At 38.9% G+C, this 72089-nt stretch overlaps 2 long non-coding RNA genes across 2 annotated transcripts; both read left to right on the top strand.

Moving 5' to 3' along the window:
- Positions 1–38355: 38355 nt before the first annotated feature.
- Positions 38356–39246, top strand: LOC113361719. Its single transcript, XR_003365289.1, has 3 exons — positions 38356–38450; positions 38637–38735; positions 38836–39246. It is a non-coding gene; the product is annotated as an uncharacterized LOC113361719 (long non-coding RNA).
- A 342-nt stretch (positions 39247–39588) lies between these two features.
- LOC113361718 lies at positions 39589–40087 on the top strand. Its single transcript, XR_003365288.1, has 3 exons — positions 39589–39679; positions 39797–39935; positions 40010–40087. It is a non-coding gene; the product is annotated as an uncharacterized LOC113361718 (long non-coding RNA).
- The last annotated feature ends 32002 nt before the right edge of the window (positions 40088–72089 follow it).

The raw sequence follows: 72089 nt of genomic DNA, 5'->3' as shown, positions 1-72089 counted from the left end.
TTAAACAAATAAACCTAAAAAACAATGAAGATGAAAACGTTGGACATAGCTATGTGTAATCACAATAATGGCTATTCCAAACTCTAGTTATTCTTCCTAAAAACACAAGAATAAAATTCTCATAAGAAGATTTACTAGAAAAAATAAAATCAACAAGCTAAAGAACAAGGACAGACACTTAAACCATCAAAACCGAACACGAACTGAAATCAAATAGACGTTTCGGAATCCTGACGAGCCTTGAGGTCATTGAGCTTGTGATTGACAGCATCTACTGCTTCTTCAGAGAAGATATCTTCATTGAGAAGATATTTAACATGTGTCTTTATGAGACCAAGGTCAGAAGTAACCTTTTTCAACTCAGTTCTTAACACATCAAGACTCTTCAAAGTATCAACGAGCTGCAGTTTTGCTTCCTCAAAATATATAAGAAAATCATGAACCACTTCAGCAGAAACCATATCCTCATTCTCACATCCTTATCTGTATAGGAATAGTAACATGAGGCATTAGGATAATCATCTTCTACTAGGGTTCTTTTCTTCCTTCCCTTAGACTCGAAACCAATACCTTTGTCAAGAAACCTTTTTGCAAAACTGCTAGAGTTAGAAGAAGACATTCTTGACAAGCCACCAAAAAAATCCCAGAGTATGCGTACGAGACTCAAGGGTTTTAGTATTTAAATGGTTTCTTATGGAAGGTAACTTTTAGGGTTTCTAAAAATTGATTCGTGACAGTAACACGGGTACTCGTACGAACACAATCTTGACCCAACAACAAAGGTACGCAACCGGTCGTATTTTTTACGACAAGACAGAATTTCTGCTATGTGAAAAATATCACAAGATTTTTTTTGGCTCAGAAAATTTTATATCTCTATAGAGAAATAATTTAGAGCACCCAACATAGTTGCGACAAAAACAAAAGAAGAACAACATCAGACACAACCAAAACTTTAAGCAAAGTTGTCTGCAAAAAATAGTTTAGCTATGGACGATAAGAAAATAGCTCAACTAAACAGACAACAATTTTGCCAACCGTATACCTGATTATTAACATATCTTACTCAACAGGATTTTTATGAGTAAGTTTTCAATCTTTGTGATTAATTGACACAAGTATGAGCTCCAAGCTCATTAAATGAACTGTGTTTATGGTTGGGTATCTTTTTCCTTTCGAATCTAGGAAAGAATTCTTTTTGATGTGAGAAATTATCATAAAACTTACTGTCATCATAATATGAGACAAGATTTGAGTTCTTACCAGAAGAATTTTGATTTGAGGCGGTTGACAACCTGTTGACAATTTCTTTATAACCTTCAATTATCTCCTTCAGGTTATTTCTCATATCATCATTTTTGTTCCTTTCTCCTGTAATTTTGTTCACATCAAAGGTAACGTTATCTCCTCTTTTAATAGAAGAAAAAACTTGATCTTTCCTTAGACGATTCTTGTTAAGACGTGTGTTCTGCTTCTGAGCATTCGAGGAACTCACTGAACTAACTTTCCTGGTAGCATACACAGGGTAAGTACGAAAACCAATTGGTTTAGACATACGAATGTCAGTTACACCTTTGAGAATTAAATCTAAGGTGTGTTGAAGTTGAACAAAGGAATTTTTATTCAACCTAGAGATTCCCTTTTGTTTAACAGAATCTTTTTCCTTGCAAAAGAAACATACTTTCTGATCACCAGAGTGATTAGATAGTGCAGTCTTAACAACCTCGTATGGAGAATTCTTCCTTCCATGTGATGTGGAACTACCTTGATTAGAGGAGGTGATTAACACATCTTTTCCAATAGGAAGGGATTCTGGTTTTACTTCTAGAACTGGAAGTCTTTCAGTCGTGGTAGAAGTACATGGTATATTAGACTGCTTAGAGCATCCTCGAATTGAGATTTTACTCAAGCAGTGTTCAATTTCTAAAGCATCCTTTCTGAGGCTCGCCTCGAGTAACATACATGAAGAATGATCTTCAGTATTTTCTTTGGATTTACAGTCTCTTATTACACCAAGAAGAACGTTGACATGATTTTTCAACCGATTAAACCTATCATCCTGGATTCTAACAAGATTCAGAATTAGTTCAATCTCTTCAGCTGTTTCCCTTTCATTAATATAGATAAACTCTTTTGAAGGGTAATCGGAATAACACATGTCAGTGTTTGTCTATCTCGTCAGAGCACTAGGTTCGTTTATATTTGAGATTGACGAATATTTCTCTTTAATAGATACAGTCAGACAGAACTTTTATTTCTGGTGATGCGTTTATCAGAGATAGTACTCTTGTCCATTGAGTCAGATCGCTACAAACACAGACTTATAAGGTCTTTAAATGTGTTTGCCTGCTCTGATACCAATTGAAAAAGCGGGGGTCTAACAACCACACCCAATATTTCGCTTAGCAATCTGTATGGACAAACTCCAATATACTTTTAAGAGAATCAACTAGACAGTCAAACTCAATCTTATTAAAAGTATATCAAAGAGTTATATCTCACTTTCTTGACAATACTTACTCAAGCAAATACAAATCTGCGAGTCTAATTGAATACAAGAGAAATCACTTGAACGGTACCAAATACCAATGTTCAAGGATCAATCAATTTCAATCAACAACCAAAGGTTGGATTTCCCAATTGATCGATTCAACGCACAACCTATGATATTTCAATTATATAACAAAATATAATGCGGAAAAGAAATAACACAGACACCAGAATTTTTGTTAACGAGGAAACGCAAATGCAGAAAAACCCCGGGACCTAGTCCAGATTGAACACACACTGTATTAAGCCGCTACAAACACTAGCCTACTACAAACTAACTTCGGTCTGGACAGTAGTTGAACCCCAATTAATCTCACACTGATCCAAGGTACAGTTGCGCTCCTTACGTCTCTGATCCCAGCAGGATACTACGCACTTGATTCCCTTAGATGATCTCACCGACAACTAAGAGTTGCTACGACCCAAAGTCGAAGACTTTAATAAACAAATTTGGCACACAGAAAAGTCTATGGTAATAGATAAATCTGTCTCCCACAGAAATACCTACGAGTTTTTGTTCCGTCTTTTGATAAATCAAGGTGAACATGAACCAATTGATAACCCAGACTTATATTCCCGAAGAACAACCTAGAATTATCAATCACCTCACAATAATCTTAATCGACTAGCGAAACAAGATATTGTGGAATCACAAACGATGAGACGAAGGTGTTTGTGACTACTTTTATATCTTTCCAATCGGAAAAATTAATCTCAAGCCAATCTTACGATTGTACTCAAATACGATAGAAACAGCAAGATTAGATCACGCAACTATAGATAAAATAGTTGGGTCTGGGTTCACAATCCCAATGAAGTCTTCAAGTCGTTAACCTACAGGGTCTCGAAGAAACCTAAGGTTAAAGGAGAATCCACTCTAGCTAATACAACTAGTATCACACAGGAGGTCTGGGGATTAGGTTTCCAGTTGCTAGAGTTCTCCTTTATATAGTCTTTCAAATCAGGGTTTGCAATCAATGTTAGGTTAGTCACAAAGCATTCAATATTCACCGTTATATGAAAACATGATTAGATTCAAGCTAATATCTTTCAACCGTTAGATCGAACTTAGCTTGTTACACACAAATGAAATGCACGTTTATTTAGGTTTGTGTAACCGTACCCAAACATGTACATTTAGTTGGTTCAACAGTAGTTAACCAAATGGTTAGCCATATGAGCACTTTCATATCAATCATATTCATCTTAACCATAACTAGTTCAAATGACTCAAGAGGACTAGTTAAAGAGTTGTTCAATTGCTTAGATCTCATAGAAGTATATAAGAGACAACCGAAGCAAAAACGATTTGATTCACTCGAATCAATTCATGAACTTTATAGCCACGGTTTGCAAGTATGCATTCCTTAGTTTATATAAGTTTAAGTTCACGAATAATCGTTTTTAGAAACTAACCCACTTAAGTACGCATACTGGTACGCGGACTTAAGTACCCGGAATAAGTTTGTTTTCAATTCACAAACTCCATCATAAATTCACGGGATGTGAACTTCCGACAGTGCGCGTACTGGTACGCGTACTTCAGTGCTGGTTTTCCTGAGCAGCAAAGTACGCATACTTTGGTTCAAGGAATAAGGACTTACACACGTATGAGTTATCACACAATGTTTATATCCTTTCAAGGTTATATTCTAAACTCTCATTTCAATCATTGAAACATTCTTAGAGGACGTTATATAGTTGTTGTTCACAAGCTATGTTTCGTCAATTCGATTTTCATGTAATTGAAAATAATATGACTTTCGTCACTAGTAAAGATGAACTTGGCCAAAGCGAAAGCTTACCAACACATATTTCGAGAAATAGATAAGCGAGATAAACTCGGCTCGAAATATAAAATGTGTATAATCATAGTCTATATAGCAACAATACGACTTTTGTCTCAAGATAGGAGATAGAGTAGATAGACTTTTGAGTGATAGATAAGTTCAAGTCTCCACATACCTTTTAGTAGATGAAGTTCCACCAGTTCCTTGAGTAGTTCTTCGTCTTTGTATGATGATCACCATGGAGTCTAGAGCTCAATTACACTTTATATCCTAGTCCGAGACTTAACTAATAGTAGACCAGAAATCAAGACTTATAGTTTTGATCACTAATATTGACAAACATGCTTGAGATAGCAACGCATGCGAGTTCGATCCAGCAGTGCTCTAGCGATCTCCCCCTTTGTCAATTTTAGTGAAAAAACTATCAATACATATGGAATACAAAATAAATAAATAAACTTTTGTAGCTTCTCTTCCACATGCATGATCTTCATGGTTCTTCAACATTACTCGAAATCATCGACACTTCCAAGTACTTCGGTGATTCCAAAGTTTGTAAGTTTAGGATCATCGTTGTTGAAAATTTTTATCTATAACAATGAGAAAACAAGAGTTCTCAATCATTGTTACACAATGACATAGTATTATTACACATCATCAAAGTTCAATTGTATCACAACTTCTACAACAATACTATGGTGATATGTATCACTCCCCCTTAGTCAATACTCCATCTTACATGGAAACCAATCCCCCTTACATAATGATCCGAAAACTATATGTATTTGTAATGTGAACTACACATTAATTCTCCCCCTTTTTGTCAATAAAATTGGCAAAGGTACGAAAACTAGTGAGATCCTAATGAAATTTCCAAAGAGACATTTCATGACCAAAAGAAAGCACATATCAACTTTTTAGATGCCATCATATAGCCGAAGCTAAATACATTCATCAAGGAGTTTATAAAGATACAAGATAACCCCTATAATATTCCCCAGCCGCACTCCCCACAAAGATTTGGAAATTAAGCACAAGTTCAATTAAGAACTCCCACCCATAAAATGTCATTCCCGAAAGAACAACAAGAGCGACCTTACTTTCACAAGAAAATAAGGATTTCTTTGGACATAGCAAATCACATACGAATATGAATTTGAATCCAAAATACTCAATTAAATTAACCACAAGAAAACCCATGATTAATTTAATCGGAAATGCTCAATATAAGAGAACTTGTGGAGCCGCACAGTACATACATAAAAATATGGATCAGGGAAGATCAATACTGCGGAATAGACAAGGATTCATTCTATTTTCCATCACTATTTGCACAATGACATACAATAGACATAATCCTCGTAAACAAAAGTTCATCCTATTTTCCATCAATATTTGCATAATGAAATACAATACGCTCAACTTTTGTAATGTCAAAAGTTCATTCATTCTTTTATCAATACTTGCATATCGACATGCTAAAGACTTAACTTTTGACAAAATATGGGAAAATCATAGTTCACGGACGCAAGCACACAAATCCTATAAAAAATTGCAATATATAAAACGATAAAGATTAATACTGCAAAAATCTTCTTCCAAACAACTTTAGAATTTAAACAAATAAACCTAAAAAACAATGAAGATGAAAACGTTGGAAATAGCTAGGTGTAATCACAATAATGGTTGTTCCAAACTCTAGTTATTCTTCCTAAAAACACAAGAATAAAATTTTCATTAGAAGATTTACTAGACAAAATAAAATCAACAAGCTAAAGAACAAGGACAAACACTTAAACCATCAAAACCGAACACGAACCGAAATCAAATAGACGTTTCGGAATCCTGACGAGCCTTGACGTCTTTGAGCTTGTGATTGACAGCATCTACTGCTTCTTCAGAGAAGATATCTTCATTGAGAAGATATTTAACATGTGTCTTTATGAGACCAAGGTCAGAAGTAACCTTTTTCAACTCAGTTCTTAACACATCAAGACTCTTCAAAGTATCAACGAGCTGCAGTTTTGCTTCCTCAAAATATATAAGAAAATCATGAACCACTTCAGCAGAAACCATATCCTCATTCTCACATCCTTATCTGTATAGGAATAGTAACATGAGGCATTAGGATAATCATCTTCTACTAGGGTTCTTTTCTTCCTTCCCTTAGACTCGAAACCAATACCTTTGTCAAGAAACCTTTTTGCAAAACTGCTAGAGTTAGAAGAAGACATTCTTGACAAGCCACCAAAAAAATCCCAGAGTATGCGTACGAGACTCAAGGGTTTTGGTATTTAAATGGTTTTTTAGGGAAGGTAACTTTTATGGTTTCTAAAAATTGATTCGTGACAGTAACACGGGTACTCGTACGAACACAATCTTGACCCAACAACAAAGGTACGCAACCGCTCGTACTTTTTACGACAAGACAGAATTTCTGCTATGTGAAAAATATCACAAGATTTTTTTTGGCTCAGAAAATTTTATATCTCCATAGAGAAATAATTTAGAGCACACAACGTAGTTGCGACAAAAACGAAAGAAGAACAACATCAGACACAACCAAAACTTTAAGGAAAGTTGTCTGCAGACAATAGTTTAGCTATGGACGATAAGAAAATAGCTCAACTAAACAGACAACAATTTTTCCAACAATATACCTGATTAGTAACACATCTTACTTAACAAGATTTTTATGAGTAAGTTTTCAATCCTTGTGATTAATTGACACAAGTATGAGCTCTAAACTCATTAAATGAACTGTGTTTACGGTTGGGTCTCTTTTTCCTTTCGAATCTAGGAAAAAAATCTTTTTGATGTGAGAAATTATCATAAAAATTACTGTCATCATAATACGAGACAAGGTTTGAGTTCTTACCAGAAGAATTTTGATTTGAGGCGGTTGACAACCTGTTGACAATTTCTTTATAACCTTCAATTATCTCCTTCATGTTATTTCTCATATCATCATTTTTGTCCCTTTCTCCTGGAATTTTATTCACATCGAAGGTAACGTTATCTCATCTTTTAACAGAAGAAAAAACTTGATATTTCTTTAGACGATTGTTGCTAAGACGTGTGTTCTGCTTCTGAGCATTCGAGGAACTCATTGAGCTGAATTTCCTGGTAGCATACACAGGGTAAGTAAAACCAATTGGTTTAGACATACAAATGCCAGTTACACCTTTGAGAATTAAATCTAAGGTGTGTTGAAGTTGAACAAAGGAATTTTTATTTAACCTAGAGATTCCCTTTTGTTTAACAGAACCTTTTTCCCACTAAAATTGACAAAGGGGGAGATTGTTAGAGCACTGCTCGTTCGAACTCACAAGCGTTGCTATCTCAAGCTTGTTTGTCAATATTAGTGATCAAAACTATAAGTCTTGATTTCTAGTCTACTTAAAATGATGTCTCGGACTAGGATAAATTGTGTAGTTGAGCATTATACTTCACGACTGTTGATGGTGGTTTTTAGTTCAGGGATAAAATCGTAAAACCCTGTATTTAATGCACTGTTATTCTGCAAAGAGACTGAGCCATTCAAAAGTAATGAGCGTTCATACCTCTTTACTTACATATATATATATATGTTGAGCATTTCAACATATTTTTAAAATTTATCCAGAATGGTGCATGAAGCAATAATCCCAGATATTCTGTAGATTTTAACCTACTGCATTATTCACTAATGCATGGCCTGCGTAGTATTTTCTTATGCTATGTTCCCAGCCGAACTCTCAATATTGGCATGACATGACGGTTAATGTTCACTCGCAGCGGAGTAGCATGAATCTCTTTAAGTGTCAGTATTTAGACCTGCATGAAAACACTCAGTAGGATACACCAATCTCTGACAAAGATATTGGCGTAGCGACACACTTTTAATTGAAAGTTAGCTCGATCGACGATGTTTAAATTCCTTAAGGAAAATCTAGACTGTCCATATCAGTCTTTAAAAAAGATCACGTCCACATGATTTGGCCACGCAATTCAACAAGCTTAGCCTACTCCTAGCGGAACTAGGTGATCATCATGGTGACCACTTGTGGGCCCACTAACATCCCAGCCGGTCGGAATCCATCTAGTTCACCCGCAACACCCTCAAACGTTAGCCAGAACATGGGTGATCGCGCTGTTAAAAAAGCTCAAACGAGCTAAGACCGACCAAAACGGTATCAAAAACATCACGGCCGCCCAACTTAGCTAGCCTAGTTGGACGGATTAGATCTTCCTTAGAACAATTAAAGAAGTGCTAGCGTGTTCATCGGCGACCAAACTCTACCCGTGGTCGATCGCCCTGCTCGCGACGAGCCAAGAAGACACCAAACAGTTTACCCAAAGTAGGGCGATCGCGCGGCTCTTTAAACCCTAAATTGAGTTAGCGGCATTACACAACTGCCGCAAATTGATCATGGCCACCCATCTTCGCCAGCCTAGTCGGACGACCTAGATCCAATTTCAGGCGGCCAATGAGATATTGACAAGCTCGCCGACAACCCATCTTTATGAAAACTTAATCGACTTGTCCAAATCAGTGACAAACACCCCAAACCGTTTGGCCAAAGGTAGGTTGGCCGCACGGCTTTAAACCCTAAAAATCAATCAGTGGCAATGAACAACTGCCGCAAATCATCTCGTCCATCCAACTTCGCTAGCCTAGTCGGATAGTTTAGATTTATTTTTAGGAGGCCAACATGGTAACACTGTGATCATCGGCCACCCCTCTTCCACAGGGAGTCGACCAAGTGGTAGTTCACCCATGGGGTTCTAAAACGATCGCCCAAAGGTGGTCGATCATGCTACTTTTTAAGACGTTCAATTCACGACTAATTTGAATGAACTCTAAAACAACGATGTTTCCTGCACATCGATTATTTTAACTGCTTGTTTAAAAGTGGTGCTTTATATACATCGATCATAAGTGATGTTTTATAAATATTGATTTCATAAATAATTTATTATTTGACCTAAAAGCACTATGTGCTGCTTTTAGCGGCGAGTCTCACGACTTCACCCATTTACTCGATACATCAAACATGTCACAAACTGGGGGATGCTCACTGGGGTATTGGTCTGGTGGTTTACAGCGTGCGGCGTGCAACGTGCCCATTACGAGAAAGTGTCAGGAAAGGACGGATGGTTAGCAACAATGGGAGTAATGGGTGAAAGTGTGCTCAGTTTTCCCTCGTAATGGAAACATGGTGATCACCACTTTTTACACAACCCCACTTCTCCACTACTTAACTGCATCCACTTCCTACGAGATCATGGGTGCGCTCGATGACTTGTATAAATAGGATTTCAACCTATTTCAACAAAGGAGACAAGTGTTATCAACACAAGTAGCTAAAAACCATATTCTGATACAAGTCATAAACAACCATACCTTCTTAATTCAACATTCTGATCTTAAAAAGTTTCTTCCTTCCCTCCCTAAGATCAACCCTTCTCCTTCACTTTGTGACCGAATTGAATCTAGAACGACCATTTTTTGGTTTAGGCCAGAGTCTTACAGATTTATCTCTCGAATCTAAAATTACTCCTGTGCAGTACATTTGTTTAGGGTTTGAATTCATTTCTCATCAACACACCCAAATTTACCAAAAACAGCAAAATCAGTTTTACCCCAAAACAACGACATTCATCAATTGAAGACGAAGAACTACTAAGGCGATCTTGTGAAACTTCATCAACAAAAGGTATGTGGCATGCTTGTAAACAGTACCTACAATGACTCCAAGTTCACAACGTCCTACTGTAGACAAGGCAAATACAGGTCGATCCTCAGGGACAAGGTGGGTGTAAGTTGAAGCTATGGACTTTCTATACTGATTAGAACAAAGAGTAACCAAAAGGGGTGTTTGTTTTCCGATACGTCTATATGATGGTAGTGGCCGAAATAACAAAAACGAAAGCAAAGCGTAATCTAACAAGCAGATAAATAGGGTGTTAGGGGAAGTCAAATCCACCTCTTAACCCTCACCAAGTCAATTCAATCTCAACAAGGTTCTTATACCTTATAATGGACACCGGTGGTCTTCCTCCTATCCAGGGCACTTTCAGTAGGATGGTTTAGTGTCACTAAGATGATTCCTAACCCTAGTATTAGCTGCCCTCTCACAAAACAAATAATCGCAGATCAATCACTTAGATAGTTAAACAATCTTGATATGGATATTCTAATCGCAACTAAGGTGTCCCTCCGAAGTACTAACTGTATGATTAAGGCGCAACTAGTCAACGGATCGAACAATAGTGTGTTAAAAACGAGTTGCAGCACAATCAACACAGTGGTATTCTAACTACAATGGATACATGGCATACACTGTGAGAGCAAAATGTTGAAGTGCTCAGATTATATTTATCCAAAACAATACAACACAACAAGAACAATATAAAAACTTGAATTAAACTGAGTAATAGATTAATGGTTTCATCTAAACCCTAACTATGAAATTAGAACATCATGGAGATAATAAAATCAAACATGAATTACTGCTTGGTGCACCGACTAATCCGGGTATGAATTTTACATCACACTTCCTTCTCTATTTATACATCAATTTTCACTCAATCACTTAGAATTTGATAATTAGAGAATACCCACTCACCCAAGATATGTTTTCCGACAAACCCCTTCTGCAAATCAGACCTGCAACTCTTGATTTGATGTTTACTTTAGCTATTGAAGATAACCCTAACTATATCTCTCTCAATCCTAGCTTCTAGGGTTACTGTTTTTGATAAGAGAGAAGCTAAGATGGAGATAGATAGAGATTAGAAGGTTGATTGATTGCATAGGGTGGATGATAGGTTGGCTATGCTCAGTGGTGGTCAGTAATAGAAGTGATGGAGGGAGAAAGTGAACTGATGGTTTTGCAGAGCTTGGAGAAGATCAGAACGATCAACAAGGAAGTGTTTGGCTTCTTCTCGGTTTAGGGGAGAAAATAAGAGGATAGGGTGTTGAGCAGGAGTAGCAACCGTTGATGTCTCGGGCACAAATATGGTTTTGGGTTCTTTTACTTTTGCCAGAACCAATGCTTTTTCAAAGCTAACATCTCAATCCCACTCCTAGTTTTAGGTCTTGCAAACATCATTCTTCACTTGCGGATGAGGTGCAATAGACATTCTTCACTGCTTTCTAGCGCGAGTATTTGTTGTCTCTCTTCCATTGTCTCTACTTCTCTGCCCTTTTGGCTTCTCCATTCATCCAAGCTTTATTTAGTACTTAAAAACACAAAGTTAATTAGTAAAAGTATTTATTCTTGAAAACAGAGAAAATATAGAATTTGGGATAATATATGATTTTAAAGCGCAAAGGATAAGTTAATTGCCAATAAAAAGGTGTAGAAATATGCAATATTTGGCACTCATCAAATACCCCCAAACCTGAATTTTACTTGTGCTCAAGTGAAACAGAAATTAAGAAATCCTAATTGTACCATTGTCGCTGGTCTCTCGAATGCATTTAGCGTATGCATTAAGCCTTTAAACCTCTAGGTGTCCCTAGTGGACGAGTTATAGTCTCGTGAGGATTCACTAGAGGTGTACCTGCAAAACCTTCTCCAACTTCAGAGCGTAATAGAGTCCCAAGTATCCAAGGAGCTATGAGGACATAGAGTTTCTGCATGCTAGTAACAAGAAGTTAGAAATACCAAAGAACGCATTATCATCCTTAAAAGTTGAGCGAGAAGTAACCATACCATATGAAAGAATTCGGGTTCGAGAGTGATCACAAGCCTCAACTTCTGCCTCACTAATAGGGTTTTATGATAATTGCACTCAAAAAGACCGCTTTTTTAGTCTCTCATGTGTGCGGGCAGGATTAAAGAGAGAAATCCCGCACACGTTGAATGGTGGGAAGGAGAACCTTCCGAAATAATTTCTGGAGACTCCACAAAATTGTTGAAATAAGAATCTTTTTCTTATGATCTCTAAGAAAGGAAATCAATCATTAGCAAGGATGGTAGTACTCACTTACCTTCACATCTGATCGGCAGTCAACACCACTCTCACAGCATCCATAGAAACGTCTTCGATCTTAGGTCTTCAACTGTTGATGATGAACTCTTGAACTTCTTAGAACTTTGACAATTTCTAATTCTTCTCTTCAATTTCCTTGTTGCTTGAATTTTCTTCTTCAATTCTTCTTCTTTACCATGGTGCTTATTAAACAAAACTAAAAACAAACTGTAATAATTTTTTTTTTTTTAACACAAACTGAAAATAACAAAATAATAATGAAACTACTAAAGACATGGATGAAGGACTTTATCACTTAATTCTTCACAACCTGTATTGTCTTGATTTCATGAACTTCACTACTTCTCATCTTATTTTCTTTTCTTTGCTCTTGTAAATTACCTCTTCAAATGTGTATAAAATTCTGCTCTTTGTACTGTATCTTCACTTTGAATAAGAATTTTACTTTTCTTTGTATTGTTGCATGTAAACCTTGGACTATTTCAACTTTCTTCATAGAATCTGACGTTGCTCTGCTCGTTGATGATGGTGTGTTTCTATAGATCTGTTGATATGTCGAGTGAGAGAGAATGGTGTTAACTGCAAATCAAACTACAAGAAAGAGTTTTCATCTTTAGACGTCATCCTCATGATTGACGGAATTAACACTCAAGAGATCAAAAATAGTGCTGAAAATGGTGCGAAGTTGGGTAGCTCACCATTCCTACCCGGAATTCACGTACGGTGACACACACTCTAAAAGGACTTTTTAGATAGTCACAAAAATGAAGGTTGGTACCTCGCTTGATGTAAAAAAAGGTAGTCTCCACTAAGGGTGATCATAATTCTACTACCAAATACCTTTGCAACACCTAATTTGCCCACTGGCATGGTTAAATCCAACTTTAACGCTCTAACAACTAAGAAACCCGATTGTGTTCTCTAGTACTTTCAAGTTCAGTTATTTCGGTCAGACTCTCTATGTAAATATAGCTAGAAGCATGTTAGTGACTCTAAGATCTCTAAAAGTTGGAGGTTTTATGCAAATATTTACATTTTTTTTTTTAATTTTTGATTTTTTTTTTTTTTTTTGAAAATTTTATCTAAAAAGAAAAGAAAAAACTAAAAACAAGTGAAAAGAAAAGACTAAAAACTCTAAATGCAAAATACTCCCCCAAAACTGAATCTAACATTGTCCTCAATGTTTCAAAAGATGATAAGAATTTAAACAACAACATACCATGAGAACCAAGTCGATTAGAGAAAAGGGAAGAGATTACCGGAACGTCGGCGAAAGCAAGATTAGAGCTTCATTATTCAAGGCTAGAATCCAACATTTGCAATTGCGATCACATTGAATTAGCACAATATATACAAGAAATACAACATTACCTACTGGATTATACAATGATGACTCACCATATACCAACAATCGAAAGAGTTGAGGATCAACCCAAAAGAAGGAATGTAGAAATTTTAACAGCCTCACATAAATATAAAAGCACAGAAATGCAAGTGAGACTGCAAAACAAAATGAGCTACCCCCAAACCTAGATTTTTCAACACATATACTTATGGGTACAAAATCTGACAATTTCAGGGGTGCATCATGCACAAGGTCTAGTTCAAAATGAACATGTTCAGGGATGGATGGAGAGGCATGAGTAAACTCCAATTGTGGCTCATCAAAGGTATTATATTTAGCTGCAAAATAGTCCAGGAGGACTTGGGAGGCACACAGTTCCAATCCTAGATTAGGTACTCTCAGAATAGTTGGATTTACAAGCAAAATCTAGGTTGGGTGCAAGATTATCTGTTTGTGGCATGGGCAGGGAGGTAGGCATATATAAGTCATGTAAAAGGCCATTAGTACCATCACATACTCTCCCTAAGTCAGAAACATGTATACCATGCACATTTTCATAGAACAATCCACCAAGCCCCAGTTCATAATCATTCAAAACTTTAGTTTCAAGCACAGGCAAATCAGAAAAAACATCACACTGTGACCTAGGCATAGAATCAGACACATCAAATTTATTTTCATGCATAAGAACATTAGTGTCAACAGAAAATTCAACCTTACCTAAGTAAGACACAAGTTGTCTGTCATGCTCACTTTCACAGAACAATTGCACAAGTCCCAGTTCAACATCAACATCACATGTATATGCATATGGAATATTAGAAGAAACATCATTCATGAAGGTCGAGGCAGAGAAGCCTAATGTCTCTGAACCCAAAGGTTCCATAACAAAGTTTTCAGAATAAACATGCTCTTCTAACACAACATCATCTTCTTCTTCCTCATCATAACAAGAATACATTTCCCTATTCAAAATTGTAGTATTTCTAGTCCCTTCGTTTACCTCTATATCAGGTTCGGTTTCAATATTAACAGCTTGACTAGGAACATAAACACTATTCTCAAAATTTACTTTAGGACTAACTGCCATTTCATTATAAAATTCCTCCCTTTCCTCATTTTGTAAACGAAAAAGATTCATTTTTAATAATACATTAAGTTGTTCAATGGAAAGAGAGTCTTCAACAGTAGATATCCTCATCAGGGGAGGAGCCAGCCCATTGCAAGGGGGTGCAATGGCACCCCCTGCCAAGCTGGCTCCAAAGCCCATTTTAGGCCTTACAATTTTTATTTTTTTTTTTAAAATAAGCCCATTTTTGCACTTTTGCACCCCCTAGAATTTTTGGTTGCATCCATAGTAAAATTTTGCACCCCCTCTCATGATTCTTGGCTCCGCCCCTGATCCTCATAGCATATTGGTATTCAGTACATGGTTGCGCACGAGGGTCACCACAGAAATTAAATTCAGAAGCAATGCTATATGGTTCATTATGAAATTAAAATCTAGCATTATCTTGTTCAATGATTTCCACAGATTGCATACAAGGGGTCAGGGAAGTACAAAATTGTTCAATTTTGTCGTGTTGATTGATACATGGGTGCATGGTCGTTAGGGTCTATAAAAGACTGATCGTAACCTTCAAAAGATTGATTATGGTCCCAATGACTACCAGCTTCATAACCTGTGGGTCTTTCATATCTTGGATTTTCATGGTATTCTCTAGATTTCCTAAAATTATGCAAAATATAGCAGTTCTCAACAGGATGGCTTAAGCTATCACATAAGGTACAAGCATAGATTTCAGATTGCCTAGGTGAATTAGATGCGACAGATTTCTCATGTATTCGCATTTCTAAAGTTGTAATTTGAGCTTCTAACTGATCCAAAAGTGATGAGTGTGTGAGCTGGCATTATAAAAATGTTCATTTTCTCCCTGTGGCGAATACTACATTTGCGAATAATCATTAGGATCCATGTGTTGAGGCTCAAGACTATGAAAATGTCCAAAAAAATCCCTATAACTATTGCATCATGGTCTGTGGAAGGATCATAATGAGAAGCATGCTCATAAGCAAGTTCTCTAATGGATTTGTGCTCATCCCCAGTTGCAGACCAAAATCCATGCATCTTTAGAGTGACAATCAGATTTAGGGCCGAGATGATGCTTTTAAAGGAATGGCAACAAAATCAAAGATGCACATAAGCAGATACAGTATCATGCAGATATTCATGGGTTGTGATAATGATTTCAGCAAGCAAAGATTTTACTCAACTACCACAGTGTCATGGACTAAAATACCAGATGTTGCAGGGTTGTATAAGGATATGTGAAGTACGGGATCAGCAAGCATTCATGGCAATTAATCAAGGTAGAGCATCAATCAACCAGTTTTGGCTATTAGATAACTAAGCAATGTGTAACTCAGGGAAATAGGTAATTATGCGCACATATGTCTAAACTATTGAAGCATATATACAATTATCAACATTCCCTATATTGAGAGAAGCATACACAAAGAGATGACAATTTCAGCAGGTAAAAAAATATCGCTCAGATATCATGGGATAATGCACACAAAGATACTCTACGTTGCAGGGATTGGACAATGTTCTGTCAGGCAACTATGTTATCAGGAAAACATGGGGTATCATTCAAGACATATCATGAAAGGTTCAGAGATTCAATGGAGTTACAAGTTTAACAACTGATAATGGGAATTATCAGAGAGAAAATTTTTGAGATTAGAGGATGATACCGCCGGCATAGACCGGGTTTAGGTACTTCCAAAAATTGTCCAACTCCTTGCCCTTCCTTTCCTTGGATAGTACAGTAGCACCACAGGTACCTGTAGACTCAACATCAAGCTTCAGCTTCCAGAATGATACAGGTGAAGTAAAAACAAGAGACCACTAGTGTTGAAAATTTCAGAATTCTGCAAAATTCGGAGATGTTGGAACTGGAATTTTGCAGGGTGATGAAAGATTCTGAGAGCAGTGAACTAACAAAACCACTTCACACTTGCTGAGATTCCAAATGCAGGTTATAGACAATCCTTAGCAAAATTTGAGCTATGCAGAAATGTTTAAACCTTCAGGTACAATTGCGCGCAAAAGTAATATGAAGTAGTCACACGAGAGTCATAACAATGATATGCAAGTTATGCTACAGAATATAATTTAGCTATGATGCGCTTATGGACAAGCAATGAAAAACTAGATGATGTAAATGCTTAACCTACATATGCGACTTAATATGAAAGAAAATTGCAAAATACAAGAAACGGAAACCATATGCAGATTATGAGAATGACTGAGTGTTAAAATTACAGCTACAGAACTAAGGTGTTACTAAGTTACATTTACAGATTCTAAATCTAAGTGGTGCTAAAACATGTGATGAAAGCTAAAGTAACATTACTGATAAACAAACTATGCTAATGCTAGCACTACGGAGAACTGATGAAAAGTATATCCAGATGGATCAAAACAACTAAGTTATAACAGTGACAGTAATGAAACAAATGGGGATTTATAAATGGATACATATTAAAAACTACTGAAACTAAATGTTGGTATGAGAATGCAGCAAAACAGAATGCAAAAAGGTCTTTAAAAGATGATGCAAAGATGTAAGTATCCTAACAGAAACAAGATGCAAGAATGCAAATGAAAACCTACAACTAAAATGATACAGAACTAAGCTATGAGTGCAACAACATGCCACAGATTGTAGCTTACTACACCATTTTAAGGATATAACAACCCAGAATAGCAACAACAGTAGCGCCGTTGCTAAATTTCTGTTGCTATATTTTCGCAACGATGCATTTCTGTTTCGAATGTAGCGACAGCAAACTTTCGGTTGCGAATAGAAACGACAAGATGTTCATGCATGCGAAGCACGCATGTGGTTGGGAACACTTTGACGTTTTTTTACGCCCAAGTCAAAATTTGGTCACTCATCTTCTTTATTTTCCACCCTTTAAGCCTTATCTACTACAATACTACTCCCTCGGCCAAAGGAGTATTATCCTTAGAATTTTCTCAGCCATTTCCATTTTTCATCACCCGCTCTTTATTTTTCTGCTCCCGAAGATATTTTCTCCCCTTGATATCAACTGAAGATTCAGTTCATGTCTCGATCTAAATCGATCTTTAGTTGCAGTCTTGTATTCGATCTGGTAAGTATTTATCAGTATTAGTTTTTCGATTTCCATTAATAGATTCTAGGGTTTCACGATTTTAGGCATTTTTATTTCAGTTTCAAGCAACTAATAGAGTAAATACATCTCGGGGACTTGGGTTTTCTAGATCGGTCATGAATCTGATGTATATATTATTTTTTTTTGTAAGTGATGTATGATTTATTTTAGTTACTAAGGTGAAGTAATAGAGTTGGGGTGGTTTTTGTAATGGCTTGATTAGAAACTTTGATGGTTGGATCTGCTTTAGAATCATATATGGTTTAGAACCAGCAATTAAAAATGTTATTTAGTGTTTGTAAATATAAGAATGGAGAAGGTTTAATTGAAGGAACTTATTGTTCTGTGTGTAAAGAAATTGAGTGTTAAGTAACTATGTAATGCAACGAACTCTATTGTTGATTTTCCTTGCCTGTTGTTATGATTGTTATGCTCTTGGTATTTCTCGCTGTTTTAAGGTTGCTCAAGCTGGGGATGCTTATGAAACACATATTTCTAGCAGTTCAAATTTGGCAAGGGAGCGGACTTCACTCCTCGGAATGGAAGATGGAATATTAATAATGAAGTATTTGTCGAACCAATTACTAGGGGTGCACATACCCTATCCATACCCGCCAATCCTACCCTACCCGCCACTGTTGTAACCTTATCCTATCCTACCCATTATTTGGCGGGTAGGGTGACGGTTAGAGATTTTTTTACCCGCCGTTAAATGGGTAGGATGACGGGTAAAGCACGAAATTACCCTACCCTACCCGCCTACCCGTATAATACTGAAAAGACAAAGTAACCCTTGTATTGTTTTCTCCTCCTGCCTATTTTTTTGTTATTTTAAAACATATTAGGGGTAAAACTGTAAAAGACAAAGTAACCCTTTAATGGATTTTACTTTCTATCGAACCATTTCATCTCTTTTCATTCGAAACATTTCTCTCTTTTCATTCGAACCATTTCATCTCCTCGTCTCTGCAGTAGCGAAGTGAAGTCTGGGTTTCGATCTGAAGCTGAAGATGTAAGTGATTTGTGTGTTCGATTTGTGTATCGTTATGTGTTTGAATCTATTTTTTGCTCATCTCAATCCACTTTCTTATCTCTGCAGAAGAGAATTTAGGGTTTCAGGCTGCAAGTGCAGTTTGAGGTTTTGGGGGTTTCGATCTGAAGATGTAAGTGTTTAAAGCTTTCAATTTGTGTTTTGATTTGGGTTTCGATCTGTTCTTTTGGATTAGGCTTTCATTAAGGTGTTGATGTGTTAATTAGATTTTATATTTTAAAAAGCAAGAGAACCAAAAGGATAGCACCAAAATCCGATGATATCTACTGGAAACTTCTTGTCAAGGTATAAATCTAGAAACCCATTTCTGCAGTTCTTATTGTTTTCATATTCTCACTTGAAAATCTCATTAGATGTTGTATTTTGGTTCTGTGATTGATTTAGTTGTTTCTCTTACATCTTCAATATTTCAAACAATTTCAGTAAGATTTTGATTATTTGACTTTGAACCCATGTCTTTAGAAGAAATTGTTGCTCTTCAGTTGTTTAGTATTTGAAGAAATTATTTGAGAAATTAACATGCATGTTAACTGATTGATGAAATTATTTGACCACTGGAAGTTACACAAAAGAATAATATGTTTCTGTCAAATTACTAGTCATGGAGGTGAGCATATTGGAAGAGCATTGGAGAAATGTTTGATAGAGTGGGGTCTTGAGAGAGTGTTCACCATCACGCTCGATAATGCATCTGCAAATAAAAAAGCAATTGAATATGTCCAAGAGAAAGTTGTAAGTTGGGGATCGTCAATTGTAGGAGGTAAACATTTACATATAAGGTGTGCTGCCCACGTATTAGCTTTAGTTGTTAAGGATGGGTTGAAGAAATATCATACTTCAGTGAGAAGAATCAAGTCGGTGGTTAAATACGTCACGGACTCTCCTGCTAGAATGAAGAAATTCTTAGATGCCTTATTTCTTGAAAGAATGGAATACAAAAAGGGATTAGTGTTAGACGTGAAAAAAAGATGGAACTCCATTTACTTGATGTTGGATGCAGCAGAAAAATACGAAAAAGTATTTATAAGGCTAGGACGATCTGATAAATCATTTCGTGAGAGGTTTATCTTCGATATTCCCGATGAATCAGTAATGGGTGTTAATGTTGATGATATTAACAATACTGATTTTCTTGATGAAATAGAATCCAGTTCTTCTGATTCTGATGCTGATGAAGTTCCCTTATCTGGTCGAAGAAAAGCCAAGAAGAAAAAGCCTCACGTGCATGCTCCTGAAAAGTATGACTGGGCTAATGCTCGAGTCCTAGTTCAGTTTCTACAGGTATTTTAAACTTTAGTAATCCCTAAACTTTAGTACTTTAATTATATTAGTTTAGTTTATACTATGAAACCAACTATGGTGGAATGTTCATTTCGGTCACATGGATACTCTAATTAATTATCTCCCAGCAACAAGTTCCTGAGACGTGAATGCAAACTTTTTGGATTCTTTTTTTGTTCCTAGGATAGGAAATGTCATTGCAGAGTCCTTAACAAAATTCGCTAAATTTTTTAACTCCAAATTGGATTGGACACACAATCCTCTAGCTTGTATTATGCAAAAAATTTTAATAGATAGATGGATCTACTACCTTTGTAGGTCAGACTTTTCATGGGCCTTAATTCTATCTAATGAAATCTTATTCACAAAAAATATTGATACATGCCCCGAGTCAGTGATCAAGTTTTGTTTTATCAACTTTGAATTGTAATCCCCAAATGGGGTGCATAACTTGCAACTTAAGGTGGTGGTACCACTAGTATCTTTAGTAATCCCTAAACTTAATATTAATGAAGATGTTAGTTATATGTATTGTTACACTTCCTGTTTTTGATCTTCAACAAAGCACTGAAATGAATTATTGGGGAAGCTCTGGATTGTAGAAATCAAATTGAAAATTTAGCAGGGGAAGCTTTGTATTTAATTTGTTTATAGTAGTTGTGATGTTCGATACGAGCTGTATTTGATTTTTATCCAGTGCATTCTGCCATTCTTGTATAATTGTGTTCTTAATTAAGATTGTAGAATTTAACAGGAACACGTAAAAATCTAAAAAATAGTAACCTTTGCCAACCCAGACCTGGTCTTTATAATCCTGTTTGGATATCTCCTCTATCTTGTACTGATAATGATAGTACCACTAGTATCTTTAGTAATCCCTAAACTTTAGTACTTTAATTATATTCCTTGTTTTTAGTTTTTCTGTGTATTATTTTAAAGAGTCAATCTGTGCCTGTTCATACTAGTGGTAAAGAATAGCTCTTGCTTTGCTTTTTAATTTCACTTAGATAACTGCATTTTAGCCCTGCATATTAGTTGCAACTTTTAATTTCAGTTATTCCATTTCGGTGTGCACTCTTTTAGTCCCTGTATACTAGTTGTAGCCTAATTTAGTTTCAGTAGTTTTTATATTTCTTAGTTCATAGTATTTAGCCATCTGTAAACATTTTCTAAGAATGTTTTGAGTATCTTGTTGTGTTGCTTACGAGTTAATATGATCTGTATATGAAGTTTCTATAACAATTAAAACTGTTTCTACAGGTATTTTTTGAAGCCACTGTTGAGTTTTCTGGTTCTACGTATGTCACTTCGCATACATTTTTGGGGGAAATTTGTGATGTACGTGGAGAGTTAAATGAATGGCAAAAAGGTCATCATGATCCTCACTTAAGCCATATGGGTGAGAAGATGTTACTTAAATACAACAAGTATTGGGGTGAGCATAAGAACATGAATCCTTTATTGTTTATTGTTGTGCTTCTTGACCCAAGAGAAAAAGAACGTGGACTGCAAGTAATACTAGAAGACCTGATTGTGCATAATATTCCTTGGATGAAACAAAGATTGGTTGGTTAGATGAAGTGAAAGAGGATTTTAATGAATTATTCACAGCTTATAAGGCAGAATATATAGGTGTAGGAAGTGTGTTAGCCTCGTCGGAGTCCGTAGGTGATACTGGTGGTAGTCCTAGTCAAGAGAGTTGTAGTTCTAGTTCTACGTCACATATAAAGAGAAGACATAAGGCCCATAGAGAAGAACGTAAAACCCAGTTATCTATAACGGAGGATGTTGACAAATCAGAGGTGGAAAGATACTTATCGGAACAGATTTACTCACCAACAAAAGACAACAAAAATGGTTCGAAGTTTGATATACTCACTTGGTGGAAAAGCAATGCTGCAAGATTTGATATTCTATCACTTATAGCAAGAGATATACTTGCTATTCCCGTCTCTTCAGTTGCAAGTGAATCTGCTTTCAGTACTGGAAAGCGAATACTTGGTCATTTCCGAAGTTCTTTAAAACCCCGAACTGTGGAAGCATTGATTCTCCTACAAAACTGGTTAAGGACACCGATTGATATGGATCCATCTACATTTGGAGCTGAAGAGAAGGAGGATGACGTCTTAGAATCAGGTATAAAACTTTCCTACATTGATTCTCCTACATTTGTCAAGTCTCTGCTGTTTTCAGTTTCTTACAATATAGTATAACCATATGTATATTTCCATCAGTAAGTGTACTGAGACCTCTTAATCAACATTTGTTGGTTCTCCTTCGGTGCAAGGATTTCTATTTTATCATGTTGTTGTAATCAAGTGCCATGTAGCTTGAAGTCAGAATTGCTTTACAGTTCGCAGTGCCTAAATCAGATCTAGGAAACCAATTTGTATATGGAGTAAATTGTAGTTAGGGTTCTTACACCCAATACACAGAGAAGTAAGTAGTATCTTTAAGATCTATGCAGTTGATGGAACCTAATATATGACTGGTTATTCACTTATTCTAATGTACTTCTGTATTCATTATTGAGCATGTATGCTAGAGTGAATTCTCGTTTGTAGTAAACTGAACTTTATAGGTTCTGCTTTAATGGCACTGATGAGATAATCTGTTGCCCAGCTCCTTTTTCTCCAACATTGCCTAGTTTTTGGTGTCTTTTTATTGATGTAGTGGTGATATATGTAAAGAGATGTGAACTCAGAAAACAAAAAATATGCAAAGGATGAAGGGTACTTGAACATGATTAGGGTTAGGTCTCTGTCATTATTCATGTGTATGCCTGCACATGGTTTTGTTTGGCCATAATATGTTAACGTTATAAGATAATGTCCTGCTTATTCAGCACTTGTAGATTTAGGATAACATTATTTCATGTATGGGTTTCTGCCTTTTCTGAAATATACTGCCTTTTCTGAATACAGTGCTCTGAGTTGCATGTTAGTTCTAAACCTATCAAAGGAGCAGTTTCTTCTTCTTATTTTTCTGTACTTTTTTTGAAGTATAGTTACTATCTCGAACTCATAGAATTTAGCAATTTCCTAGCCTCTTATTTTGTCTTTCAAACATTAACAGATACAAAACTTGTTGTGATATTACTTGATGTTGGATGACTGAACTTTGCATCAAATCATTCACTATTATGACTGAATCTAACAAGAGATAACTTGTATGCAGATTTATTTGGTGATCTTAGTACTTATTCCATCATCGTAGATGATGATTGAAGAAGAAGGTCAATATGAAGAGCTTTTGGTGATGATACTGTTATATGAAGAACAAGGTCACGTGAAGAACATGGAATTGGGCTGGGATTCATCGTATATTTCAAAAAGAATACAACTCTTTTCTTGAGAATACTTTTGTTTGTACATTTTTTATGGTTATGCTTTTGTTTCTGAATTCATCGTTGGTCTACTAGCACAACATGCACGGTCCCTTAGTCTGAAATTCAGACTTCAGAAAGTCATGGAGAAGGGGAAAAAACGGTTATACCCGCCACCCTACCCTACCCGACCCGCCAGAGAATGGGTTGGGTAGGATCTTACCCGTTTAATGGCGGGTAGGGTGGCGGGTAAAAATTTCTTAACCGCCAGTAAACGGGTAGGGTGGCGGGTATAGGCCATATCCTACCCACCCTACCCGTTGTGCAGCCCTACCAATTACAGTTGAACGGTGGGCCATTGTAAACTTCTCGGCTCGTGACATGTGGTCTAGTTCGATATCAAACTGGGAGAACCGAAAGGCATGGTGAGTTCTTATATTCCAGCAGCACATTATTATTCACCTCGAGAAGTTACTTTCTTGCATCCCATGTTGAAGTTATGTTCTGTAATTTCTTAATGTAGAATTCTTGAATCAGGTCTCAGGGAGTACTATGCGTAGAGTACAGATTATGTTGGCTGTATTTTATTTTCTTTGAAGTAGGAAGTCTTTTTGACCTTTAAGATAATTGTAATACTCAACTGATTACTTACTGCTTTAAATGTAGGACTTCATCCGCTTGAGTATTTACTCTCAACCAGATGGTCCAGTGATGGGTAATGGTAGCTTTAAATTCTCAGATTTATTACCTGGGTACGTTGCTTACCTGGGATATTTTTTGGTAACTTGGTGTGGTCTTCTTAATGATTTGTTTTGCAAGTTCACATATTCTTACATATATCTATGTCCATCTCTTTTTAATAGGACACTTGAAGCATTTTATGTGGCCCCGCCGACTAAGGACAAACTTCCGAAGGTAATCCATTTCGAAGACTACTACATTGTACTTAATTTTTCGAACATCCATATAATATGAGTTCTAAAACATTTTCAATATGTTGCAGAACTATTCCAGCAGGATCTGTGTTGCTTGGAGCAATTTCATATCAAAAGCCATCTCCTAAGGGGAAGCAGATTGTATCCTATGAAGTTTCATTTGTAGTTCCACCAACTAAGGTTGAAATTTCGCTTATTATTAAAAAACAAATAATAAAGAAAAGAAATAGAAAAAGTTAAGGTTGTCATGTCGTATCCACTTCTTTAGCTACTAACTGGGTCGTTTATAATTTAAGACTTCTAAAGTATATGTCCAGACCTATTTGCATGGTAGTCTTTTTCTATTTCAAATACTAGATGACATCTTTTATTCATTTTTTTTCTTTTCTTGTTTAAGGTGGATGAGAAGCCAAAAGATTCTTCTTCTTCAACGTGCACCAAGAGTGTGCTTGAGCGTCTAACAGAAGAGGTAATTAGCATGCTATTTTGACCTTGGTTTGAGCATTATCCTATATTATCTTGTTTGACAAAAATTGAAATACAACGGATAGCCATTCAAACCTACATCTGTAGTTCTGTGTTGGATTAATCATAATGTCGTAAGGCAAACATGCTTAGGGGTGGATTTGGGTAAAATGCTTCTGTTCTTTTTGGACTTTGAAATAGCTAGAATTTGATGATCATAGCAAGTCATCCCAGATCACAAGGGGTTTAAAATCCTAAGATAAATTTGAAACCATTCTTAGTATCGGTTACCCCAATGGTTGATCCCTCAGGTTCAAATCTGTAAACTGCATGCTTGATGTACTTCAATTTTTTTTATCTTACAGACCCTGTGTCGCTTTGCAGTATTTACCGAGATATAATTATTTCAGTTCCTTGAAAAAATATTTGAAGTTCTCCTTACCACTGTGTACACATATATCTCACTATCAGACACGTGTATATAAAAAGGTACGTGGAAAGCATGCAGGCCAAAACATCAAAACATGATGCGTCACGAAACACCAAATAAACCCCGAGGAGTTACTTTATCTCATCCCCAAAAGAGAAGCTAAGATCAACGGTGGAGAGAAAGTTAGCTGACACGGACTGACAGGGGCAGAAGACACTTGTCTGACACGAGCAGACCCCTCAACTACCCACATTAAACACTCTGAGCAGTGTACGTGTCGACCAACCTGTGGAACGAGCGAGGATGCCTCTGCGGGATCAAGGGGCAAACGCAGACCTCCGCGTGATGACGCAAGGACACAAGAAGATAAGGTTCCAACGGTCTTCAGAGATGGGTCCCACGTTCTAACCTTATAAATACCCAATCTCCACCAAGAGGAAAGGGGATCGAAAATATCAGGAAGGGAAGGAGAGAGAGAGAGAGAAAAATAGTAAGGGTAAGTTAATCCCTTAGAGGAGAGAAACATGTAAACCCCAAAAGTCATTCAACTATTCGTGTAACCGTGAAGAACATAGTAAAACAACAAACCCCGTGGATGTAGGCCTTAGTGCTGAACCACGTAAACCTTGGTCTTATTTACATTTCAGCACTTTACATTCATTTAGCTCCGTGCACGTTTACTTATATGTTTTGTTTTCCTTAATACTTATATCCCATCCACAAACGCCACGCATGGAGTTGTTGGATGAGGCCATGATAAACCCGAAGGTTTTGAGCCAATGAATCAACACCAAGGTACCATCATCATAATCTCTTTAGACGATAATGATTGATTGTGAGCGTTCGGACCCCCTCGTGGTTTGTGTGCTCACAATTTGGCGCTAGAAACAGGGACTTCGTCCCGGTAAAAGATTTATCTTGTCCTGTGATTTCATTTTAAATTGGCATATGATTGCTCTGATTTATCAGCTCGGACCGTATAGATCATTCGTTAACTGTATTATGTTCAAAAACCCACCTTTGATCTTCGATAAGAGTTATTGTTCTAAGCGGGTTATTGTTCTAATCCGTCGGATTTACAATTTTCGTAGTTTTTATACTAAGGATCTCCTTTAATAAAACTTTAACCCGTATTTTATAGCCTGCGAGTATTAATTCCCTCTTGAAAAATTGTATTTCGCCAACTAACCCGCTTCATGTGGATATTCCCGTTTCTGTTGTTTGAAATAACTTATGCAGAGAGAACGTGTTGTGAGTAAAGAAGGCAAGTTTACGCAAGATTTCATTATCAACAAAAGGGCACGTGATGGAAAAGACGCAGGAAGCAGGAAAATCCAAAGATTTTTCAAAAGAAACACCCAAGACAACCCCGATCATCACCCGAAGCAAGCAGAAAGGAGATAAAGCTAAAATGACCAATCGAAGGCAAGATACTGCGGAAATCACTTCACCCATGAACGCTAATTCAGTTGCAGCGGCGGCTCTCAGAGCAGCAACGATAAAGTACGAGGAGGCTGCGGTAGTTCCGAAGGCCGCGGAGGCTAGCAATACCTTCGCCATGAGTCAACTTAATCAACCAAGAGAAAGGGTGGATGAATCCAGAACATTCCAACCCGCGCACCTTCTAACTTTTGGAATGCCGCTAACAAATAATCAGAATCAAACCATACCGGCGGCACTGGCACCGCAGATGGGCGCTCACTCCAATTTGGAAACACCAGCAACCGAAGCCGAACCCCTGCCACCTTTAGTACATACCATGGAGGAGGGCGGCACCACGGCTGTAGCGGCACGCTCTGGGACTCCCAATCAGGGGTCCAACCAATCACACCGACTAATGGCTGAGCTTGAGGAACTGAGGAAGAGCCAGCAGGTTTACGCAGAGGCTGTAGCTCTGTTGGCCAGATAAAATCAAGATTTAAAGGAGCGGATTGCTCTAAGCACGACGACCAGCCAACAACTTGATGAAGCAAGCTCCAAAGCACCAGAGCCAAACCAAGACTGTAGAGTCGTCCTAGCGGCTAATGAAGACGCGACAAGGAGACGTAGCGTATCCGACCCGGATTATGACGATGGAGAGTCAGACGGTAATGAGCTGAAGAATTTAGAGCACCAACGCGCAATGGAGGAACTACGATATGAGATGATGGCCGAGATCAGGCAATTAAAAAATAAACAAGGTGGGGGAAGGTTAGAAGAGGTCATGAGAGAAGCTAACTCCACGCCCTTAACGCATCGCTTGGCCAACACCCCTATTCCACTGAAATGTCCTGTCCCGACGTTCGAATGCTATGATGGATCCAGCGACCCTGCTGCACATGTTCGGTACTACAACCGTGTCTTAGCTAGATGGGGTCAGAACGACGCCGTACTCTGTAGATACTTCCCGTCAAGCTTGAAGGGATCGGCGTTATCATGGTTTGATAATCTGCCACCAAACTCCATCCACTCATACGACCAACTCGCAGAGAAATTCTTAAGAACATACATGTACAACAAGACTGTAAACACCGGGATAGATAAGCTCTTTTCACTAGCAATTGGCTACAAGGAAACCACGAGGGAGTACACAAACAGATGGCATAAGATCTGCCAAGCCATAGGGAGCGTGGACCCAGTGGTAAGCATCAACTGCTACAAATGGGGCTTAGACCGAATGAGTCCCCTATTTGTTGAAATTCACGGGAGCGTGCCCAAGACAGAAGGAGATCTCCGAATAATTATCGAAAAGCACGCTCGACTTGAAGAAATTCAACGGGAAAACCCGAGGGCATATCCGCAGAGGTCTCACCGCACCAATTCAGCGGAACAAACCAATGGGGCCAAAAGGGGTTGCTCAGATGAGAGACCTCACGAAGATAGGAAGGAACGGAGGGATGAACGAAGAACAGGCGACCGAAAATTCGAAGATCAAGTTTACACGAAACTCAACGCTAGCTATGCTCGTATCCTACGAGAGATCAAAGGGAGGGAAAACTTAGAGTGGCCATGGTCTAAGGGAAAGCAGCCCCCGAGATCCGAGAAGTCTAAAGATTACTGTGAGTATCACTGTTTCAACGGACACCAGACCAAAAAATGCAAGAACCTTAAAATAATGATCCAAAAATTAATTGATGCGGGAGAGCTCAAACATTACATACGAAAGGATGTTACCGAGGACATATCCAAACGAACCAAACCAGTCCAACTTCCGGAAGAAAACCGAACAATCAACACCATCTCGTGTTCCGAAGCCACAGGACCCTCACTCACAGCGCAGATTGGAAAAAGGTTACGGAAGCAATTCGAAGACCGCTGCGAGTTATATAAGGTCGATGGGATAGCGGTGGACGAACACGAAGAATGGATGGAATCTCCTATCATCTTCGATGCCGAGGATATCGAAGAAGATATGGAAGACCATAACGATCCCTTAGTCCTAACATTACCAGTAGCTGGATGTAACCTCAAAAAGATCCTCATAGACGGGGGAAGCTCTGTAAATGTCCTGTTCTATGATGCATTCAAACGGATGAAGCTCCATGATGAACAGTTAATGACCTCTTATCACACCATCTACGGATTCAATGGAGCAGCCACGAAGCCCTTGGGAGACATCGTGTTACAGGTTAACGCAGGGCCCATGAAACTGGATACCCGATTCAGTGTGGTGGACACCCCTTCCCCCTACAACGCCATTATTGGACGAAAATGGGTACACAAGCTCAAAGGAGTTGCGGCAACATACCACCAATACCTCAGATTTCCAACACCTGAGGGAATAATGGAGATCAAGGGAGATCGAATCGCTACGCGAGAGTGCCAGGCCACTCAGGATCATATCAACAATGAGCAAGAAGAGCAGCGAAAAATCCGAAGAGTAAGAATTCAAGAAACCGCGAAAGAGAAGGCCGTAGACTTGTTCCTTAAGGAAACTACAGGAAAAGGCTTGACGAAAGATGGTAATGTCCAAGGCTCGGAAACAAGTACCTCAACCACCATCGAAGAACAGAAACACGCTAAATAGCAATTAAAGAGCGCCCCAGTCCTCGGAAACCCGAAGCCTGTGTTCACGCCAGTAGAACCCGTAAAGGAAATCAACATAGGAACGGAAGAAGACCCGAAGATGATCAAAATTGGGACCATCATGGACGAAGGAAGAGAACATTCCTTAACCAAATTACTTAAGGAATATGCGGATGTGTTCGCCTGGAAGTTAGGAGATATGCCGGGGATTGACCCAAAAGTAATCCAACATGAACTACGCATCAAACCGGGCACGCCCCCGTTCAGGAAGAAAATACGAAAAGTGGCTCCAGAATATCATGAGGCAGTAGAAACAGAACTTCAGAAGCTACTAGACGCAGGATTTATCAAGGAAGTCAAGTACCCTACCTGGATCTCCAACATGGTCATTGTTCCTAAGAAAAATGGAGGGGTTAGAATATGCATCGACTTTACTAATCTCAACAAGGCATGTCCAAAGGACAGCTATCCCCTACCGAGCATAGACCAGCTGGTAGAAGCAGTAGAAGGATACGAAGAACTATCATTCATGGATGGACATTCTGGTTACAACCAAGTAGCCCTGGCAGAAGAAGATCAGCCACACACAGCGTTCTATACCCCACATGGCCTTTATTGCTATACCAGAATGCCTTTCGGACTCCGAAACGCAGGGGCAACATACCAAAGGATGGTCGATGCTATCTTCAAGACATGGATTGGAGGAACCCTAGAAGTCTACGTGGACGACATGCTCGTCAAAAGCAAGCTGCGTAAAAATCACCACCAGGACCTGAGGAATATCTTCGAAGCAATGAGACAGCATCACATGAAAGTGAATCCGGAGAAATGTACTTTCGGTGTCACCTCGGGGAAGTTCCTCGGGTATCTGGTGACGAAAAGGGGCATCGAGGTAGACCCAGCGAAGATTCAAGCCATAATAGAGATGTCGTCCCCAAAGAATCTAAAGGAAGTGCAGAAGCTCAATGGGTCTATAGCAGCGTTGGGCAGATTTATTGCACGGTCTTCGGATAAATGCAAACATTTCTTCAATATTCTTAAAAAAGGGAGCAGGTTCGAATGGACCGCCGAATGCGAGGAAGCATTCCAAAAAATCAAAGAACATCTAGCTTCAATCCCGATCCTGCAGAAGCCAGACCCTGATGAAGTTTTGGCACTGTACATAGCAGCAACGGAGGACGCAGTCAGCGCGGTAGTAGTCAAAACCAATACAAAGGTAGAACAACCTATCTATTACGTCAGCAAGACACTCAATTCCGCGGAAAGAAATTATACTAAGATCGAACAACTCATCCTCGCACTGGTATGGGCTACCCAAAAACTGAGAACCTACTTCCTAACTCACCTCGTCAGGGTACCATGCAAAGCACCATTGGAAGCAGTCCTCAAAAGCACGGGAAAAGTGGGCCGAATAGCCAAATGGAACACCCATCTGGACCAATTCAACATCATTCATGAAATTCAACATTCTCATAAGTCCCAAGTGCTGGCAGATTTCTTAGCAGACCTCCCCCTTGACAACGACGAAGAGATTAAGGGAATACCAGAAGCCGTGGAAGAAATCAAGGATCCAATGGATATCCTCGAACCTGCGAGTCATAGACAATGGGAAGTCTTTGTCGACGGATCTAAAAATAAGGAAGGAGCAGGAATATGCATTGTCATTATCACCCCAACTGGAGAAAGGATTATACAAGCACTTAGATTGGAATTCAAAGAGCATACCAGCAACATTGTTGAATACGAAGCTGTCGTACATGCCCTACATATAATAATAGAGATGGGGGTAACCGATGTAAGGCTGACAAGTGATTCGCAGCTTGTCATACGGCAAATAGGGCTCGAGTATAATGTGTACGATGACACCCTTTCAGCTTACATGGCCTTGGTCCAAACATTGGCATCACAAATCCCGAACATTAAGTTCCAGCACTTATGCAGAAGGGACCTCAGGCACGCGGATGCCCTAGCATATATATCATCCATACTGAGGGATAAAAATGCCGAAGGTATTAAAATAGCAAGGGTATACGAGCCTTCGATTGCATCTCAATTCTCCTTCGCTACCAATCAAGATGTGATGGAAGAAAATATCGAAGACCAGGTGGGAGAAGACATCCATAATGACTTTGATGAAGAGGACATCTTGTCAAGAGAAAATCAAGACGAAGACTTCAGCAACGAAGATGACTGTAGGGTGACAATACATGCCTTTATCGAAAAAGGAAGCTTACCTGCGGATCGGAAACAAGCTAGGAAGATACTCTCCAAAGTGGGAAGATATGATCTTAGGGAGGGGGTCCTGTATAGGAAATCCTTCCTTGGACCATTACTACGATGCTTGTCCCGGAAAGAGGGGCATCGAATTCTAAATGATATCCATTATGGTGACGCGGGGAATCATAGCGGCATGAGATCACTAGCTGACAAAGCAAAAACGCAAGGATATTACTGGCCGACAATGATACAAGATGCCGCGAGAATGTCCCGACGATGTGAAGAATGTCAGCGCTTCGCGAAAAAGATCCATGCGCCGACAACAATGTTAAACTCCGTCGATAGCCCGTGGCCATTTGCAAAATGGGGCGTAGACATCGTCGGGCCTTTCATCGAAGGATCAGGGAAGAGACGATTTTTGATAGTAGCCACGGACTACTTCAGTAAATGGGTGGAGGCTAAGGCCTTGTCCAGGATCAGAGACGCGGATGTGTTCACTTTCATATTCCAGAACATGATTTGCAGATTTGGTATACCTGCTGAAATTGTATCTGATAACGGCAAGCAATTACAGGGAAAAAATATAGACATGCTCTTCGACACTTTCAAAATAAGAAAGAACAAGTCCACCCCCATATACCCTCAAAGCAACGGACAAGCGGAAGCTACCAACAAGACCCTCGCCCTTATACTCAAAAAACAATTAGACGAGCATAAGGGAAGATGGTGCGAACAACTGCACAATGTCTTATGGGCATACAGGACAACACGAAGATCCGCTACCGGGGAATCCCCGTTTCTTCTAACTTATGGAGCTGAAGCAGTCATACCTACGGAAATCCTCATGCCAACCACGAAGACCGAAGCTTGGGAGAAAAACCTCACAACAGATATGATGTTAGAAAGGTTGGACGACTTGGAAGGAAGAAGGGAAGTAGCATTGCAAAAGATGGAAAATTATCAACGAAGACTAGCAAGGGAGTACAACAAAAAGGTAAAGCTACGGAATTTTGTAGAGGGACAGTATGTGTTGAGAACAATCCCACGGTATCAGCAAGAAAAGAAATGGGGAAAGTTAGCACCTACATGGGGAGGACCTTTTATGATCCACGACATTGCGGGTAACGGTTCCTACTACCTTCGTAATCTAAAAGGCGAGGTCCTCCGGCATCCTTGGAATGCTAAATGGCTCAAACCATACTTCCCATAGAAGCAACGCAGATTTGAATCTGCTTGGAGTGTACCAGAAGAAGAAGAGAGCCTGACCGCTCCACATGTTTCTGTCTCTGGAAGAGGAATTGCAGACCTCAACTTATCAATCAAACAAGCTTTCAAATTATCAAGTCAGTGGAATCTACCTACAATATTGGGGAAAGTAGTTAATCTACAATCTCTCAGGGCTCCCCCATCAGTGTCCATAAGTGTAGGACCAGGGGGAAGGCACCCAGCAGAAAGAGATACCCAACCAATCTTAAGGCAACGGGTCGACGGAATGGGTGTGTAAATATTTTAATCCCATATCCTAGAACGTTGCCCCGGCCCCCACCGTCTGGGAATCCTCTGGCCCAGGATTCGCCAGCGGGGTGACAGGTCTCAAGACGATCACGAAGGTACCTTCCTTCAATATCGCACTCAAAAACACTTAAAAACTTTTGTTTTGTTTTTTCACAAATACTTAAAATAAAAACAAAACAACATTGCAGGTATATCAAGAAGAGGATTCATTTCATAAAGGGTGATTACAGGAAGTGAAAGGCCAAAGTCAAGGATACACAATCAAAAAATATTCCTTTTACAGGATCATCAGCAAAAAATATCCTTGTTACATGATTACAAAAAGTATAATGATGCCGCGGACCCTACAGAACGCTGCGATCTCTACCTAGGTGGCGGCCCCATCGGCAGGATTATTCCGAAGACTTGATGGGACGCTCCCACCAGAAGAGGGGCCCGAGGAGCTGGGCAAGGCAGAAGGAACGGGACGACGAGGATAGTTCTTCACGAGACCATGTTCATTCCTTAGGACAAGTTCTATCCTCTCCAGCATCTTGTTCGTCTCCTCAGCCAATTGACAACGAGCCTTGTGTTTAATAACAGTTGTCCGCTGTTGGGCTTGGGATAATAACGAAAATAGCCGATTCACTTCTCTAGAAGCAGCACCAACGGCCTCCTCGCGGGTTGCTGCTAAATTCTTGAAGTGATTGGTCTGTTCTTCCTGCTGCGCTAAGGAAGATTGAGCCTTTTCAAGTTTTTCATTTGTGACGCGAAGGCGTCCCTCGAGCTCTGAAAAAGACAACACCACGGAGTTAGCGTAGAAAAAAAACAAGGTCACACTCGATGAAATGGGATTATACCTTCGACACAAGCCGAAGCCTCTTCATACTCATTAACAACCGCATCTCGCGCTTCATCAAGATGATCATATTCCGCGGATAATTTCTTATAGTCTAGTTGAAGGTTGGTGAGAGTAAATTGACAGGCATCTAATTCTACCTGCTTCATCGAGTCCATATGACGAAGGTGGTCGACCTCTTTATTTATCTCTGAGACCCCTTTGCTGAGTCTGTACATGCACACTTCAAGATTCCTCTCAGACGCAGCATGACGAGCTACGTCGGCACGAGACGCGGAAAGAGCATTGCTGAGAGCGTAGACTTCAGCACGAGCATCATCTCTTTCTCTGGCAAGACAGAGCATATTATCCTGGACCCCTGAAAGAGGAATGGATCGAGCCGTCTGTAATTCTTCTTCCAACAGCTGAATCCTAGATTCCAACAAGGAAGTACGCTCACGGGCTTCCCGCAGATTATCACGGGTCCACAGCAGTGTGCCATTAAATAAAGCACGATCATGGTTGTACAGATTTTGCATGTCGACCATCTGAACATGCCGCGCGCGCCATACCTCAGCCCGAGCATCCCATTTCTTAGCTTCACTCTTAATTTTCTCAACCAAATCTCTAATACGAGATTTTTGCCGAGCTCTTTCGTTTCGAAGCCATATCATCTCGGGGACGCCACCCACTGGAGATAGGGTGGGGAGACTCAGACAGAACAACTAAGAGATAAAAGAATGACGACATACGGCAAGGGAAAAGAACCAAACCTGTGAAAGTGGAAACTTGGCTACGAGTTTGCTCTAACTCAGCGCGCACTGCAACAAGTTCTGAACGAAGATCAGCCTCTGCTTCACCCAGCTTTTCTTTCTCCTTAAGGCTTTTCTTCAGCTCTTCTATTTCCACCTCAGCCGCAGATAATTCCTTTTCTCGGTGACGAAGCTTAGCCTCGAGCTTCAGAGATTTCGCTTTGAAGAACTGATATAGCACGTGGTTAGAATGCTCGCTCCTCATCATCTACACATCAAGATGACAAAACATTATTTCACCGAAGCGTATGATCGTCACGTAGAAGTATGTACGAAAATTTACCTCCAGCACACGCTGCTGCGGAAAGCCATATTGATACCCGTCGGCGATGGCCATCATATCGGCAACGGAAGTAGGAGGCTCCGGCACAAGGGTAGCTTCGGGAACAGTCAACCTTTTTCCCCAGGCTTCAGACACCTGCGCCTTAGAAGACATCTCCATCATGCGACGGGTATACGCGGTTGATTCCTTTTCCCCAACAACAACAGGAGCGGGATGAGAGACAAACAGAAGATTCTTTTCCTTAAACCAATCCATGATGGCGTCCTCACCCTCAGACGTCGGCGACTGGGGAATATTATCGGCAGGCGCATCAACGACAGATTTTCCTTTCTCTGACACGACCCCCTCAGCACGAATGTTGGCATGCTCCTCCGCGCCTACATGCACAGCAGGCTCCTCCGCACCAACATCTTCTACAGTAGCATCCCCATTACCATCACCACCAAGAACATCCCAATCATCATTGGGGGAAAGTAAAGAGAAGTCCTCGGGAAAATCGAGGGCTTCGTCAAAGAACTCCCCCGTGGAATACATCCGATCAAAAGAAAATTCTTGAGAAGTGGGAAGGGTATCCGCGACATCACCAGCAGGGACGGAAACATCCCCGATAACAACGTCATCAGCCACCACAGCTTTGTTCCTTCCTTCATCACCAGCATGACCAGCGAAGACCTCTTCTTCGACATTGATAGGGGAGGTACCAGTACGTTCCTCCCCATCAGTAATCTCGTCCTCAGCAAACTCTACGTTCACTGGACTAGTAACTTCTTCTTGGGCTTCAACCTCGCCCATCACCGTAGTAGAAGACTGCTTCGGCCTAATCTTTTTCTTCTTCAACACCTGAAACCAACACCACAAAAAGAATTATTTTTCCCGACTGATGGAAGTTCTAAAAAATAAGCGCAGCTAGAATCTGCGTACCTGAGCAGCTGAGATATTCTTCGGTGGGAGTATAGCACCGGAACCATCCTCCTCGTCTCCCTCTACGACGTCCAGGGCATAAGGAAAATTCATTCCCGCAAAGTTCAGACGCCAGGGGCAGAAATCTCCATAGCGAACAGGAGGAGACTCGCGCGGCTTACTATTCTCGGTAGGCCGCCAACTGCGGGCACCAGGAATCCAACCGTAAGCCCACGGACCAACTATCTCGATAACGGTGGCATGCCACTCGTAGTCATGATCGCGCTTGATCCTCTCTCGCGCGGGGAAGAGTTTCCGACGACTGGACGCCTCCGTGCCAGGAACATACTTCAGCTTGGCATCGCTGACCTCATTTAACAGACGAATCTCGCCCCGAGGAGCAGGGAGATTCCGAAGGCTGACACTCCATGGCTTGCGATTCCTACTATTGACGTAATCACCGAAGGAGTTATTGAAATTCTCAGGAGTATACCATTCCTTCTCCATGGGATTGGGGACATAACAAGTCATCGACGTTTTCCCCTTACTCCGCAGATAGCATTCCTTCAGGGCGCGGAGATAATTCCCCGATAGTTGGGATACGGAACGGCTGTGAGTATTGGTGGAAGAGCCCTCACGACTAGCGAGCACGTCGTAGTAGAAGGAATCACCTGATTTGTACAACGGCAACATGAGACCAGCTTCGAATGCCCCAACCGTCGTTAACAAATGAAATTCATCGAACTCATACTTGGAGATAAGCTCATACGTAATATCATCCTCAGGGGCATAGAAACGAACCCAGAAGGCTTGAAGCTCATGCTTTTCCTTGAATATTTCAAGATCGATATGCTTGAAGGTTACTTTTTTCCTGCTAACAGAGACACTGCGTATCAAGGGAGCAGCCTCATCCTCCTCGGCGGGGCCGGATGAACTAACGAACGCTTCCGAAGCTTTTCTCTTCACGGGGGGATTCTTTGAAGATTCAACCCTAGGAGCTACACCCTTCGTATTATTCCCTTTAAAAGTTGGAGAAGACCGTAGATGATGCTCGGGCACTAACGAACGTAGAGGAGGAATGTCAAAAGCAACAGCGCGGGGCGGAACCTGCGTACTCCTAGTATCATCACGAGGACGAGCCGCTGAGTGATCAAAGACTCTTCGAGAACCAGACGGAATTATCGGAGGAATCTCTTCCCTAGAGGACGAGGCTTTAGCTCCAGAAGAAACTCGACTCCGACGAACATCATCTTGAGACTCTCGACGCGGAGGAGATCTCGATAACCCAGAATCAGGAGTCTGATAAGTAGGCCGCGGACGGTCAGACATGGCTGCGAAAAGAATAAAATCAAGAACAAGTTACACACAATCAAAAAACATTACCAAAGATCAAAAAACACATCCATAGCAATACAACCACGATAACGCAGCAACCCTAAAATTAGTATACATGCTCAAAATTTCACCCTCGAAGTAATGGCTTCCTTAATTTAAGATGAAGAACAGGGGCAAACTAGTATGCAAGCATCAGAAGAAGTTCTTCATCACAAACAAGGAACAACAGTAGCAGAGAATTCACAAATCAATACAGCATAAAACGGTGGAAATAAAGAAAAGAAAAACTTACCGGCAAAAACAGCAGTAGAAGAAACAAACAGGAGAAGCGGGCGTGATTAATGCTAAGGTGGAGAGAATTTAAGATCACAGGTGCAATGAAGACTGACAGAGAATTTAAGATCACAGGTGCAATGAAGACTGACAGAGAATTTAAGGTCACAGGTTCAATGAAGACAGACAGAAAATTTAAAGGCTGAAAAAAGAATGAAAACTGAGAGAGTGTTTAGGAAGAATAAAATTAAATTTTCTTTCTATCCTTAAAATACCCGAAAGAAAGAGAAGGAAATTAAGGGAGGAATGGGAAACGTGCCCGTTACATAAGCAGTTAATGCACGAATAAAAGACGTGCCCAAGTATCTAGGAGAAGTTATTAGGAGTGAGAAGAATATGCGACGATAGTTTTTCTTCAAGGCACCCATTAGTCATTCAAGCCCGAAGAAAAGGGGCAAATTGTGTACACATATATCTCACTATCAGACACGTGTATATAAAAAGGTAAGTGGAAAGCATGCAGGCCAAAACATCAAAACATGATGCGTCACGAAACACCAAATAAACCCCGAGGAGTTACTTTATCTCATCCCCAAAAGAGGAGCTAAGATCAACGGTGGAGAGAAAGTTAGCTGACACGGACTGACAGGGGCAGAAGACACTTGTCATTGATGGGAATTGGTATGACATATTGACATTTATGGGATCAATGATTGAGAGTGAAATTAGCAGGCCTCAAGTCCTCAATGACAACTGTTTTTTTTTCCTTTTTAAATTCAAATCTGTTCAATCGTATTGCCAGTTGTTTCAACAGGTCTGTAATGGTAATTTTGTTTTTGCAGTCGGATTACCCAAATTACACTCCACTGCTTTCTAAAATCATGGAGTGTTTGCTCTCTGAAAGTAAGGAAGATAAGATCGTCTACAATGAAGAGGTAATGTTTTGCTTGAGGAAGACTTAGAAATTCAAAATGGCATGCTTGCCTCTAGAGCTAAATGTGGCTGACTTGGACTTTCTCAAACACGATACTTAAATGTGTCCATGCTGTCATTACTACTTAACATAACTAATTTGGATAATCCATAAAGTTTCTGCTAAACACAAGTTTTCAATGTTTCAGCTAATAGATGCAGCAAATGAGGTTGTTGATAGTGTTGACAAAGATGAATTATTGAAGTTCTTTTCGGTCAACCATGATCCTGAAGATGACAAGGCAGAGGTGCACGTCCGTAGACTCATTCCTTTACTTATATTTTGGGTCCGTTTCTTTGGATTCTACTACTTACTAAGGAGTGTAATAATGTCTAAAATGACTGCAGGCAATGAAAAAGAAGATGGAAGCAACACGAGACCAGTTGGTAGAAGCATTATACCAAAAAGGATTATGACTTTATGATTAGGAGACATAGTACCGTTGGGAATAAGGCATTTGTGGATGAATACACATCGTCGATGGCTGGAATCACTGATGACACCAAAAGAAAATGGGAGGAGTTCCCCAAGCAGGCAGAGAACAATTCTAAGGGTGGGTCCTTTAGTAATTTTATTTATATATTACTATCATGGGCTGGCTGTTTTTTCTTTTCCTTGCTTTGGTTAATAACACAATCTTTTGTTTTTACGGACTGTTCCCCTTCAAGCATTGTGGAAGCTGCTTGAGAGCAACAGAAGCAGATGCATGATACTGGTAACAGGATGGGCGGTAAACATGTTTCAGCAGTTGAGTTATATACTAGGTTAGTTGGATTCATGATCTATTGATGTCTACTATATATATGTCCCATCTTATGTCCTCCGTCTCAGCTGAACCACACATCTGTTTTCCATCCATGCTCATATTTTGAAATAAACACAAACAGGGAGTCCATTCCACTTACAGTTCTTTTCAGAGCAGCCTCTCTTGTAGGAAATAAGTCGGCACATTTTGGTAGTTCAATATCGAGCTGAAGAAAACATGAATTGTCACTACAAGAAGCATACACAGCACGCCGCTCCTTACACGGCCCAGTTCGATTTGCCTAACTCTAGTTTACTATTTTTTTTATTTTATTTTTTTTTGTTGCAGAAATGCCTGTAATCAACATGCTGTTGAGATTGATTTAGCACGAACTGCTGCAGGTCTTGCTAAACAGAACAGTGAAGATATACTTCAGCATTTTGAAGGTAAGACTTTAAGTACAGGTGTTTTCATAATTTGTTGGAATCATAAATGAATTTATTGTCCTGACCACAATTTTCTATTAGCGCGTTTGGTCATTTAAGCTTCCAAAATTTTCACAGGCACGTCAGAACAGGAATTGCAGAAATTAGAGCAGTGGATTCCTCAGCTGTTACTCTGCAAAAGTTTAGATGTGATCATTCAGGCAAGGCAACAGAGATTCAGGGACAAGAAAAGAATACTTTTCAGCAGCCTTACCCGGTAAGCCAGTCGTCTCATTATACCACCCAATTTACAATCAGTGAGTGTCAATCGAGATTTTTCTGGATATCCAGCTTGGAACAGCACCAGTGGATTTCCGTTTCCCAACTACAAATCAACCGAGACATTGCTTTACCTGTTATGTCCAGTACCGTAGGTTAGCGAAACTATTTTCCCAAATGATACTTGAATTAATTTGCATTTCACATTCTATGGTTTAACATCAAACGAAAGCATGACAGCATCCTGTATTGTTTTCTGGATATCTGACTGGTCATGTACTTTTTATCTAGGTCCATTGCTGCGGAAGGAGATGATGCTCCAGAGTGCGATAAATTTGTAGAAAAAACGAACCCTATTTGGAATGAACAATTTGAATTTATAGTTGAGGATGCTTCTACTCGACATTTGATAAACAACGAGGAAGGAGTTCAAACATCTGAACTTCTTGGATGCACGCAAGTGCTGTTGAAAGTCCTTGAGCCTGGTAAAGTGAATGATGCTAAGAATGATGTTTGGTTGAATTTGGTCAAAGATTTGATTCTCCAGAGAGACACGAAGAACAGGGTAAGGTACTTTAGTCCTTACTCTTAGTTAAACATCTCCAACAGTGTAAATTTTAGAATTTTTCATTGTTAACCTCGTGTCATTCTTCGTTTAAATTTTCTGGCACATGTCCAATGATGTTAAATATAGGAAAGAATCATCATTAGGATTCACAGTTAGGATAAATCTTTCTCCATTAATCATGGCATGACAAACTTCTGGTTGTTCTTTTGAAAGTTGAATACGGTTTAAATTGCGATGTTTTATTCTTCTTTCATTTGAGTGATCGATTTGCAGCCATGTTGGTGGATATATATACCTATCCTTGTGTGACCTCCTTTTTCATACCTCCTTCTCTACGTTGATTTCTAACTTCAAATTTTCTTAATTACCTCCTAATTTCCTTGATGCTCTTTCTTGTTGTTTTTCAGGTAGTTGTCGATGTTAGTTTTCGTTTTCATCCACTGTTCATTTAAGATACTATTCATGTTTAAATGACTACTGAAAAATTCAACCGCCCTAATCTCTTAAAATGTTTCCTTCCAGGTGTTTGCAGGGTGCACGAATGGGCTATCCTTGTGAGCAAAAGCTTATGTCCTGTGCTGTCCGGCTCCCCATTCTGCACCGACCTGTGAATTTCCATATCCCTTTGTTGTCCTTCAACATGATGTAGATTCACTCACAGCAGCAGTAGTTTTTGAATGTTCATGATCAACAACTACTCTGAAACGAAGGTAAACAAACTTCTTTTGAAAGCTTTCGTCTATAAGTCATAAGCTTATAATGCCAGATCTTGCAAACTAGAATTTAGCTGATTGAACAATCATTTCATTCCTTTGGATTAGGTAAACAATTCTGAACATGGTACTAGGAGTGTATTATTGTTCTCTTATTCTCACACTTGTCTCTCTGAACTAACTGCATTGTCAAGGTTCCTAGTTATTATTCCTACATTTTGATAAGTGAACTGAAATGGAACTTTAAAGTTTCTTCTAAGCGTCCTACGACCATATATCTCAATTTCAGTTCACTTATAGTAGAGTAGTGGAAGAAAGAGTTCTCTACGCCCTCTCACATGATGTTCTCTTAAATATTTTGTTTGGATTTGCTTCTACATACTCTCCATTTAGTTCACATATAGCAGAGTTTGTTGATATTTGCTTTACATGGTTTTGACTTGTCTCTGCAGATTATACAAAATCTAGGGTTTAGTCTTTTGTTTGTGACATCAGTTTTGAAACATCAAATTGGTTATTATGCAGGTATTTGGGATTAAGTCAAAAAGCAGTATTCTGGTGATATTTTAGAAGCAGTTGAATCTTTGCTGAGGAGATTGGTTAAGCAAGCGGAGTCAAGTGATACTTATGGTGATATTTCCCTGTTTTTCAATGCCTGTCAGTTGACACAAACTAGGTTACCCATCCTTCTATAAACATCAACATAGATCGAATATTGTATGTCAGTCGCAACATACATAAGTTTGCTTGTGTACATTTGTATCATAGATCGAACATTGTATGTCAGTCACAACATACATAAGTTTACTTGTGTAATTTTTTTTTTGCTAGGTTAAAAAGGACGCCGCTGCCGGTATTTGTATCAATTGAAGAATCCTTTCTTTTATGATAATATTATCTAGTGGTGATTCTGAACTGCATTTGTATCAGTTTTGTATTGCCATTGTAGTTTGTTTATCTGTGTGGATGTTGAATATGTGGAACTGGGTAATTGCAGGGGGGTAAATGTGGGGTAATGAATTTTGACTAGGTCAATAAACATAGACTTGACTTTTTTTTGTGTGGTTGCAAAAAATTAGCAACCTCAGTGCTCTGTTGCTAAATTAGAACCTGAACCAAGAGTATCTAGTTCCGGGTAAGGGTATTCCTGTAGTTAGCAACAAATTAGCAACATGATGTTGTTGTTGCTAATAAAAAACGTAGTAACGGCAAGGGCCGTTGCGAATTGCCGTTGCTGACCGAGATTCACGACAAAGCTAATGTCGTTGTTAAAAATTACGACACCGTGTTTAGCAACGGCGAAAGCCTGTTGCGACCCTGTTTAGCAACATCTATAGCAGGTTGCTAATACCTTAAAATGATGTAGTATATCCAATGAAGAAAGAGAAACAAGAAGAAAAGCTAACAAATATGCTCAAGAACTTCGCAGGATTATGATGCAGACATTTAACTGAAAGCAAAACTAGCAATTAAAGAAAGCATTAAAGGGATGATTATACACAGATAGTTGAAATAACTAAGTTAAATTGATGACAGACAATCTACAAAATGCAATGACAGAAAGCTACAGGATGGAATGACAGACAGCTTTTAACAAAGCAGGTGCAAGATTTATGATGATGCAGGTGACTGAAAATTCTTGCAGACTGAGAAGCTACAGGTTACAATGAAACAAAATGCAATGAAGTAACTTGAAAAAAATTACAGCTAATAAAGCACAACTAATATGCAGTTTATTTAGATAGATGGGCTAACTACTAAGTTACACTAACAATGATTGAAACAGAAAATTCCAGGCACATATATACAAAGCAAAGCTAAAAAACAGTAAAGTAAAGATAGAAAACTTCAGCTACACCGCTAACGAGTCCCTGATAGTGGCGCCAAAAACTTGGTAGGCTTGTAAACAGTACCTACAATGACTGCAAGTGCACAACGTCCGATTGTAGACAAGGAAAATACAAGTCGATCCTCAGGGACAAGGTGGGTGTAAGTTGAAGCTATGGTCTTTCTATACTGATTAGAACAAAGAGTAACCAAAAGGGGGGGGGGGGGGTTTGTTTGCCGATACGGCTAGATGATGGTAGTAACTGAAATAACAAAAACAAAAGCAAAGAGTAATCTAACAAGCAGATAAATAGGGTGTTAGGGCAGTCGAATCCACCTCTTAACCCACACCAAGTCAATTCAATCTCAACAATGTTCTTTTCCCTTATAATGGACACCGGTGGTCTTCCGCCTATCCAGGGCACTTTCAGGAGGATGGTTTAGTGTCACTAAGATGATTCCTAACCCTAGTATTAGCTTCCCTCTCACAAAACAACTAATCGCAGATCAATCCCTTAGATAGTTAAACAATCCTGATATGGATATTCTAATCGCAACTAAGGTGTCACTCCGAAGTACTAAATGTTTGATTAAGGCACAACTAGTCAACGGATCGAACAATAGTCTGTTAAACACGAGTTGCAGCACAATCAACACAGTGGTATTCCAACTACAATGGATACATGGAATACAGTGTGAGAGAAAAATGTTGAAGTGCTCAGATTATATTTATCCAAAACAACACAGCACAACAAGAACAATATCAAAACTTGAATTAAACTGAGTAATGGATTAATGGTTTCATCTAAACCCTAACTATGGAATTAAAACATCATGGAGATAATAAAATCAAACATGAATTACTGCTTGGTGCACCGGCTAATCCGGGCATGAATTTCACATCACAATTCCTTCTCTATTTATACATCAATTTTCACTCAATCACTTAGAATTTGATAATTAGAGAATACCCACTCACCCAAAAGATGTTTTCCGACAAACCCCTTCTGCAAATCAGACCTGCAACTCTTGATTTGATGTTTACTTTAGCTATTAAAAATAACCCTAACTATATCTCTCTCAATCCTAGCTTCTAGGGTTACTTTTTTTGATAAGAGAGAAGCTAAGATGGAGATAGATAGAGATTAGAAGGTTGATTGATTGCATAGGGTGGATGATAGGTTGGCTATGCTCAGTGGTGGTCAGTAATGGAAGTGATGGAGGGAGAAAGTGAACTGATGGTTTTGCAGAGCTTGGAGAAGATGAGAACGATCAGCAAGGAAGTGTTTAGCTTCTGCTCAGTTTACGGGAAAAAATAGGAGGATAGGGTGTTGAGCAGAAGTAGCAACCGTTGATGTCTCGGGCACAAATATGGTTTTGGGTTCTTTTACTTCTGCCAGGACCAATGGTTCTTCAAAGCTAACATCTCAAGCCTACCCCTAGTTTTAGGTCTTGCAAACAACATTCTTCACTTGCGGATGAGGTGCAAAAGACATTCTTCACTGCTTTCTAGCGCGAGTCTTTGTTGTCTCCCTTCCATTGTCTCTACTTCTCTGCTCTTTTGGCTTCTCCATTCATCCAAGCTTTATTTAGTACCTAAACACACAAAATTAATTAGTAAAAGTATTTATTCTTGAAGACAGAGAAAATACAGAATTTGGGATAATATATGATTTTAAAGCGCAAAAGATGAGTTAATTGCCAATAAAAAGGTGTAGAAATATGCAAATATTTGGCACTCATCAGTGTGTGGAGACTAAAACTCATCTATCACTTGAAAAGTCTATTTCTACTCTATCTCCTATATTGATACATAAGTCGTATTACTATATAGTTTTCGATTATGCACATTTGAGATTTCGAGCTGAGTTTAACTCGCTTACATGTTTATAGAAATATGTGTTGGTAAGCTTTCTCTTCAACCAAGTTCATTCTCGAAATATGTGTTGGAAGTCAAAAGATGATCTTGTGAAAATCGCCGAGTAATATCTTACATGGTTTGTGTGATACAATCATTTGGTGTAGACTTGGAATGTTTCGTTATGATTGTTTCAATAACTTGAAAATTGCTTTGATGTTAATAGTGTGTGAAAACGGCTATTGTCATCCTCTAAGAAAGTTTCAAAGTTAGAAATAAGAGTTTAGAACACTTAACCAACATTGGATTATAAACATGTTGTGTACTCTTGCATATATGTGATCCATGTCCGGGAACCATAGTATGCATAACCGTATGTGTACTGTTGGTTTGAGAAGTCCACTAACCTAAGTGTGCGTACCCGTACGCATACTGGCATAGGTTTATGACCGAAAATTTCTGCTGGGCTTGGAGGTATGCGTACCCGTTCGCATAATAGCAAAAACCAAACTTGGTCCGGCTATACAAGTATGCGTACCCGTTTGCATACTTGAGTGATTAAAGTTCTAAAATCGGTTGTGACATGAACAAATATATTTATATAATAAGGAATGCATTCTTCGCAAACCGTGGATATAATGTTAGTGAATTGATTCAAGTGAATCAAACCGATTTTGCTCAATTGTGTTCTTGTATACTTCTATGAGAATATAGCAATTGAACAACTCTTTAACTAGTTTCATTTGAGTCATTTGAACTAGTTATGGTTAAGATGAATAAGGTTGATATGGGAGTGTTCATATAGCTAACCTCGGTTAACTACGGGTTAGCCAACATGGTGTACACGTTTAGGTACGGTTACATAAACCTAAATGAGGGTACATTTCATTTGTGTATAAAAAGCTAAGTTCGATCTAACGGTTGAAAGATATTAGCTTGAATCTAATCAGGATTTCATCTGACGGTGAATATTGAATGCTTTGTTACCAAGGCAACTTAGATTGCAAAGCCTGATTTGAAAACTATATAAAGGAGAACTCTAGAAACTGGGAAACCTAATCCCCACACCTTCTGTGTGATACTATTTGCGACTAGAACTTCTCCTTTAACCTTAGGTTTTTCACGAAACCCTGTAGGTTAACGACTTCAAGACTTCATTGGGATTGTGAAGCCAGACCCAACTATTTTCTCTGTAGTAGCGTGTTCTGATCTTACTTTTACTATCGTGATTGAGTATTATATTTTCTAAGATTTGCTTGAGATTTATCTCCGATAGATTAGATTAAAAGTATTCACAATCATCTTCGTCTCATCGTTTGTGATTCCACAATATATTGTTTCGTTAATCGATTAAGATTATCGTGAGGTGATTGATATTTCTAGGTTGTTCTTCGGGAACATAAGTCTGGTATAACAATTGGTTCCTGTTCACATTGATTTTTCAAAAGACGGAACAAAACTCGTAGGTATTTCTTTGGGAGACAGATTTATCTATTTCAATAGACTTTTCTGTGTAAGACAAATTTGTTTATCAAGTCTTCGACTTTGGGTCGTAGCAACTCTTGCTTGTGGGTGAGATCAGCTAAGGGAATCAGGTGTGTAGAATCCTGCTGGGGTTCAGAGACGTAAGGAGCGCAACTGTACCTTGATCAACGTGAGATTGATTATGGCTCAATTACATTCCAGTCCGAAGTTCATTGGTAGTAGGCTAGTGTCTGTAGCGGCTTAATACAGTGTGGTGTTCAAAACTGGACTAGGTCCTGAGGTTTTTCTACATTTGCGATTTCCTCGTTAACAAATTTTCTAGTGTCTGTGTTATTTCTTTTCCGCATTATATTTTGTTATATAATTGAAATATCACAGGTTGTGCGTTGAATCGATCAATTAGGAAATCCAACCTTTGGTTATTGATTGAAACTGATTGATCCTTGAACATCGGTATTTGGTACCGTTCAAGTTATTTCTCTTATATTCAATCGGGCTGCAAATTCCAATTTGATAATTGCAGATTGAGATATAAAAATATTTGATATACTTTTCTCTAGATTGAGTCTGACTGTCTAGTTGATTCTCTTGAAAGTATATTGGAGTTTGTCTATTCGGATTTCCAAACGAAATATCGGGTGTGGTTGTTAAACCCGCGCTTTTTCACTTGTGAGGTGAATAATAATCTAGGCTGCTCTTTGGTATTCGTAAGTATTGGATTTTGAGGTTTTCTAGACTTTGTCTATTGCAAATGATTTCCTATCTCACCTTGATCTTTGATCAAAACGGAAATCACATACATGATTATCTGTGGGAGGAAGATTAGTTTAAAGTCTTCAATTGATTTGAAGAAACTCTTAGGCTGTAAAGGACGTCAGCTAAAGGAATCAATTGCGCAGAGTCTTGCGAGATTCAAGAGGCGTAAGAAGCTCGACTGTAACTGAATTCTTGTGACGGTGGATTCAGTCTCAACTACATTCCAGTCCGAAGTTATTTGTAGTAGGCTACTGTCTTTAGCGGCTTAATACAATTTGGTGTTCAAATCTGGACTAGGTCCCCGGGCTTTTCTGCATTTGCGGTTTCCACGTTAACAAAATTTCTGGTGACCGTGTTATTTATTTTTCCGTATTATATTGTTTATCTTTATAATTGATATATCACATGTTGAACTCAAATCAATCAAAGTAGATATGTCCATCATTGTTGTTGGATACGACTTGATTGATGTTGGAGATTGATCTTTGGAATTGTCCAAGAACTCTCACGGTATAATCAGGTTCACGGACTTATCTCTGTTTACATATTGATCGTGAGAGGAAGAGATATAAACTCTTCATATAATTCCTTATTGAGATTCATTAAGTTGTAACTCTTGGATTTATATTTTAATTTAGTCCATACAGGTTGCCTAAGAAAAAGTTGGTGGTGTATTTTGGTACCCCGCATGTTCAGGTACCTTCTCTGAAAATTCTTCGTGCCTCCACTTTTACCATGTATAGACGTATTAAAGTAGAATTGTTGTGGAAATTTTCAGTTGCTCTTGATAATGAAATATCAGTGATTAAGAATATCCCTAATATGGATGACGAATTCTTCGTGATTTCTTATAAACCATCTAGGTGCCATCTGTTAGAACATTTCTCGGTTAACCGCCAAGCGTTGGTATTTCAAGGTTGATTGTCATATTTTAGTATCAAAACTCGTAAGTCGCTTGATTAGTACTAGAGTCGACTTTGTTAGGTTAGACTAGGAAGTCTAGAAATATTGAGACATACAAGTATTACTCTGAAGACCTGAAGAATCCGAAGACGTATCGACATCAACGAAGACATCATCCTTCCACTTGACGTTAGTAATACATTACTTGACTTGTTTCCATTTTTTTATCATAAGCTTTCAAGTTGTTTCTGATTGAATACAAAACATGCGAAGTTATATCTATGAAACTCTAGTATAATAGACTTGATCATCATATAGTGATCAAAGTGTCACATAAAAATATATCAATGATTGTGAATGCTTTATACTGATATATTATATTATAAAGTATAATGCTTATCTTTTGGACTTCGTAATTGCGACGTGAAGATAATATTTGTAACTCGTTACTAGATTGTGTAGTGAACATAGGTTTAATTTCATCCCTAAAAAACCATGTTTAATTACATGAGTTTAAGGAAGTAGGATTTTGAACTTATTTCATAGTTGAAAGAAATCAATAGGATTAAAGGTCTGGTTTTCATTGAAGATATAAGGTTGGGCCGATCCTTACCTATATAGGGAATCAAGATAGAACCGATCATAATTTATGTTGGGAGTCAAGGTAGAACCGGTCCTAATAGGAAAAACCGATTTCCTTAGTCACCTACACCTTAAGGCTTGCGTGATTTGGAAATTGGGTTTGCAAAATAGGAAAGTTCTAGGTGTCGACATAATGAGTATACTACACCAAAATCCCTAATTTTCCACATCAAACTGGATAAGAACTTACCTCTAAAAGCAAGGCCATAACAATCAACAACACAAGTCTGAATCACAATATTCTCTTGACGAGTAAACGGTGTAACTTAAATCCCTAATTTAAAGAAGAAAGTAGTCCAAGACTTTACGAAGAAGAAACCAAGTATTAAGAGAGAAAAAAAAGGAAGAGATTTGAATTGATTTGAATCCTTGAGATTCAACATGGATATGAGGTATGCCTACAAAATTTAGCGTCTTTGACCACACAAACCTTACAACAGTTGAGGTAGTCACCTCAAAGTTATCATCAACAACACCATATACTATCTTCATCTCCTGATTAGGAAACAAAGCAAGAATCAGGAAAAAGAAATATAAATCTAGGGATTTAAAGGATAATTACAAAAAAAAAACTGACAAGGGTAAAATTTAACCCATACCGGATCCATTAATTCATCAGTAGAGAAAAAAACTTCAGTTTGGATTCAAGCACACCTTACAAAATCATTAACTTTAAAAAAAATGATTTCTAGGGTTTGAGTTATTGAAATTTTGTATTTCATTTCTCGGAGTAGTTTTGATTCATGAGAGAACAAATGGGTTTCGATTTATGAAAACTTGGGTTTTATTTTAAGATCTCTCCTTAGGGTTAGAAGGGAAGAAAAAATGGAGAGAGGAGTACTTGATGTCTGAGAGAGAAGAAAATGAGAAAGAAAATAAGAAAATGAAAATAAAAGGGAGATATTAAGAATTAGATGGACAATGTTTTAAGATCTTATTTATTATTGTTCACAGATATTCCTTGATACTCAAGATGATATCCCAAACCGAAATATTTGAGAATCTTTTTAAGATTATCGAATATAAAATGTTTTGTTTTACCAGCAAGCAAAACATATCTCTAGAAAGATATATTAGTTAAGTACTAGCTAATATTGAGTTGTCCAAGAGAGATTTCGGCTGTACAATAAAATATTGGTTAGAATTAGACAAACTGAATCTAGTTGCTTATTGCATATCTTGAGAATATTTTCAGCTATGCAAATTCCTTGGTGTCCAAATTACCTTAGTCAATAAATAGTGAAGTTTGTTCTTCTTATAAATTTATCCTGAGGCAGGCACTTCATTTCGTAGTCACTACTGTAGCCGACTAATAGAATTACTTGAAATACTATCTCGGAGAAGAGAGTAACCTAATTACGCGAAATATCTTACGTTCGCTAGTTTAAAGACTTCTTTGAGATCGAGAAGCGTCTACTAGTGTCGTTTGTGGGAAACTAGAATATGCAATGTTATTTTAGTTTTCGATTATCGATTTTATTGACTAACGGTTGTTAACTCTTGACTGCATCTAGTCTGATTATTCTTGGGAGCCTTCTCTTCTGACATAAGTTCACTCAAAATAGATCAAGAGATAAGCAGTAGTTCATATCTGATGTTGACCTGTGACTCTGTTTTATGCATGATCGATCATAAGTTGGAATCAAGTTTGTTATTGTGCAGGTACAAAATACTATAGAAGATTTGAAGACAAAAATATTTTCTTATTAATTTCTGTTGATGGTGGATTTCGATAAAGGCTAAAATCGTAAAATCATGATCTTGCATATTTCTGACACGGCTTCAGACACGTATGTGAAATTCATATTTTAGAATTCGTGAAAGCTCATTTCAAAATCTCTGACTAAGTGTACATCCTCTCAAAGCATGCATGAATATGTGATCCGGAAAGCCTCTCAACTGAGCGTGCGGCACTTCGCATATTTCATCAATACTTCAGTATAGGAATCGATGATGATTGGACGGCTCCTAGACATATTATATGCTAATATAAAGCGTTAACGTCTTCATGATGTCTCAATGTTCCCTGATTATACATAATTAATATTCAGAACGAGTATGATGTCTCTACCATCTCATATCTCGATTCTCGAATAACCGCTCCTAGACATATTGCATGCTAGTATAGATCCATTCATAGATTAATTCTAATGCAACATTCATCAATTGAATTCCTAGAAAATAATCTATTTTATCTCATTACTCCGTTTCATGGCTTATTCCCATATGAATTCCATGGATTAGTTAGTAATAGATATTCGATCTATCTCATTACTCTATTTCATGGCTTATTCTCAACTGAATTCCAAGGATTAAGTACCGAGTAAGCCCCGAGAAAATGATGCGAGTGTACTTAACAATAATGCACGAACGAGCACCCAAATATGCATAAGTGAGCACCCAAATGCATAAACGAGCATTCAAAAATATGGATGAACGAGGAAACCTATGCAAAATAGGAAAAGAAAATAATATAAAATAAAATAAAAGGAGGCGCATGGGACCGGGCCCACCGGCCGGCCGGTCATGCCGCTGTGGACGGTCCCGCCTCTCCCTTTATTTTATTTTAACCTATTTTATTACTTTTCTTGTCTCATGAAAACTCCTTGTTTGAGCAAATTTCCTCGTTTGAGCAAAACTCCTAGTTTCTTCATATTTCCTCACATGATGAAAAATAATAATATAAAACAGGAAAGATCACGGGACCAGACACTCGGGTCGGCCGACCATGCCTTCGCCGTGGACGGTCCCACGCCTCTCTATTTCCTTATTTTATTATTATTATTTCTTCTCTCATCTCATGAAGCTCCCTCATTTGAGCAAAAAAAATCTAATTTTTCCATATTTCTAATATTGCTCAAACTACCAAAAAGCCAAAAAGTCAAATGGTCACACGACCATTCGGGCTTCTCACGATAAGTATTAAAATATTATTATTTAATATTCTCAAAATATTGGTCGCACGAGAAAAGTTCTACTTGCTCATTCAAGCAAAATCGAGAGTTTCAATCAAGATCAAACTCTTATGAAAATCTAGAAATATTGCTCGAACGCATGCCAGAAAATATCAAAACTCTCAGAATTGAGTTACTGGAAATATGGTGACACGGGCATGCTACCTTGACCGAACAAGGTCATCCCTTTGGCGTGCAGAAGCCGGTCCTACACCCTATTATGATTTTGACCTAATGAATCTTCCATAATTCATATTGGGTTCAAACTCTTTCCAAACAACTTGGAATTTGATCCATCGACCATAAGTCAGTCCCACGACCACCAAGGGCCGGTCTCATACCCCTTGGTCGCTCACTTTATCTTCATAATTAGGTTATAACACCTAATGCTCAGACGAGCATTATTTTAATAATGATTAAACGATCATTTAATCATCCTTTCACCAACTGGTCTACAAAGGACTTTGGTGCATGCTCATTCGAGCACTTGGGGTACTACATGATCGTCCCATCATCTCATATAACTCGTCCCTATCTCACTTTTGGTTGATTTTCAGTAAATCATTCATTGATCAACAATCGATCAAAATTAGGGTTTCAATCCAAATGCTCCGCAAAATATAATTTTGTGCAAATTCAAACACTAATAATTTTATGTTGATCCAGCAATGAACATCCTAATATATTAATTAATATCTGGTACCAGTATTTTCAATTAATATCTTATTCGGTCCCGCTACTAATAATTCATGAATCGAGCAATATTGCTCAAACGAGCAATATTTGCTCAAGCTAGCAATATTTGCTCAAACTAGCAATATTTATTTTGCTCATATATCAATACTAAATTGTTTAAAATCAAGATACACGATCAACTGGGTTTAGAACTCACTTCTAGCAATGTTGATTTAACTATCATAATTGCTCGACCGAGCAATAATCCTCATGATGATTCAACTATCAACATTCGAGAATTCTATTGATCCAGTAATCAATATTTTGATTCATATTTAATGTTTGGTTCTGCTACCAACATTTTTGCTCGACTGAGCAACATGGTTCGAACGGACGACCACCCAATATTTCCGATTCCTACTTTGTCATTCAGCCATTAATGATATATTAGATCAGAAATGAGCATTATGTATAATTCAACAATATCTTTGATTTCCTGTCGAATACTCGACATATCAAAATAAGTCCTTGATCGAGCAACCTCATCGGACGCTCAAGCAAAATTATCAAAATATCATTATTACCTCGACTGGTAAAATGATATATCAAAATTCATCAAGACTCAATGTCTTTCCATTATTCTGGTTCGGCGGACACCTTATGATCAATCCATGAGTCTCAGAGCATACCACATCCATTCATTATGCCCGACTCATCAAGGATAAGACTCATTGTCTAGTCAAGTCAACAATTGACTAATTAAATACACGTTTACCTTACAGATTCCACATTCATGAGACATCAATCATGTCACATAGGGGGATATTCACTAGGGTTTTGGTCTGGCAGCCTATGGCACGTGTGTACACCCACGATGAGAAATTTGAGTAAGTTTTGCAGGCAGTTGAAGGAATTAACAAAGTAGTTGATGGACATCCAACCAATTCTCCCACGCACGTGAAACTGGTTTGACCATAATTTTCCACTTTCCCACTCTTTCACTCCAGCAACCGTCACACTTACTGGGATCAATGTGTCTACTATTCTTCCAATATAAATAAGTTTCTGAATCCACAATTGAGGGGACAACAATTTCGACCAACAAGAAACTCATTCGATCAAAACTTATCTCAGAACTCAACAGTTCACAAAATTTGCAGAGACCTTTAACACATTCACAATCCTTGATCAATTGATGTCACACACCTCTCAGCTTCCCTCCTACAGATCGACCCTCATCCCTCTTTGTGACCGAATTGACTCTAGAACAACCATTTTCTTGGTTTAGGCCGGAGTCCTACAGATTGATCTCTCGAACTCAAAGCACTCCCTAGCAGTGCATCTGTTTGAAAAAGGTTTAGGCAATTTTATCGGTCGAGGAGTCTCCGCCCGTACGCTCGAGTCTCCGCTTTCCTAAAAAACCAGTAAATCGTTTTCCCCCATCAACAATATCGCATATTTGTGATTTGCTTCGTGCACAAACTTGATCGGTTGGGATCCGACTAGATTTGGTTTACCTTTGATAGACTTATTATTGTTAGTCGTATTTAGATCGACAAGCTATCATTTGGTGGTACTCTTCAGTATCTGAATCTAATAGTTCTATTTGACTTGATATGGTGAACTTGTTAATCAAGATATTGGAAGATCTAACCCGACAAAGAAGTTTACTGAGTTAAACATAATAGATTTTGCCAAGCTCAACTATTATTTCTCAGATTAACTTCTTTAGATAATAATAGTGGTTACCAAACAGATTAGTCTTTTACTGTTTGGAAGACGATCGAAATGGTTGAGTGCTTAAAGTCTTCTAGGAGGCTGAAGCAACTTAAGATAGTGGACTCTATCTTAGGATTCACGTGCGTTAGCCAGATTGGTTGTAGGCGCAGGGATGCTGAGGAAACTAGGTAACCAGGGGTAGTTTAATTGGTATCAACTATACGAAGTTGGTAGTGGTCTTTATATAGCGGCTTAATTATGAGAGTATTCAAAACTGGACTAGGTCCCGTGGTTTTTATTTATTTGTGGTTTCCTCGTTAACAAAATCTTGTTGTGTGTTTTGACTTTACTTTCTGCATTATAATTTGTTTAAGTTATAATTAAAGTAAATTCACTTGTACGCTAATCCCAAATGCTTGGGTTGATCGATTTCAGACTCATACTATATACCAAGTGAAAAAACGTGGGTCTAACAACCATACCCAATATTACGCTTAGCAATCTGTATGGACAAACTCCAATATAATTCCAAGAGAATCAACTAGACAATCAGACTCAATCAATGTAAATATATCTAAGAGTTGTATCTCTGTTTCACAATGTAATCAACAAATCAAACAGATAGAAATCCGTGAGCCTGCTTATTATGTCAAACAACTTGAACGGTACCAAAGATCAATGTTCAAGTGTCAATCAATATAATCAACAACCAAAGGTTGGATTCTCTAATTGATTGAACTACGCACAACCTGTGATATTTCTATTATATAACAAAATATAATGTGGAAAAGAAATTACACAGACACCAGAAATTTTGTTAACGAGGAAACCGCAAATGCAGAAAAACCCCGGGACCTGGTCCAGATTTGAACACCACACTGTATTAAGCCGCTACAGACACTAGCCTACTCCAAGTTAACTTTGGACTGGAATTTAATTGAGCCCTAATCAATCTCACACTGATCAAGGTACAATTGCTCTCCTTACGTCTCTGAATCCCAGCAGGACTCTACGCACTTGATTCCCTTAGATGAGCCCACCTAAAACTAAGAGTTGCTACGACCCAAAGTCGAAGACTTGATAAACAAATCTGTCTCACACAAGAAAGTCTATTGTATAGATAAATCTGTCTCCCACAAATAAACCTATGAGTTTTGTTCCGCCTTTTGATAAACAAGGTGAACAGGAACCAATTGATATACCAGACTTATATTCCTGAAGAACAACCTAGTAATATCAATCACCTCACAATAATCTTAAATGTATGGTATCGAAACAAGATATTGTGGAATCACAAACGATGAGACGAAGGTGGTTGTGACTACTTTTTATCTTGCCTATCGGATAATAAATCTCGATCCAATCTTAGAGAATATAATACTTAATACGATAGAAGATGCAAGATCAGATCACGCAACAAAAGAGAAAATAGTTGGGTCTGGCTTCAGAATCCCAATGAAATCTTCAAGTCGTTAACCTATAGGGTATTGTGAAAAACCTAAGGCTAAAGGAGAGTCAACTCTAGTCGTAACTAGTATCACACATGAGGTGTGGGGATTAGGTTTTCCAGTTGTTAGAGTTCTCCTTTATATGGTCTTCAAATCAGGGTTTGCAATCAATGTTACCTTGGTAACAAAGAATTTAATATTCAATCGAACCATTTAATTATAGCCATGGTTTGCAAAAAATTGCATTCCTTATTATATAAATGTATTAGTTCATAAACAAACCGATTTTAGAACATCATCCACTTAGGTATGCATACGGGTACGCGTACCTAAGTAGCCGGACCAAGTTTGGGTTTCTCCAATACGCGAACTGGTACACATACCATCCAAACTCAGCAGAAATTTCCGGACCTGAACCTTACGCCAGTATGCGTACCGTTACGCATACCAGGTTCACAGACTTCTCAAACCAACTAGTACGCATACAGGTATGCATACCATGGTTCCTGGACATGGATTACATATATGCAAGTGCGCACACTATGCTTAAATCTTTCTAAACTCTCATTTCAACCATTGAAACATTCTTGGAAGATGGGAATAACTGTCTCACACAAACTATTAGTTTCAAAGCAATTTTCAGGTGATAGAATGATCAATACGAAACATTCCGAGTCTACATCAAATGACTGTCTCACACAAATCATGTAAGATGTTACCAGGCGATTTTCACATGATCATCTTTTGAATTTCGTCAAGTGTATAAGATGAACTTGGTTAAAGCGAAATCTTACCAACACATATTTCGAGAAATATGTAAGCGAGTTAAACTCAGCTCGAAATATCAAATGTGTATAATTGAAGTCTATATGGCTATACGACTTTTGTCTCAAATAGGAGATAAAGTAGATAAACTTTTGAGTGATAGATGAGTTCAAGTCTCCACATACCTTTTGTTGATGAAGTTCCACAAGATCCCCTTAGTAGTTATTCGTCTTCAGTTGATGAACGTCGTGAAGTCTAATGCTCAACTACACTTTCTATCCTAATCCGAGACTTAGCTATAAGTAGACTAGAAATAAAGACTTATAATTTTGGCAACTACATTTGACAACAATCTTGAGATAGCAACGTTTGCGAGTTCGACCGATCAGTGCTCTAACAATCTCCCCCTTTGTCAATTTTAGTGACGAAACTATCAATACATATGGAATACAAAATAGATAGACTTTGTAGCTCTCAATCCAAATGCTTGATTTAGTTGGGTCTTCAATATTACTCGGAATCTTCGTCACTTCCAAGTACTCCAATGATTCTGAACGTGTTCAATTTAGCATCATAGTTGTTGAAGATCCGTAGCTATAACAATGAGAAAACAGTTACTCTCAATCATTGTTATACAGTGTCATAGTATTATTACACAACATCAAAGTTCAATTGTATCACAACTTTGACAACAATACTATGGTGATATGTATCACCCCCCTTTAGTCAATACTTCATCTCACATGAAAACCAGTCCCCCTTACATAATGATCCGTAAACCATATGTATTTGTAGTGTGAACTACACATTAATTCTCCCCCTTTTTGTCAATAAAAATTGGCAAAGGTACGAAAACTAGTGGGATCCTAATGAAATTTCCATAGAGACACTTCATGACCAAAAGAGAACAACATATCAACTTGTTTAGATGCAATCATATAGCCGAAACTAAATGCATTCATCAAGGAGTTTATAAAGATACAAGATAACCCCTATAATATTCCACAGTCGCACTCCCCACAAAGATTTGGCAATTAAGCACAAGTTCAATTAAGAACTCTCGCCCATAAAATGTCATTCTCGAAAGAACAACAAGAGCGACATTACTTTCACAAGAAAAGAAGGATTTCTGTGGACATTAACAAATCACATGAACATGAATTTGTATCCAAAATACTCAATTAAATTAATCACAAGAGAACCCATGATTAATTTAATCGGAAATGCTCACATAAGAGAACTTACAGAGTCGCACAGTATTTACACAAAGATGTGGATCATGGAAGACCAATACTGCGGAATAAACAAAGATTCATTCTATCTTTCATCACTCTTTGCATAGAGACATAATAGACTTAATCTTTGTAAACAAAGTTCATCCTATCTTCCATCAATATTTGCATAATGACATAATAGGCTTAACTTTTGTTGTCAAAAGTTCATTCAATCTTTTATCAATACTTGCATAATGACATATGAAAGACTTAACTTTTGACATATATGGGACAATCATAGTTCACGGATGCAAACACACATATCCCATAACAAGTTGCAATATATGAAACCATAAAGATTAATACTGCAAAATCATCTTCCAAGTAAACTTTAGAATTTAAATAAATAAATTTAAAAACATTGCAAGATGAAAATCGTTAGAAATAGCTAAATGTACTCACAATAATGGCTATTCCAAACCTTAGTTATCCTTCTTAAAACACAAGAATAAATTCTCATAAGAAGCTTCCTAGACAAAAAAATAACTCCAAGGAAGAACGAACCCGAGAACCGTCAGATATGACCAACAACCAGAGATCGAACAAAGACAAGTTCATCAGTTGCTTTCTTCAGTTCGTTTTTCATAAATTCAAGATTCTTTGTTGCAATGCCAAGTTGTTCATGTACGACCTTAAAATCTCGAAGAAGATTTCCTGCCAGTTGATATGACATCAAAACTGGAAGTTTGTTTTCATGATTAACATCATGAAAGCAAAATATGAAAACAAGGTTCTCGTGAAACTCAATAGTCTTTCCCTCTTCAACTTTGCCTTCCATTTTGCATCCATCCATTGTGCACACCACAAAAATTCAAGATAACTTCTGACGTTACTGAATGTGTATGTATAAGGAGAGAAAAATCATGATACTTATATATATGAGTGCATCATAGGGAAACCTTAGGGTTACTCGTACACATTTAGTAAGGGACAGATGCACGTACACTCACGGTTGTGACCTAGGTTCAAAACCAAGAGAGCAATAGAGACAAATTTAGAAGTAGTTTTTAGAAGTCAAAGACATCTTCTAAACATGGTGACAGACAATCTTAGCTCAAAAGAACATAAGAAAATTGTTGATAACAACAATTCACCCGTCAAAGGGAAGACAACACGAGTTTTCAAGGTAGGCAACAAAGAGAACATTCTCAAGAGTTATTGATCAACAATATTACATTATGTAATAATATACTGAAGCAGGGCTCAACAGTAAGATGATCATTTTATTTAAAAAAAAACATAAATACAACAAAGACCACATTCTCAAGATGAAGACCTTCTTGAGAATTATGAGCATCCTCACAAGGTTTCAATGAGGATGCTCTCTTTATGGTAGTCAAGTTTTATTTTTCTCATCAAGGACATTGACATTTTCCCTTTTATTATAGTGAAGGTTTTTAAAAGAAACAAAAGGGTTAGTCAAAGGATAGTTAACAAGAGGAAGGCAAGAGGTACCTGACACTGACACATTCCTTGCCTTCTTAATACTGCGTTTGAGTCTATTTATACTTGTATTGATCTCAGATACATGATTATTGATATGAATGTAACCTGGAGCAGTTATTTTAGATTCAAGACTTTCTTCAGAGAAAGAAAGAGCGTTTGAGCTTTTTTTCTTCCTTCGATGGCTTTTTCTCTTCGCAGAGTAACTTGAAGAGTCAGTTGTCCATATGACATTCTTCCCTTTACAATTGTAAACAGGTTTAGTGTCATATTTGCAATTAAGATTTGGCTCACATCACTTTTCTTGATTGCGGACAAGACCTTTTACTTCAGCAAAATGAGACACGGGTTTGATTACTTCTTTTGACTTCCATACAAGAATGTTATGAAGTTTTTCATTCCGCAGTCGAAAACGACATATCCTTTTGTTGATGGTGGATTTTCATTTCAAGGCTAAAATTGTAAAAAAGCCAAAAAATTATGTGCTGACATCCTGCAAAGGATAGATCCACTGATAAGTGATGAATACTTCTCCACTTTACTAATTCATCCAGGTTGGAGCATGTAGCAACAATCTCTTATACCATGTGAATCTATAGCGTTATCAATTAATACATGACTAGCCTTGTATTTCCTGTTCCGCCGAACTCTCATTATTAGTGCGACATGACGACTGAGTGTTGCTCTCAGCAGAGTAACATGAATCTCCAAATGTTGATAATGAGGTATGCACGAAATACTCGTACATGCTACATCTCTCGGTGTGTTATACTAGCCTGATTAAACATATTTGAATCTAGACTATCCATATCAGTCTCAGCAACAATCACGGCCACGCAAGTCGGACGCATGATTTAACCAACCTAAACGATCCTCAGCAGGAGCAGGCTACCACCTTAATGACCACCAGCGGGCCCACTTACGCCCTGGTCGGTTGAATATCTACCATGCCACCCAAACTACCACCGAACACCAGCCTGAAGTTGGATGTCCAGGCTGGTATGGAGCGGCTTGGAGGAGACATGCGAACAAGGCCGCCTATGGCAGTCTCAAAATCATCACTTCCGTCCAACATCACCAGCATGGTTGGACGGCATAGATCGTCCCATGACCGGATGGACAAGTGTGTCCTGCAACCGGCGGGCCCCCTTCACGCCTGCATAATCGATCCTTCCCTGACCTAGCCACAGAACCATGTACGGTTGTCTGAAGTTGGGCTGGCGTGAAAGCTTAAAGGGTCGCAGGAAATTCCACTAAAGGTCCCAAATTAATCACGACCATCCAACTTCACCGGCATGATTGGATGGCTTAGATCGGACCCATAGCCACCAGGCAGGTATTCCACCGGCCCAACGTGGTCCCCACATGGTCGGCCTCCCCAAAAGAGAAGCGTGGCTTGCCAATTCGTCCAGCCAAAGCAGCGTGGACGTGAAGCCCTAATTAGGGTTTGCGGCACATCACATGTGTCGCAAATCAGTCTCAACCATCCATCTTCGCAGGCATAGATGGAGGGTGTAGATGTAGATTTAAAGGGCCTAGAGCATGTAAACACAATCATTGTGGGTCTTCTTACATACATGTTTAATCGGTCAAGACCAACTATGGTTGGTCGTCTCTATTCGCGCGCCCAAACTAGGCATGGACGCGCGTTTTCAATTGCAAATCGATCTCGACCACTCAACTTTGCCGGACAAATTGAGTGGCTTAGATCACATCTTCACGGGACAGTGAGGTACAGACGTGTACTGGCCTGCCGACTGCACGCCTGACTGATCGGCCAAGACCGACCATGGTTGGTCGTATCGAAACGTGCGCCCGAAGTAAGCACAACGTGCGGTCTTCAATTCCTTTGCGGCATGGGATTTCTGTCGCAAATCAATCTCAGTCGCTCCTCTTTGCCGGACAAATTGAGTGGCTTAGATCGCATCTCCATGGGACAGTGAGATACAGACACCTACACCAGCATGCCATCTACACGCATGCCTAATCGGCCCTGCCAAAAACGTGTCCCATGCCTAGATTCGACCAAGCTAAAGGTTGGTGTTCGAGCACCTCCTAAACCCTAATCCGACAGTCGCAGATATGGGTCGCAAGCCATCTCGTCTGTCCAACTTCACCAGCCTGGACGGACAGCTTAAGATAGGAGTTAGGCGACCCGTGAGGTATCACCACAATCACCGTCCACCACTCTTCCACACAGAGTGATCGTCCAAGTCAGGGATTACCTATACAGCCTCCAAACGATCACTCGAAGATGGTTGGACGTGATGCTATGCTTAATCCGCGACTTACTCCGTTAAGCCTTAAAAAAACGATGCTTCATACACACTGAATATATTCGATGCGTTACATGCATAGAATGCACACGATATTTCATAAATATCGACTTCCTCAATAAATTAGTTATTTAATCTAGTATCACGTGCTACTTTTCTGTGGGTCCCACGATCCACACACTCGAGACATCAAACATGTCACAAACTGGGGGATACATACTGGGGTATTGGTCTGGCGGTTTACAACATGCAGCGGACAACGCGCCATCACAAGAACGTGTCAGGAAGTCATGGACGGTTAGAGATGATGGGAAAAGTGGGAAATACTGATCGTGTGATGCTAACACACAACTCAACTACTCCATCACTCCACTTCCTCCACTTCACATGAGAGACGTGGGTTAGGATCAATGACTTGTATAAATAGGTTCTCCTCCCTATTTCCAAGACAGAACAAGACAACAGAAACCAAGTGTTGATACAATTGTATCCAAACACCAGAACTGATACCTCACATTCTGCAAGCCAGTTCAGCTTTATGATACAAGTCATACACAGCCAACACCTTCATAATCTCAACACCTTCTTCGCTTCCCTCCCTAAGATCAACCCCATCTCCTTCACTTTGTGACCGAAGCAAGTCTGGAACGACCATTTCTTGGTTTAGGCCAGAATTGTACAGATTGATTTCTCGAATCACAAGCACTCCCGTACAGTGTATTTGTTTAGGTTTTAGATTCATTTCTCATTCACACACCCCAAATTACCAAAACCGGCAGAAATAGTTTTCACCCATAAACACCTTTCAAGGTGACCTTTGTTCCCGCAATAATAACAGTTGTAGGGAATGTTTTTGACTGTTCTCATATGAGATGTCTTCAAAGGTGGACAATCTTTGTTCATAGGAACATTAGCTGCTGAAGGAAGTTTTTCACTTAGGAATTTTTCATTAGCACAGAAAAAATTGATCTTACTAGTGTTTGGAGCGTCTATTCCTTTATAGCCCAGACCACGTTTATCACGATGTTCTTTACATGCTCCCAGCATAGTGGATAATTTTGTAGAGCTAGTACTGAATCTTTTCAAATTCTCTTCCAGTGATTGGACTTTATCAAGAGAAGCAGCAAGATCGGTCTCCAAATGTATTTCTCTATCGAGAAGAATAATTTCTCTGTCGTTGAAACATTTTTGTTGAGAGTCATATCTTGCTTCAGTTTCTGCAAGTCTTTCTTTCAGCACAAAGAGATTTTGACGAAGATTATCACATTCATAATTCTTTAAACGCGCATCTTTTTCACGATCTTTAAGAATAGATTGTAAGAGTTTGTAACTACAATCATATCCCTTAAAGAGTTTCCTCAATTTCCTGTTATCTTGACAGAGATGAGACATATATTCATCCAAACAAGTTGACTTATTTTCCTTTATGAGATGGTCAAAAAGCTTGATATATTGTGAGACTTCCTCATCAAGATCTTGTCCCTCTTCAGAATCGCTTTCATCTTAAAGATCATCCAACTGTTCATCCATGCATTTTTCCCAGTGAAACACAGTTTCAGTCAATGAAGAAGGTTTAAGAGATTTCTCAGAGGACTCAAGGGTTTTAACCAATTCAGAAAGCTTAACTGGTGTTGCGTTGTCAGAGATAACACTATTGTCCATAGATTCAGATTTCCACAAACACAGACTTTTGAGGTCTTAAATGTGTTTGCTTGCTCTGATACCAATTGAAAAAGCGGGTGTCTAACAACCACACCAAATATTTCGCTTAGCAATCTGTATGGACAAACTCCAATATAATTCCAAGAGAATCAACTACACAGTCAGACTCAACCAATGGAAATATATCCAAGAGTTGTATCTCTGTTTCGCAATGTACTCAGCAAATCAAACAGATAGAAATCCGTGAGCCTGATTATTATGTGAAACAACTTGAACGGTACCAAAGACCAATATTCAAGTGTCAATCAATATAATTAACAACCAAAGGTTGGATTAGATAATTGATTGAACTACGCACAATCTGTGATATTTCTATTATATAACAAAATATAATACGGAAAAGAAATAGCACAGACACCAGAAATTTTGTTAACGAGGAAACCGCAAATGCAGAAAAACCCCGGGAGCTAGTCCAAATTTGAACACCACACTGTATTAAGCCGCTACAGACACTAGCCTACTCCAAGTTAACTTTGGACTGGAATGTAGTTGAGCCCTAATCAATATCACACTGATCAAGGTACAGTTGCACTCCTTACGTCTTTGAATCCCAGCAGGACTCTACGCACTTGATTCCCTTAGCTGATCCCACCCACAACTAAGAGTTGGTACGACCCAACGTCGAAGACTTGATAGATAAATCTGTCTCCCACAGATAAACCTATTAGTTTTGTTCCGTCTTTTGATAAATCAAGGTGAACATGAACCAATTGATATAACAGACTTATTTTCCCGAAGAACAGCCTAGAAATATCAATCACCTCACAATAATCTTTATCATATGGTAGGGAAACAAGATATTGTGGAATCACAAACGATGACATGAAGATGTTTGTGACTAGTTTTTATATTGTCTATCGGAGAATAAATCCCGAGCCAATCTTAGAGAAGATAGTACTCAATACGATAGAGGATGGAAGATCAGATCATGCAACAACAGAGAAAATAGTTGGGTCTGGGTATACAATCCCAATGAAGTCTTCAAGTCGTTAACCTACAGGCTTTCGTGAAAAACCTAAGGTTAAAGGAAAATCGACTCTAGTCACAACTAGTATCACATATGACGTGTGGCGATTAGGTTTCCCAGTTGCTAGAGTTCTCCTTTATATAGTCTTCAAATCAGGGTTTGCAATCAATGTTACCTTGGTAACAAAGCTTTCAATATTCACCGTTAGATGAAAATATGATTAATCTCAAGCTAATATCTTTCAACCATTAGATCGAACTTATCTTATTGCACACAAATGAAATGTACCTTCATTTAGATATGAGTAACCGTAACTAAACATGTACACCTAGTTGGCTCAACAATAGTTAACCGAAGTTAGCCATATGAACACTTTCATATCAACCTTATTCATCTTAACCATAACTAGTTCAAATGACTCAAATGAAACTAGTTCTAGAGTTGTTCAATTGTTTATATTCTCATAGAAATATACAAGACACAATTGAATCAAAATCGATTTTGATTCACTCGAATCAAGTCATAAACATTATAGCCACGGTTTGCAAAAGATTGCATTCCTTATTATATAAATGTATTAGTTCATGAACAAACCGATTTTAGAACATCATCCACTTGGGTATGCATACGGGTACGCGTACCTAAGTAGCCGGACCAAGTTTGGGTTTCGTCAGTACGCGAACTGGTACGTGTACCATCCAAACTCAACAGAAATTTCCGGACCTGAACCTTAAGCCAGTACGCGTACCGATGCGCATACCATGTTCACGGACTTCTTAAACCAACCAGTACACGTACGGGTATGCATACGATGGTTCCCGGACATGGATTACATATACATGTACACATACTATGCTTAAATCCAATTGTTCTAAACTCTCATTTCAACCATTGAAACATTCTTGAAAGATGGGAATAACTGTCTCACACAAACTATTAGCTTCAAAGCAATTTTCAAATGATTGAATGATCAATACGAAACATTCCGAGTCTACATCAAATGAATGTCTCACACAAATTATGTAAGATGTTACCAGGCGATTTTCACATTGTCATCTTTTGACTTTCGTCAAGTGTATAAGATGAACTTGGTTAAAGCGAAAGCTTACCAACACATATTTCGAGAAATACGTAAGCGAGTTAAACTCAGCTCGAAATATTAAATGTGTATAATTGAAGTCTATATAGCTATACGACTTTTGTCTCAAATATGAGATAGAGTAGGTAAACTTTTGAGTTATAGATGAGTTCAAGTCTCAACATACCTTTTTTTGATGAAGTTCCACAAGCTCCCCTTAGTAGTTCTTCGTCTTCAATTGATGAACGCCGTGAAGTCTAATGCTCAACTACACTTTCTATCCTATTCCGAGACTTAGCTATAAGTAGACTAGAAATCATAACTTATAGTTTTGGAAACTAAACTTGATAACAAGATTGAGATAGCAATGCTTGCGAGTTCGACCGAGCAGTGCTCTAACACCAAGTATATACCTTGTGGTAGATATCTTCTTGATAGTTCTTGTCTATATTAGATCACGCAAGGTAGCAGACTGTTGATGGTGGTTTTTAGTTTAGGGAGAAAACTGTAAAAGTCTGTCTACCTGACCTAACATCAGAAGTAATAGACCTTGATATGTCTATATTCCCCAGGATATTTGAATAATATATCAAAATTTGATGAGTGCCTATGTCTCTCTTCATATTGTATTGAAACTCAAGCTTTTAGATGAATTGTTCACTAGTATAGAACCTAATGAGTATTTAAGCTCCTAGATGCATTATTCGCTAATGTCGGAGCCTGCCGATATCCATCCTATGCTATGTTCCCGGCTGAACTCTCAATATTAACATGATATGATAATTAATGTTCACTCTCAGCTGGGTAGCATGAATTTCCTGAAGTGTCAGGATTAATGTGCGCATGAAGGTACTCATCCAGGGACACGCTAGCTTCAGTGCTCTCCATGATAAAAAATTAGTGATTTTGTATCAACGTACAAAATTCATCAAAAATTGATCAATTTTTTGTTGATTCACAAAATTCAAATTTTGACCTAATTTTGCCAATTTACAAAAATTAGGTCTTTTTGCCCCAAAACGGAGCCTGCACGATATCTCGATCCCTATTGGTCGAGACTAAACCTGGGTAAGCTAGGAAACCGGCCCTGGAGCCAATAAAAATACAATTCTATCAAAAATCGGAAACCAGGAAGAAAAAGGGAAGTCAGGAGGAAAAAGGGAAACCAGGAAGAAACAATCACGGCCATACGACTTGGCCAGTCGATTAGGCAAGCCTGGACCCTTCCTGGTGGGACCAAAAAAGTTCCATGATGTTCCTGGATGGGACCTCTATCATCCAAGCCAGTTAGAACTCTCATAACCCGCAGGATTCCTCCTGAATTCTTCTTGAGTTTACTGTCGGGCTGTTTTCACATCCTAAACGAGCTCAAACCTTAAATATTCCCACGAAGGAAGATAGGAAATTCTTTTTTGATAAGAATGGAGGGGCGTATCATCAAAATCCTAGTTCGTATGAGAATTATACAGGAGTTTTAGTACGAGTCTCACATCTGAATTTTCTGATTACGAAATTTCACGAATTAACATAAATTCCGCAAATCATCTCAACCATCCAACTTGGATAGCTGGTTTAATCGGCTTAGATCTAATTTGAGTCGATCAATGAGATGTCATAATGTCTATAGGTCGTCCTTATCCTATGAGGACCGGTCATCTCATCACCAATTTATAAAAACAACTCTTGGCAGCTGACTCGCAGCAAGTCCCATTCTTATGACTTGACTTACTCGAGACATATGGGCCTCATCCAGGTAAAGCAAATTATACGAGTAGACTTTTACATGGCATCCTTAGTAATACAAATCATGCAAGTCATAACTAAGTGTTATTTTCTACCAAAATACTCGAGACATCAAACATGTCATAACTGGGGGATGCACATCAGGATACTGGTCTGGAGGTTTACATCGTGCGGCGTGCAACAACCCAAATTAGAGAAATTTCCTGGAATAACGGATAAGTGACAGATAAAGGAGTAGTGGGAGTACAAACCGTTCAGTCTTCCCATAAATACAAGACACGGTTTTCGTCACTTACCCATGATCTCCATTACTTCACAACTCCAACTTCTAGCGAGATCAGTGTGTTCGACTATGACTTGTATAAATAGATTTTCAATCTATTTCAACCAGGAGGATCGGTTATCAACACAAGTATTCAGAAACCATCTAGGATTCACAACTTACACTTTCCAAGCAAATTCTACATTCTGATACAAGTCATAAAACTACACTTCACAGAATTCATCATTCTGATCTCAATACTTTCTTTGCTTCCCTCCATGAGACCAACCCTTCTCCTTCATTTTGTGACCGAACCAAGACTGGAACGACCATTTCTTGGTTTAGGCCAGAATTGTACATATTGATCTCGTAAATCTAAAGTACTCTTGTGCAGTATATTTTTTTAGGGTTTAGATTTGATTCTCACCAGGATACCCAATTTCCCATTTTTCTCCAGGATCAGTTTTTACCCTATTAAAAATTGGCGACCACAGTGGGAGATTAATCTCTCGGTTGCAAAATCAATTTCTCAATTTTCATCTCAATTTTCTCAATTTAAAAATGGTGGATCTTAGGTCTGGATTGGTAACCAATCTTGATGTTGTTAGCGATGAAAATCTTGCTGGCCTCATTCATCCCGCTGCTGACATCAATGCATCAGTTTCCGGCGCTGTCAACACACTCCCTGCTATTACATCTCCTACAACAAACACCTCTGGCGCTGGTAACACCTCCTTGGGTGTAACCACCTCATGTCACAAGAGCCAGCGATGCTGCCACCTCTCCTAACACCTCTTCAGGTGTGAAATCTCCCATCACCGGAACTACTACCATTCCTACGTCAAGACAGGATGCTGGAATAATCTGAGACAATCAACCTCCTATTATCATTTCTGATTTCATTGAGAGACATGAAGTCCTCTCTAGAGCTCATAAGGACATGGCTGCAACCCAAAAGGAGGTACTCACTTTTCTCAAGACATTGAAAAAGTGGCTATTAAGAGAGCAGGAACGTCAACATCAAATGGAGAAGGCATGGAACACTTTCATGACTCCTGGCGCAAGCACTTCAACATGGCGATCCTTTATAGATGAAGAAACTCATGTTTTTTCTGAACGTCCATCGGAAAGAAATCAACAAACCAATTTCATCACACAAGAAGATCTAGAATGATTCTTTCAAAATCGAGGAAAAGAAGGTTCATCCAGCGTTCACCAACACCAACATCCTTACCTCCTGATGTGCAAATAGTTCCTCTTCCAAGAGTATATTCCTCTCCTCAATTCTCCCTTTATGACGGTACTGGTTACGCTCATGAACACATCTCTCGTTTTTTGGAATCACTAGGAGAGCATGAATACAACCACGTTCTGTGCCTGAAAGAATTCTCAAAATCACTCACTGGTAGAGCATACACCTGGTACAACAACATTGCGCCAAACAGCGTAACCAATTGGTGTGAGATGTTTAACGCTTTCTACAGAAAATATTTCTTTGTTTCTGAGCAAATCACTTTATCAGACCTGGGAAGGATGTTTTTACGAAACAATGAGCATCCAAATGATTATGTCAAGATATTCAGAATTCAGGTATTAGATTGTCACGATCCAAATGTGACTGAACAACAACTTGTGGAATTGTGCATCAATGGCATGGTACCTGTATATCGTGCTTTACTGGAGAACCTGCGCTTCCAGACATTTTTTGAGCTCCATGAAGCTGCTAAACGCTCAACTACAACAACACCAGCCTTGCTAGAAAGAACCAGTCCTGCCATGAATGAAGAAAGAACCAGCCCTGCCAGGAATAAAGAGCCTCATGAGACTCATGGAAGCATACGTTTCACCAACGAGCAATACAACCTTCGGCCTTCTGTAAGATGTTTCACTGAAGCAGCGAGAGGAAAACCACCACTTTAGAGATGCAACATCCTGCGTGTCCAAACCAGCTGGCTCCAAATCCAGTATCACAGGCGTGACTGCCGCAATGAGAAAAACACGTCCAAGCTACACCATATCTGGCCTGAGGACAAAAAACGTCAACAAGAGAGACGCTCTAAGAATTTCCTCTTATGTGGAAGAAGCAGTTAAATTACTGGAGGAGATTGCACCTTGGGATTGAAGGGGTGCACAAGGAATCTCTCCATTTAAAGGAGCTTCATCATATTTGTACAACCTCATCCTGTACATCCCATCTTGGAACTGGGACTGGGTATCCACCCCTCAGGAAATTACTTGGATTCCTCTTACTTATCTTTTCCTCCAACACCAACCAAAAAAAAAATGTCTGCCAAGTTGAAAGCTCTGTGGGTACTCGTGAATAGGGGACTGTCTCCCTCTTTTCAACTCCTTTCATAAAGTTATCGTCAACTCTTCTACCAGGCTGATCAATCCTATTGATGAAGCCTACCTTGCAATTTTGAGGAGATTAAGGAATCCTAATGAGTTTTACATGCCTCAGTCAACGTCAAGGAAACTACCATACCCATCATCAACTTCTACGCGCGTGTCTCATCCCCTATCTTGGCATATATGAAACAACTTCTTGGAGAGGACGCAAGTTCATACATTCGAAAGTTCCGCACTCAAGTAAGTCTTATTGAAAACCCTTTTTACAATCAACTATTTTTCATCCCATTAGGACCCGAGGACTTGATTCGTCTATCAATCCAACTGTGACTAGGAGATGTGAAGGGAAGGTTGGCCCCTTTTAATATTTCATGCTTACAAACTATTTAAAAGCAAGATCTCGATAAACTCAAAATCTTCGCAAGACAATTACCCACTTATTCAAAAACCAAAAAATCAAACCATAAAAAGAACATCTCTTGTCTTTTAAAACACCTAAGGAGAAAATGTTCTAAGTAGAGAATACATGCATTCAAGAGAAATATCCAGTAGAATCTCATCCTTCTCAGAGAACACTCTCCTATCTCTTGAAGAACACCGTCCTTCAACTCCAGTTCCTGAGTCAACTTCTCAACTGCTTCGCTTTTCCTGGTAAGACCACTAGAAAAAAACAAACTTGTTATAATTTTCAAATCCATGGAAGTAGCAATTCCTTGATGGAACCAGGAAACATTAAACCTGAAATCTATACACCATGTCATCTTCTGATTTATCTCCCTGGAAGTTGGCTTGGAGAGTCAGACCCATCATCCATATACTCCAAAGTATCATCTCCGCTTTCACCAGATTCTGAATCCGACTGGTCATCCCCACTCGATTGTGATCCAGTATCCCTGGATCTTGCTTCGTCATTTACGGGAGAGGCTTTAGACGCGCTGTCATCCAGGATACGTCCGACTAACGTAAGTATAATAAAAGTGTTCACTTTCTCAGAGTACTAAAAGAACAGAAGAATTTCAACAAGATCAGTCCAGAGTCACTTGGATAATTCGTCCAGTCAAGCAAAAATGTACACATACTTGTACGTCTGAAGAACTGAAAACCACTGGAAATATTTGAATGCCACCAGCAAACCTCTTTGACCGAATCTCCCTATCTTTTGGACTGTTCTCAGATCTATCACTATCTTTCCGAGGTTTCACCTGGATGCCTCTCCAAAACATCAAACAAACCATGTAAGTGTCAAGGCCCGGTGGATATCAGCTGAAAACACGAACACTCACCTGGGTCGATTCGTCATAGGATTTTCTTTTTCTCCCGGGGAGTTGCTTCAACCTAGATGATTATCCAAGACCTCAGGAGCAAGACTATCGCGCAGTACTCTCACAACTTCCTATACGAATTGATGAAGATCAAGAAGCTATTTCCGCCAGAATTCTTTGCATCTAGCAGTTACTATTGGCCTTCTGCAAGGTTGCAAAAAAGGAAGGCTCTTCGATATTGGGAATAGGAAAAAACATTCGGATGAACCACAAATGGATGAACCGGCGCCCAAGGACGAAATTTTACCATGCTTACCTTGCCCAAAAAATCAATCAGTTTTATACCTGGTTTCAAACGTTTCTCTAACCAGTGGAGTATCTTAGCACCGCCATATACACTCAAAAATGCAGCACCAGGAATATGATCATACTCACTGAAATGCTCTCATAAACAATGCCCGAAGGAATGCGGTATGAACATGCGAGGCTACCTTCAAGTAACCGTTGGAGACATACATGTCGGATATTAAAGAATCAAGGTGGAGTACAAAGAACCAAGGAATAAGATACATATAGGCAGCGCAATGCCTTGTGCCAGTTTTATGGTGACGGGACTCGGTTTTGGTCTTATTATCTTCATATCAGAGCCGTCATCAAAAATATCACTAGACAACCACAGGCACAGAAATGCAGTAATACTGAAGATGTCATTCGTTACCTGGTCTGGTCATGGTATCATAGGCCACCACTGAGACACCCACCAAGAATAGGAACACTTCGCAGAATCATCTTTCACGATGTACTGCGGTATTTTCTCGACTAGGGACACACGCCATTTCTCCTCTTCATCAGAGCAAATAAGATCGAAATTCCCAACAACCGGAAGATTCGGCAAAGCATCCACACTCTCCAGGGTGGTAGTCATCTCGCCTTACATACATATGGATGTATAGGAGCGTAATGAGGACTGGAAAATCTTGAAGTCTACTGGGGAGGCTGGATATTCATTCTTCAGGAGGAAAAAAATCGACTGCATAGTCGCTTCATCCTCAGGGCTGAGAAGAATCATCAGATAATTAGGATGAATCATAACAATCGTGTAAGCTATTGCGAAGAAGTCGTCATCAATACTTGTCCTTTTGAACTCGAAGACATTGCTACCTCCTTGCTTCACGGTGGAAATATCTCCAGTGGAAGGATTCCTTTTTCGCATAGGGTTTGGGATGCCCGAACACTCCCCAACCGACCATGCCCTGTCCTACCATCCTACATTGAATCCCGATCACCCCCTAACCGACCATTCCATGTCCTACCAGCCGGCATTGATTCCAGGTCACTCCTCAACCGACCATGCACCATGCAGAAGATTGTTTCCTGCTTTAGATTTGTAGATGGTGGATTTTCAACAAAGGTCAAAACCGTAAAATCATGATACTGCATGTTTCTGACACGACTTTCAGGCA

Source organism: Papaver somniferum, chromosome 3 (genome assembly GCF_003573695.1).
Source record: "Papaver somniferum cultivar HN1 chromosome 3, ASM357369v1, whole genome shotgun sequence".
NCBI lineage: Eukaryota > Viridiplantae > Streptophyta > Magnoliopsida > Ranunculales > Papaveraceae > Papaver > Papaver somniferum.
Note: the sequence above shows the minus strand (reverse complement) of the source record. Positions and strands in the feature narration are given on the sequence as shown.